Genomic DNA, 72,089 nt, shown 5'->3' with positions numbered 1-72,089 from the left:
TTTTGAAAGTGCATAGCTACATGGCATAGCTTAAAGGACTCTGTGAAGCCCTCATCTCCGAACGCCGCATCAAATTGCTTAATGTCCGTAGCACCAAAAGTGCCATCGTAGGTAAGGAAAGAGATGCTCTTCCCTCCCTCTTTGAATTTCTTGAGCTTGGACGACCTCTTCCACGCGGCATAGGATTTCCTATGGCCTCTTCTTTTTGATGGTTCAAAGGTTGCACCATCACTTTCTTCAGAAGATGAAGAATTTGAGGAAGATGGAGAAGAGGGTGACCTCTTTCTCGCCTTTTTCTTGCCTTGATCTTCTTTGTCTTCATGATCACTTTCATAAGAGGAAGAGGAGGAAGAAGATGGAGAAGAGGGTTTCCTCTTTCTCACCTTTTACTTCTCTTGCTTTTTGTCATCCCTCTTTGAAGTATGGTGTGGAGAAGTATGCGATGGTCTTCTCCGTTTTGGAGGTGATGGAGAGCGTTTAGCCCGTTGCCTTCGTGGAGCCCTCTTCGTCGAGGTGGCGGGAGACTCACTTCTTTCTTGTTCCTTCGGTGGAGGCTCTTGAGTTCTCCTTTTGGAAGGAGATACATCATCAAGAAGTAAATTCTTGAGCCCTTCATATGGATCCTCTTCTTCTTCCCGAATCGGAGAGAGGTCTCTTTTGGAAGTCTCACAAGGAGACTTCCTAGGTGCTCTCTCATCATGGTGGGGAGCTTGGAGAATCCCATGAGCACGGAGCTGCCGTTGCACTTCACTTTGGAGGGATGGATTGCCCATGGCTTGTTGAAGCCTAGAAACAAGGTAGTTAACAAGCATAGGGGCATCATTAGTAGCCTGCTCATTAGCAAAATCAAAGTTATCAACATTAATTTCACTCTCTTTACTATTGTCAACCATTCTAGCAACTTTTAGGTGTACTTTGGCACTTCAAGCCCTAGATGCTACTCCTCTTTACCCCTTTAGAAAAATCACTCAAGCTACTATACCCGTGGCTCGAATATCATTAATTGCAAGGAATAGAAGAGAGGGTCGTTCAACACCAAAATAGCACCGGCTCCTGTCAAGATTCTAATAGCTCAATAGTGGTTAAGCCATAGGCAATCCCCATAGGACTCCACTATTAAGACCATAGCTCTCGACAGTGATGCCTCGTTAACTGCAGGAAGGTGAGCGCACTGGAAGGCTAAAAAATCCCTATTCTACTTACTCACATGCAATTAATAATACCAACCATTTATAGCTAGCTTGAGGACCTCCCTTCTTGAGCAAGAAAAGAGAAACCTTGTGCTCTGATACCAATGTAACATTTAATGGCCTAGTAACTTGTGTGTAGAGGAAATTAGCATGAACATAGTGAGCATTTCATTAGAATAAATTCCTAATGAGAATAACAAGAGTGCTTGGGTGGAGAGAGCAACAAAAAGCATAACACCTAGTTAGATAGCATGAACAATACTTCAAAAGAGAGAGAAATTAATCTATTGACAACACTTGAGGACCGGATTTACATGGAGCCGGTCCCCCCTCCAAAAGGCTTTGTATTATGGTTTCTCCCATCAAGAGAGACATTTTACAATACAATTCTTTGTGTTCCTTCAATACTAGCTAGTGCAATGAAGATGGAAACCTCATGCACTAAGCAAAACACTTATCAAACACAACATCAATTCCCTCATGGTCTTAGACCCAAGACCTCACACACCTTCGAAGATGGTGAGAGCTAGCGGGGTATGAGAGTAGATTGAGAGGAAGAAGGAGTATTCTTACGAGAAAGATGTACATCTCCTCACATAATCACTCATATTAGCATAGCTTAGCTTAGTAATTAGCATGGTAGAGGAGATGAGCATGCATTGAAGCTTGGATCTTGGTTGGATTTGCATCACAAAGCCAAGAGTTGTTGGTGTAGGCCTCCCTTCTCACAAGCTTGGAGTAGGTGATAAGCTTTTCATTAAAGCTTGAGAAGAGAGAGAGAGAGTCTTCTTACTCCACACATGAGCTAGTGTGAGTGTGTAGGTGATAATGCCTTTGAAAAATCAGCCCCCTCTCTCTCTTGATCGACCCCTCTTGCTATTTGCTCTTGCTAGCATCTCATTGGATCTCCCCAGGCTTAGCCAATGGCAATTAAGCAGTATAAGTGATAGCCTTCTGACATGTGTCCCCCTTTCCCCTTTCGTGAGAGCTTTAGGTAATTAATTAATTCAACTAAACTCTCATTGGACCCCTTTGCCTCCTGGCAATAGGAATCAGGCAAGCCATTGGGCTGTTGAAATGCTCATTGGACCCCTTGGGAGACTGTCCAATAGTCTTCTAGAGAGCTTAATTCCCATTGGTTCTTTTATTAAGTGTTTTTAAATTAATTAAACTAGATTTACTCTAGCCTAATTCTCATTAGTCCACCTCCAAGGCCATCCAATAGGATTTGAGTACACCTTGTGGGCATCTGGGCTAGGGAGCTAACATGTGTTCCTCATTCCCTTTATGTAAAAGGAGTTTGTGTGTGTGTGTAGGATTTTCTCTCTCGTCCCCTACTTGCAAGGCTCGCCCCCTCCTATGTAGGGATGCATGAAGACTTTTGGGACACACACAAAGCATCCAATTTCCCTAATGTTTGACCTTTGGACACAACCTTTGAGTTTTGGAACCTTAGCATTTTGGAAGTCTTAATGGGCTGAACCTTAGGGTCTTTTAAGCCCATTGTTGCACATAGCTCTTTTGCAGATGCCCCCTCCCTTTGGATCCCTATTTTCCCTCCTTTGTATCCCTACTGTGGCCGGTCTTCTAACTTAACCAATATTCTAGCTTTTTCTCCCCTGGCACTTCTCCATATTAAATGATCAGTTTAACATGAGAAAATCATTTAGGAGAATTAGATATTGATTATTATGATAGTCACCATGTCTACTAGCAAAGACCGTGACATTTATGACATAAAGAAGTTTGATGGAACTAATTTTCAGCTTTGGAAGAACCAAATGCATGATGTGCTTGTCCAAAAGAAGCAAAAGTTGCCTAATGCCTATGCGGCTAGAACCGAAGATATGCACATGACTCAGTTTCAGTGGGAGGAGCTTGATGAGCTGTGTAGGTCTATGATTAGATTGCACCTTGGTGAGTCGGTGTACTTTTCAGTGTTAGAATGCGAGACTGCTCATGCTTTCTGGTAGAAATTATGTGACACTTACGAAAAGGATACGGCTAGCAATAAGGTTTTCCTGATGCGAAAATTTTTCAACCTTCGTATGAAGGTGTCAGCTAGCGTTGCCAGCCATATCAATGATTTTGATTCTCTTTTTTCCCAGATTCGTGCACAGCGCATGACCATTGATGATGAGATGAAAGCAATCCTTTTGCTTTGTTCGTTGCCACCCTCTTGGGATATCTTTTGCACAGCTGTTAGTAATTCTGCTCCTAATGGTACGCTAAAGTACAATGATGCTACTAGTGCACTTTTGTCAGAGGAGATGCTTCGGAAGACCATGACTAGCTCGCATTATGGTAAAGCTCATTATGTGCAAAGGGACGATAAGCAATGTAAGGGCAGTTCTTCGCAATATGAGTCCAAAAAAGAGGGAAAAAGAGATGCATCAAAGGGTAGATCAAAGTCTCGTGGTCGCCGCAATGTGCAATGCCATTATTGTGATAAGTTTGGTCACATAAAGAAGGATTGTTATGCTCGGAAGCGTAACAGAGATAAGGGAAAAGGTAAAGGCAAAGATCATGATGAGAAAGAGGAGAAACCAAAGAGTTCCGTTAAGATTGAAGAACTGAACATAGTTCAAAATGACAGTGATGCGCAAGACATTAATATGTTTTTTATGATGCACATGAAACTCTGCCTTTGCAGAGTCCTATACCAGCTGAACTCCTTGTTAGTGTGAAGTATCCCATACATGGATTCTTGATTTGGGTGCTTCATTGCATGTCACACCTCATAGGCATTGGTTTACTACATATGAGGAAACCATTGGCTCTGTTACAATTATTGGTGGCGTAGGTGATATTGCCATTTTTATGGAAAATGGGGTGAAGTTTATCATCCATAAGGTGCGTCATGTTCCAGCCTTGACACGAAATCTGATTTTGGTTGGACGTCTTGATGACTTGGGTTACAAAGTCACTTTTCATCAGCAGTCTTGGCGTGTTGCGAAGGGTCATCTTATTATAGCCCATGGTTCTAAAGTTGGTTCACTTTATCCTCTTTATGTATCTGATAAAAACAACGTTCTTTTTGTAACCGAGCTGCCAACCGTTGCTTTGTGGCATAGCCGGTTAGGACATACGTCAAAGAAGGGAATGGAGACACTCTCGCGTTTGGGCTACTTACCGTCTTTGTCATTTTTTGATTTTCCCTTTTGTGAGAACTGTCAATATGGAAAGCAAACACGGACACGCCGTACACATTCTTTTGACAAAGAAAGAAACCCCTTAGAGCTTGTGCACAGTGATTTATGTGGGCCTATGCCTTCTAAATCCCATGGTGGTGCGTCCTATTATGTTACATTCATTGACAATGCAACACGGCATGTTTGGGTTTACGCCATGAAGTCTAAAGATGAGACCTTTTTTTGCTTCAAGAAGTTTTTATCTAGTGTTGAAACTCAGTCTGAACATAAGTTGAAAGATTTGCGCTCAGACAATGGTGGAGAATATGTCTCCAAAGAGTTTACAGATTTCTGTTCAAGTAGGAGAATTAAGCGTGAGTTTACAGCTCCTTATACCCCTGCACAAAATGGTGTTTCAGAATGAATGAATAGGACCATCCAAGAGCGGATTATGTCTATGCTGTCACAGGCTAATTTACCACAAGCGTTTTGGGCTGAAGCATTATACACAGCCGTGTACTTGATCAATAGATCACCACATGCTTCATTACAGTTTCGTGTACCTTTGGAGTTATGGTCAGGATATAAATTGCTTATGAAAACTCCGCACATTTGGTTGTGAAGCTTATGCATCAATTTGGCTATCGTTTATGGGATCCGGAAAGTCGACTAGTGATCCGTAAGTAGCAATGATGTTGTCTTTAATGAGACTAAGATGCATAGATAGCCAGTGAAAGAGGTTGAATTCCAGAAAGTGATGATTTTATGTGTCACCTCCAATCCAGATAGCTCCTGAGCCAATTACTACATAGGCTAGTACAAATTCTGATCAGCTGCGGAGATCTCAAAGAGTCTCATATCCACCAGAACATTTTGTTCCAGGCGTGGATTTTGTTTTGCTGACAGATAGTGGTGAGCCTTCTTGCTACAAAGAGGCTATGCTAGCCAATGATAAGGTTAAGTGGGAACATGCTATGAAGAGGGAGATGTCCAGTATTGCAAAGAACAAAACATGGAAACTTGTTCCATTGCCAAAAGGTAGGAAAGCACTGCCTTGTAAATGGGTTTACAAGAAGAAGATTGACAATTACAAAGCTCGTTTAATAGCCAAAGGTTTCAAGCAAGAATATGGTGTCGATTTCCAGGAAATCTTTTCTCCAGTGGTCAAGATGACCACACTGAGAATGTCGCTTGCTTTGGTTGCCACTGAAGATATGGAGCTTGATCAAATGGATGTCATTATAACTTTCTTACATGGTGATCTCGAGAAAGAGATTCATACGCAGCAACCTGAAGGGTCTGTGCTAAAGGGCAAGGAACATTTGGTCTGTAAGCTTCTGAAAAGTCTCTATGGCTTTAAGCAATCATCCAGACAATGGTATCAAAAGTTTGATGCGTTCCCTAGGCTATCAGCGCAGTAATGAGGATCCATGTCTTTACGTGAAAAGACAACACAATGGACAACTTATTATGCTTATCCTTTATGTAGATTGCATGCTTATTGCTGGTCATTCCAAGAAGGACATTGCTAACTTGAAAACCAATCTTAAAAGTCAATTTGACATGAAAGATTTGGGTGAAGCCAATCACATTTTGGGTATGCGCATTACTCGTGACCGTAAGAAGAGGTTGTTGTACCTTTCTCAAAAAGAGTATGTGCACAAGGTTTTGATCGTTTCAACATGCAGAAGGGGAAGGCTTTGAGTACTCCATTGCCTGCATATTTGAAACTTAGCAAGAACGACTGTCCCAAATCTTCTAAGGAAAAAGCTGCGATAGGTAAGGTTCCTTATGCTTCAGCTTGTGGTAGTCTCATGTATGCCATGGTGGCTACAAGACCTGACATTGCACATGCAGCGGGAGTTGTCAGCAGATTTATGTCTAACCCTGGTAAAAAGAATTGGGATGCTGTCAAGTTGATTCTCAGATACTTGAGTGGCACTGTAGATAGACATTTATGCTATGGTCCTGGAGAGTCATCCATTCAGGGATTTGTAGACAGTGATTATGCAAGCTGTGTTGACAGTTATAAATCAACAACAAGCTCGATTTACACATTTCCTAGTTCTGCTATTTCTTGGAGATCCGTTCTTCAAGAATGTACATCCATTTCTACCACAGAGGCAGAGTATGTTGCATTGAGTGAGGCATGCAAAGAAGCTATTTGGATTGCTCACCTAGTGAAAGATCTTGGATTGGAGAAGTGTACACCGGTTCTTCATTGTGACAGTCAGAGTGCTATTGCCTTGGCTAACAATCCAGTGTGTCATTCCAGAATGAAACACATTGATGTGCGTTACCACTTCAGTCTTGAATGCCTGGCAAACAAGAGCCTTGATTTAGTGAAGATTCCTACGTCAGAGAACACAGCGGATGCACTCACTAAAAGTCTCTCTAGCCATCACTTTCAGCACTGTTGTGAGTTGATGGACATTGGGTGAAGAGTGGTTCTCTTCCATTCTTATGGTCTCCCACGTTGACCATCAAGTGGGAGAATGTTAGGTTTAATGGCCATGTGACCGACCACCCATCACTAACTGCTACTAACCCTAAGTGTACAGCTATACACTTGTGTGAGCCACTAACACTAAGTACAATGTGTATTGTGCCTTAGTGCATAAGATAGAGAAGAAAGAAAGGGGGCACACAGCGTGTGTTGGCTCTCCCCCTTCAACATGTGTGTGTGGCTATGGTGGAGTGTGTGTGTGCATGTGGCCGATCGCCCATCACTAACTGCTACTAACCCTAAGTGTACATCTATACACTTGTGTTTGCCAGTAACACTAAGTACAATGTGTATTGTGCCTTAGTTCATAAGATAGACAAGAAAGAAAGGGTGCACACAGTGTGCGTTGGCTCTCCCCCTTCAACCTGTGTGTGTGGCTATGGTGGAGTGTGTGTGTGTGTGTGATTCATCTTCCTCTTCCACTGTGCTCCCTGCTCCTCTCCTTGAGAGAGAGAGAGAGAGAGAGAGAGAGAGAGAGAGAGAGAGAGAGAGAGAGAGAGAGAGAGAGAGAGAGAGAGTCTCCTGAACCAATCAACTTTGGCAATGAATAATTGATACACTATGCAATGGGGCCAATGGGTTGCATATATACCCATCTAAGTAAATTACCCTACCTAGACTTTGAAAAATAAGTAAAATAAATACCTAAAAGCCAAAATAAATAATGGAATCACATTGGGCAGTTCACTTGAGATGCCATAACTTTAACAAACGCTCCTCACACATATGGTCGATCCATGACTTCTTGCATCTTGTTGGGTTTCCAAGCTCGTGGGAAACTCCCCTTATGGCATGCAAGCAAGCCCAGTTAAAAAGTGGAGTTTTGCATGGCTAAAAACTTTTTATATAGCTGTAAGGTTTTACAAAGGAATACAATATAGCATAGCGAGTTTTTTTTTCTTATTTGTGTCAACTCTCTGTGCTCTCTTTCTTATTCTTTTGATTTGCACCCGTCTCTCTCGCAATGGCCTACCCAAGGTATCATCCACCTTAGCCCTGCATCATAACACTGGTATCAGAGCTTGGTGCTCTTGGTACTGGCAAGGCAAGGCGAGCCAGGCGGGTAGGCATCTCAAAACGCTGCAGAAGACGCAGGCAAAAGTGTCCTCAAGGCAAAGCGACACCTCTTGAAACGCGGCACTGGTGTAGAGACTAGGGTAGGCAAACACATTGCGTTCTAAAATGCTGCAGTGCTTGTAGGCGGCAGTCTTGATCGACAGTCCTGCATGGGCATCCTTAAACGCTCCCAACACTCTCAAACGGTTCCTAAGCAGTGCAATAGGTGGCCAAGTTGGCTCTGCTATGTTTTGCATTTCAAAGAGCCTTGATAAAGCGGCCATCATAGGGTGAACAGGTGCCTCTCAAAATTTTGTCCAAAGGCTAGCAAGTTTTTTGCTGCATATTGAAACGCCTTGTAGGTTGGTAGTTTTCAGTAGGTATTTCAAAACTCATTTTCTTCTTGGTCTTGGTATATCAAAACGCTATCAAGCCTGCTGATGGTGTAGCAAAACAAAGATTTTTGCCAGTATATTAAAACCCCACAAAAGCTGCAAAGATTGACTTCATCGATTACAAAGGGTTTGCCAAAAGGTGATATGAGTACATTTTGGATAGTCAACATTGACAATACTTGGCAACGGCATAGATGAAGCAGTCACAAGAAGATCGTCAATCCACATATGCAAATTGAATCAAGGTATTTTTGACCAATTGAAGCTAGCAATGAAGCTAGTGAAGACCCTTCCAACCGTTTGCTTCAAGCACTTGGTACATCAACAAATGCTACACATGAAGATCTCCTTCGAGATTGCAGTACAAGATTTCACAAAATTATTTTACGAGTTCAGTGTCATAGTTTTGTTTTGTCAGTTTGTCAAAAATCATACACTTTTTTTAGCCAAAGCCTCTTTTATTGTTGTCAGTCATGCCATGATAAAAATTTGTACGGGTTTAGACACTGCCACACATGAGTGGTAAGACCTCCCCAAATACCATTTTTGTTCAAGTACTATTTTTTGTTCTGCTTCTCATGAGGTTACTGAGTACACCTTAAGTCCAAGGTTTGGAAGTGAACCAAAAACTCCATTTATTGGTAGCTAGTTTTTCAACCTACACCCTATCTGTTCAAGGGGGGGTTCACTATTGTTGGAATTAGGGTTGCAGGGAAACGCACACAGCTTGGAGAAGACGAAGGAAGCTCAAGGCACACAACAGAGAGTGTATTAATTAGTGTGCAATGGAAAGATAGGTAGCCCTAGAATGAATGGGCGTATATACAATGCACGGGGGAAAAAAAACTCCTAAAGAGGGAAAAAAATGCCCCGGCGGTCCTAGTGTGTTCACACACATCACTACCACATGTATATGGTAACAAATCCCCCCCTGGAGTGATGAGGTGAACAAGAGCTAGCACATGAGTAAAGGGAAGTGCCATGCCCTGAGGACATGATCAGTCCACAAAGGGGAGTAAGACCAACGCTTTGCGGAAAGCTTCTCACTTCTCACGAGGCATGCCTTTGTGAAAATATCTGCAAGGTTGTCCTGTGTTGGCACATAAGCCAAGCCGATCTCTCCTATTGAGAGCCTCTCCCTGACATAGTGGTAATGCACCTCAATGTGCTTTGTGTGAGCATGAAAAGTTGGGTTCCTCACAACTGCCAATGCGCTCTGATTGCTAGTGTAGATAGTGTTGGCAGTGTCAAGTCCAGCACCCACATAAGCCATAAGGTGTCTGAGTCATACACACTCTGTTAAGTATGGAGCCTGATTTACCCCTTGTAATTTTTTGTGGTAAAAACGCACATTTGTAAGGCCCCCATTATGAGGAGAAGCCATCGTGCGTGAAGAAAAATTACTCGCCGGAAACCAAAATTTTTAACACCCATCGGAATATTCCTTTTCGCCGGAATATTATGGCCGGACGGCGTTCGAAAAGCGATCAAAAAACGACCGGTCGGTTGGCCGGCCGGTGGTCAGAAGTTAATGGCCGGTGGCCGAATTCAAAAGCGGACTTGTCTTCCCAAGGGCGGCCACACATGGGCGGATTGGAGGGTCCAATTTGGACTTATCTACACAAGGGCGGCTACACATGGCTGCCTCTCATGAGAGAGGGAAACCCTTTTGGCCTATAAAAGGAGGCCATTTCTACACACATTACACAGTGTGAAGTTGATGCAACAAAGTGGTTGTGAGGTGGTGAGAGTGAAGCAAGGCGGGAGCTCTATTAAGGGTATAATCCCTTTGTAACCTACTTCTTGTTTGAAGTACTAAAGCTATTAAGTGGCTGCTTTCTCGTGGATGTAGCCCACATTGGGTGAACCACATATATCGTGTGTACTCTCTCTCTACTCTATAATCTCTTGTGTGTGAAAATTATCTCCCTCCATTAAGTAATCTACTCAATTATCTACTTAGCTACGTCATATTTCGTAACACACTCAAACGTAGCTATGAAGACTGCCCTATACTCAGCCTCACAACTCAAATTGGCCACAATAGGTTGCTTCTTGCTCAACCATGATATACATGAATTGCCAAACATGAAACAATAACCACTTGTGGACACTCGCAGGTCAAAACAACCATCCCAATATGAGTCCAAAAAAGCATGTAAGTCTGGCGGCAATGATCCGCTCTTGGGATAAAACAAGCCAAGATGTAAAGTGCCACTCAGGTAGCGGAAAATCCTCTTGACAACTTGCCAATGCTTAGACCCTGGGCTATGCATAAACCTACTGACCTGTGAGACTGCAAATCATCCACATAAAGAACAACAATGAGAAGTACATCACCCTCACGCTTGACATACAATGTGCTTTCTGTTGGATTGTTACAAAAGCCTTGTTTGACCAAATGAGTGTTAGCCTTCTCATACCAAGCACGAGGAGATTCCTTCAACCCCATACAAAGCTTTCTTACATTTGCACACCTTATCCTCTTGTCCTTTCTTGACAAAACCGCGAGGCTGTGTTACATAGGCTTCCTCAAAAATGTCACCATTCAAGAAAGCAGTAACAATATCATATTGATGTACGTCCCAACCAAAATGAGCTGCTAATGCACATAGAAAACGCACAGTAGTCATACAACAAGTGGGAGAAAAAGTCTCTTCATAATCTATGCCTTTTTACTGTGCATAGCCTTTTGCAACAAGTCGAGCCTTATGGCGATCAACCTCACCATCCGGCTTGCGTTTCAACTTATAGACCCACTTTGTACCAATGGCCTTTTAAGTGCATCATATTCTGATTGCATGGCAGCCATCCAATTTTTTGAATTATGTGCTTCATCAAAAGACAGAGGTTTTTCAACATGATGTAAGCTAGACATAGCCAAAGCATAACAATCCCTGATGCATAAGATACATTGCAAGAACCTAAACGAGTACAACTAGACAAAGGTGCATCCAATTTACTGTCATGCAATGTATGCACTAGCCATTTTGGCATATCTCTAGCCTGCTCGTTTTCAGCTCTTTCCTCATCAAGTACATCATGTACATCTACATCAGTAATAGGCTGATTTGTAACATTTTTTGAAACCACCATAGGTTGTACATTTGCCTCATTGGGATTTACATTCGTACTTCCACCACCCACTGAAAGAGGCAACAAAGTGTCATAAATGTCCTGTGAGCTTACATTACTGTCTCTAGTACATGACAACAAGGGATGAACAAAATCTTCCACAAACACAACATCCCGTGAAACCAAAATACGCTTTGTTTGTGGATGATACAACCTGTAACCTTTGCTTTCAGCACTATAACCAATAAAAATACATTTGATAGCCTTATCATCTAATTTTCTGCGCTGTGTTTGTGGCACCAAAGCGTATGCTAAACAACCAAAAACACGCATGTGCTCAATAGAAGGCCTTCTATCACACCATGCTTCATATGGAGTAACAGACTACAAAGCTTTTGTAGGACACCTGTTTAGTACATAAGTGGCACACATAATGGCCTCAAGCCAAAAAGAATGCGACAAAGCTTGACTTTTGACCATACATCGTGCCATTTTTGTAAGTGACCTGTTTTTCCTCTCAGCAACACCATTTTGCTAAGGCGTATAAGGCACTGTACATTGGTGTTTTATCCCACAACTAGACAAAAATGCATTAAATTCATGAGCCATATACTCCCCCCCTCGATCGGAACGGAGGGTGCCCATAGTACATTTCGAGATATTTTCAGCCATAGCCAGAAATTGTTTGAAGCACATAAAAACTTTGGACTTCACTTTAAGCGGAAATACCCATGTATGCCTGGAGTAATCATCAATGAAAGTCATGAAGTAAAGGTAATTTCCCAAGGATGGAGTTTGCATGGGCCAACAAACATCACTATACACAAGCTGCAACCTACATGTGAACCATCCTTTGGAAACTTAGAATGCTGCATTTTACCCAAAATGCAGCCTTCACAAACATGTTTGACAGGTGCTTCAAGAGGTGGCAAAGAAGCAACCATATCAGATTTCTGCAATGTAGCAAATTGACAAAATTTAGATGCCCAAAACATGCATGCCACAATTTTGCAATCAAAACAGCCCTTGAATTCGCAACTGCATTTGCCAAAGTGGCTGCAAAAAGAACATTGTTGGATGCATTAAGGGGATTTGAAAGCCGATGGTGCTGATTACCGTAAAGAAGAATAGGGAGCCAAAAGCTTCGTGGAGGATAAGTATATCAGGGTAGAAAGCAGCCAAGTGAGTAGACCGGTAGGATTAAGGGAGAAGAAGCAAGACAACTTGATGGCCATGAGAAAAAAAACCACGGTGGGCAGCCACGAGTCGACATAACAAGCACACTTGGTGGAAGGTGGCATGTTCGAACTCTGATCCGAGGTCCAAAAGGGGAAGATATCTGAGCATAGCACCTTGCCAATGCTTATCAAAGGATTTGCCAGATCCTATACTAAAGCAGGGTGGTGTTTTTCATGACTTTTGCCATTGTACATATATTTATACCCCCCAGTCTGTGTTAATCTTTCCTCTTTCTCTTGAGTACAATTGTTTGTCGGCGTATAAGTGTGTGAGAGGGCGTGGTGCATGTCAGAGATTTGGCAAGGGGATGTGTGCTGATTGATTTGGGAAGGATATATCTTTTCGGGAGGGTGTTCTCGAGGATCAAAAAAGGTGAAGTCATGTTAATATGCGTGGTTGTTGATCGCATACAGTTAGGGATGGTCGGGTATGGGCATGGGCAATAGTTGTTAGTAGATCGGGTCTTCGTGTGTATGTTAAATAGGGGATAGGGGTGCTATGAAATTATTGGGCTATAGAGAGGCAATCATATTATATGCTAGGTGTTTTCCGACTTCCCCCTTTCCAACGTTCCTATCCTCCCAACAATAGACTCTGATCCCAGGATTATCAGTGCTAAACCGCTTCAAAGGCTTTTGATCAACTTGATCGTATCCCTTAAATTCAAAAGTTGGTGGACCTTCTTTGGCTGCCATATCCAAAAATACGGTATTCACCTCTAACCCCCATTTGTCTATTACATGAGGGTTTTCAACCTTTATATGTTTAGTCTCGTTTTTATCCATATACATTTTTCCTTGTTTGTTTGCCCTGATTTTCTCTTCAAACTCTATGTCATGGTCTTCAATGCGAATGGAATACTCTTCATTAGGATCTAGGTAAACTTGAGCTCCATGGAAATTAGTCTTATAAAAGGTGAGTATGTGCTTATATCGCATTGTCGTTCCAGTTCCTGAATGAGTCGAATAGGAAGACATTTCATATGTCGAGTCGGGATAGTTGTCTGATACTTCTTCAAAGATAGTGCCCAAGTGATCACCTTGATTCACACTCTCTTCGGTGGATACCCTACTAGTGGTCTCTCCAAATATGCCTTGATTTGCTAGTATACAACCAGATCTAAGGTTCATATAGACTTGTTAAGCTTAAGATAGAGTACTTAACGTCGGATTGACTTGTTATCCGTTTTTTCACTTGACTCGAATTCAACTTCTATCAAACTTTCAATTCTTTGACTACAACTTGGTTCTTATGTCAGTTTTAACTAAGTTAGCAAATTTTTTCACAAAGACTGTACAATTTTTGCTAACTATTTTAATTGGTCACTTCAATCTGAGCTAAGCGAGTCAACAAATGAGACTTCCAAATTTTACCTTTGCAAAGAGCTAAAGGACTAATCTGCAACCTGGAATCTGAGCTAACATGTACTGATTTGGATACGATGGAACCCAAACTTGATTATGTTGTTCTAACCATGTACAAGCTCGAAAGTTCAAAATCTTGTCTCTGGGCCTAAAAAGTAAATAATCTGATTATTTACTTTTCTCAAATTTTCTTACTTTTTAGTCTTGTTTTGCCATATAAACACATTGTTGTAGTCTTTGGACAAGTTTCACTATTTGAACATGATTTGCCCAAGTTATCAACTGTTTTGTGTTTACAAACTCAGTTTTCAAGAATCTGGCTTAAGTCTCACTTTTGTAATCCAAATTTCATTTGTGAAGTCTACTTCATATGCTTGACCTTGTGGTATACCCAATTGTGTACAAATATTCAAATCTGGGGTAGATGTGAATAATCGGGATTATTTACTTCTGGTATTTTTTTGTTGAGCAAGATTTACCAAGTCAAACTCAATTTCTTGAAATAAGTACCGATTTCAATTTTTATCAAGGTTTTGGTCTGTTTTGTGATCCAAATTCTATGAGCCTTTACAAAAGATGTTTGTAATCATGCATAGAGTCTTTGGTATCAACCTTGGTCAATTTTGAGCTGAAAGCAAATAATCGTGATTATTTACTTTTGGCCTAAAATGAACGCTTTTTGCAATTTTTTCAATGGACAGTCTTCTTATGACATGTTTTAAGCCTGTGAGTCAAGTCAAAACTTAATTTTCCTAAATTCTCAAGAAAATATAAATAATATGAGTTTTTGCAAACTCTTGAAAATTTACCTCAAATGCTTATTTAAGCTTACCCACTGGTTCATACAACTTTTAGAGCACAATCTCCAATTCCAATTTTGTCATCGGTTGTATACTAACTCAACCAGGAGACAAGAAAATTGGCTTTCCTATTTCTTATGCTAGCCGACAATTGAACATGGCGGAAAAGAATTACACCACCACCAAAAGGGAAGGGTTAAAAATGATCTATGCCGTTAAAAAGTATACACATTACCTATTAGCCAACAAGTTTGTGTTCTTTGTAGACCACCAAGCTTTGTTGTATTTGGTCAACAAGCCATGCAGCACAAGAAGAATAGTGAGATGGTTCATCATTGTTCTGGAATTTGATTTCACTGTGGTTGTAAAAAAGGACACCACACATCAACGAGTAGATCATTTGTCAAGGATTGTTTCAGGAGAATCACCTAAAGGGGTAGACGATGATCTACCAGATGCCTATTTGTTCTCTGTGGAAATGATACCTCAATGGTCAGAAAACACAGTATCATTGATGAAAATAGCTCAAGCGGATTCATGAACACCAGTTCCTATCACGATTGGATTAATCGAGCAATCACCTATGTATCAATTACTAGTTGGTAGGTTATACAAAAGAAATCGAGATGGAATATTGCTCTTATGCATTAGTCCTGAAAAAAACAACAGTACCTAAGTCAAGCACATGTTACCATAGTAGGACTTCACTTTGCGGAAGACCAAACTATGCAACGAATCTTGAGACTTGGAGTATTTTGGGGACTATGAGGAGTGATGTTTGATCTTTTGTAAAGGATTGTTCTCGATGTCAAAAACAAACACCTATACCTCATGTAACATTGTTTCAAATGTCACTTGTTCCTAAGTGGAGTAACTATCTAGTTGCTTACTTATCAAGCCGAACATTTCCTGAGGATATGAGTAAACACCGTCGAAGAGCAATTGAAACTGAAGCAAGAGACTATGCTCTTATTGGGAACCAATTGTATCGGAGAGGTAAAGATCAACATTTGCGTCTTTGTGCAAATGAAGGCGAGTATATTCTGATTATAGAACCAGCATATGCTGGATTAGTTGGAGGTCACTTTTTAGGTGAGACCACCGCAAGAGCAATCTTGATGGCAGGCATATGGTGGCCAATACTTTTTGCAGATGCCAAAGAATATGTTCGAAGGTGTGATGCTTGTCACCGAGCAAAAATGCCAACACGTGTAGATAGCATGTCCCTAAGACCAATGATGGGGGCTAGAGCTTTCGCAAAATGAGGTATAGATTTTGTTGGGCCAATACAACCACCTTCTTATAAAACCCAAGCTCAATATATCATTGTAGCAACGGACTATTTGACCAAGTGGGCCGAGGCTAAAGAAACTCAAAAGAATGATGCCAGAACCACTGAAGCATTCTTATACGAGTATGTATTCACGAGATATGGACCGCCAATAGAAATTGCCAGTGATCGGGGAACTCATTTCCTCAATGAGGTAATCGAATATTTGCTTAATGAGTTTATGGTTATCCATAACAAATCAGCTCCTTATCACCCACAAGCGAACGGACAAGCTGAGCATACGAACAAAATTCTTAGCTCGGTATTGACTAAAGTGGTTAGTTCAAGAAGGACAGACTGGGAAATGAATCTCCATTGTGTCTTCCGTTTTTCTATCTGAGCTTCTTTGCTATTTATTATTAAATTTTGACCTGTTTACTTAAAAAAATCAAAGAAAATAACAAAGTAAAGTAAAAATTCCGATAATTAAGAAAATCCATTGAAAAACACAACTTTATTGTTTTTTGTTGGATTTTTCTATTTCTAAGTCTCCTTATCAATAAAAATGAAGAAAAATACCCAAAAAGGACTATTTTTTGATAGTATATACACTATTTACACTCATCAGGAAGATATTATCAATAAATTTTCCCTTGATGATGAATTATAAGGGCATTATTAGGTAATTTTGCAAAAAATCACACGTTAACATCGAACTGTTTCCTCCCTCTTCAAACATTGCCCTTAATTACTTAGTGCTTAGTGCCCTTCCACCCCTCTTAGATGGCGTACTCCGGAATGACTGTGTGCATGGGTTGAACAATTGTGTCTATGCATAGCCATGGTTGGATCTACCATGCTTTGAAGATCAACGCAATTCAAACCACTATACTGTGCATAAGCTGGGTGTTGAGTAATTAACTCAAGGGTTTCTAATGTAGAGGTTTGCTGATGATGTCTTCCAAGTAGCATATCTTGTAGCTTGTGTGCTCTTTGTTTGATTGTACCATTATGATGCTTCAACACGCTGATTGCTTGAGCTGTTGATAGCACTTTTGTCTATTGTCGAGCTTTTTCTCGCTATTGGTAGCTTGGTTTGCTTGGTGCTGTATGGTGTGGTGGAGGCTTTTGAGACTTAACTCTCCATTGTTTGATTGGTTTTATGGTTTGTGGAGAAGATAAGTGCTCTTTTTTCTTCCAAACCCCTTTCATGTTAGGTTCCATGCTCGGATATGCTTGTCTCTGGGTTTTTACCCTTGGAACCTTTTTTTGTTTTGTCGGTGATGTTTTAGGTACCCAGATTTGAATTGGCTTATCCTTAAGCTTTGCTTTTGGTACCCAAATTTGCATGACTCTTTGCATGCTACTTGTAGCATTTCCTTGTGGAGAGGATGGAGAAGATTGATTACGTCGTGTTTTGGTCTGCTGATTGCCTCCTTTCCATTTCTCCTTGCTTGGTGCAATTAGAACAATGAGTTGCCCACCTTTAGGTGATAGATTTAGCTGATTGGTATCCCAATCTGGTACTACTTTATATGTATGCATCCAGGGAATTCCAAGAATCATTGTCTCATTCATGTGTTCATCTGGTAAGCATATGAACTGATGAGGACATGAACATCCATGTACTATCACGTTTAAGTTGACTACTCCCAATATTGGTGTTGGGTTCTTGTTGCATCCTTTGATTGTTGCTATTCCTGTTGTTGATGGGGGCTTTTCACAAGCCAAGCTCCCATACCCCTTTTCTCTCGTCCCCACCCCATGGAAACCTCCTCTTAGGGAGGGAGTGATAAAAGGCATTGGAAAAGTAAGAGAAAAAAATAAAGTATGATTATGTAAATATATGAGAAAGGTAAAATAGGCCACCTCATGCCTACGGGGCAGCCCATCCCCACCTTGCCTTTTTTTCTTCACTATTGCCCCATCGTGTGTCCCTTTTCCTCTCCTCCACTCAAAAGGTCAACCCCCTCTCTCTTCCCCTTGTTCTTTCTCCTTTCTCTCTCCCATCAAGCTACCCCACCTCTCACCAATAATGCATTCTAACTCACCAATAATACATTCTAACTCACATGCCACCTCTCCTATCTTCCAAAAATAGTATACCCTACCCCCCTTTTCTCTCTCTCCTATCATATCCCATGACCCAAATATCCCCCTCTCTCTCTAAAGGGTGCCATGTCTCTTGTCTTGTAGCTAAATAACCTCCCCCACACTCACACACACTTAGTTTCACTGAAAAAGGTGCCCACAGACCCATCCCCACCCGGTGGTTACCTGATTTTTCTTGTGTTCACACACATCTACACACAGATTCACCTCTGAACACACTCCCCTCTCTCCCCTCTTGTAATTACTTTATTCTCCATGTCACCTCTCAATTTTTTTCATCAACCCATCTCTCTCTCTTAGTCTCTCTCTCATGAGACTGCTGTTCTGGCACATATACACACAGCCAGACAAGTGGGGCCCACAGTCACATGGCCTATGTAGATAATGATTTCTTCATTTCTAAATTCTAGAATTTCTCCCCCCTCCTCCCCTATATAAAGAGCGGTCACCATCACACTAAACACACACACAACATCACCAAAGAGTACACTATGCACTGTGTGTGCCTAGTGCACACACACACACCCACACCATCACCATCACCATCACCGCAATCACCATGCTCGTCTTGAGCATGACCTCTACACCCTTGGGCTATGGAAGATGAAGGGAAACTAAATGAAGGATGATGGCCATAACCTTCGTGCGAGTCTTCGCCATCAACTCCCACCTATCCGCCATGTGCTCTACCACTCTCTCCCTTCTCATTCCCCTACCCTATGCTCCCCATTTCGTCGCCTTATTCTCTAAATAAAGCTTGAGGTTTTGTGAGTATGTTTTCTTGCAATGTTTTGCCCATGTGAGGTGTGCGGAATCGCCACCTAGTCTTGTGTTTGGAGTGAGCTTGTGTATGTGTGAAGGGTGTGCGGATTCGCCATCCTTCTGTGGTGCCTAAGTACTAAGCCGCTATACTCTCTCTCTCTCTCTCTCTCTCTCTCTCTCTCTCTCTCACTCACTTGATCTCATTCCCCTTCCTCTTCATCATTGCTCCCAAGCATCCATCTCTCTTGGATGAAAACTTTGTTATGGTGGTGTGTTGTTTGCGTCCTAGCTGCTGAAGCTAGGTGGTGCCCCCCCTGTTTGCTTTACCATGACAGGCTCGAGGCGCTCCATTCGGTCCCCGGTGTTTTAGAGGCCGTCAGGGGGTTCGAGGTTCTCTTTGCTTCGTCATTTGGTGCCCCCACTGAGGATCTTTTCATGAAACCCTTCAGTTTACAAGATTGAAAACCCTAAACTATTGTGAATGGATGAATGGCTAGCAGGATTTGCTAATTGGACGACAGAAGAAGAAGAGCTGGAAGCACAACTAGATGAACTCCGCATCTCCATCAAAGCTCGAGTGCCAGGCGTAACGGTAATGGATTTGCAGTGGGAGAGTCAACCAACACGCCAAACCCAGTGGATATACATAGGCCAAGTGCCAAGAAGAAGAAGGAGAAGGTCGAAACCATGTCTGCAACCTACAACCAACCCACAACAACAAAATGGAAGGAGCTCTACACAATAGAGAATCAACACTATTCTACTTTGAGAATCGGGTAACTCAAATCACCGAGGTAATTATCACAGTCAGTTTTCAAGTCGCACCTGATGCTGCAGCACAGATAACGGAATCATTGGCTCATACTCTCACTAGAGAAACTAGGGATCTACTGAGTTTGTTTCAGGAAAGAACACCACCCTCTCCCACAAGCTTGGATAGTGACTACGCACCTCTAAGCTTCACATGAATCAGTACAACCTACCTCAAGACAGATCACACATACCAACACGTGTACGCTCAATCAAGGTAATACTGGACTTGAAGGCTCACTATCAGCACGTCATTGACACCATGCTGGGTGGGGAGCGGTTTTTTGAGGTTCTGGCATCAGATCAGCCATTTGTCTTACCTTTGGTAAAAGGCAATGTACCGTTTGAAGTTTTAATCTATGTCCTAGTATAAGAGGGTATACACGCCTCCTTGTAAAGAAGAAAAAAACTTTTGCAAGTTAAGAAGTGTGTCTTTCTAGCTCTCTCTCAGTAATCATGGCAAGTATAGCATTTCCAACATTTAAAGGAAAGAAGGGGGAGGATTTGGTAACATACTTCCTAGATGACTTTGAAGTAGCATGTGTAGTGAGCAACAAAGATACGGATGAATCCCGGGTTAGAATCTTTAAGCATCTCATGAAGCTAGATCATGGTACAATGCACTTTCACAAGCAACCAAGGATGACTGGGAACCCTTAAAAACCGCTTTTAAGAGGCGCTTTGGGGGAGGTACCACTTCAGAAAAGTTGTGGGATAAGTTGAGAGACTTGAAGCAGGAGGATCTTTTAGAATATGCCACCTATGAGTCCAAATTTGTGGATTTGTGGGAACGGTGGGTTGAGTCACTGGCAAGGGGGGAAGCTGCACCCGATTTCCCAAAAAAAGATCGGTTCATGCATGGCTTATGGCCGCTTCTCAAGGAGAAGGTGAAAGGTAGATTCCCGGCTACGTAGGAGTTAGCCGTTGAGATTGCTCACCTTAAGGACAAGAAGCTGTGAATGAAAGCCAAAGAAACCGAGTCAACAGAAAGAGGAACATCGCGTCAACCAACAACTACGACAACCACCATTCCACCACCACCACCGGCTCTTGGGGTAAGAGATGACCAACAAGATATGTTGGCCCATATTACTGACCAACTGCAGAATTTGTATGTCCACTTAATACAGCAAGGGAGGAGTCAAGAAAGAGATCAAGACCCTGGAAGAGCACGACGACAAAACAGGGAGTATCATTGCTACAAATGTGGAGAAGACGGTCACGATATGTACTACTGTCCCAAACCACGACAAAAATATAATAGAGGAGGTAGGAGGAACCAATTGTCACCCCCTAGAGAAAGAACACCCCCACCCCGAGCACCACCCCCACCAACACAAATTCTACGTCCACCCCAGACACCACTAGAAGCATCCATTCCACCTCTTCCACCAGCCCCACCACCTGATCGCCCTGTAAACATCATAAGGCTAGAAGAGAAAGGAAAAGCCATAGTAGTGGATCCACCCAGAGCAAAGGAGAGGGACAAGGGTAAGGAGAAGGTAACCTTTTTAGAACCACTTGAGGCCATGACTGTGAAAAGAGCTAGGAGGGAGAAAGCTACACAATCAGATGATGAGAGAAGCATGAGAGGAGAAACTAGGAAGAGGCCATCCAAGCCACGACGGAAATTGGGCATCACTAACTTCTAGCTAGGGAAAATTTCTAAGCCCTATGATCTAACATTGGATGTGGCAGAGCAAGGACCGAAGATTACATGGCCACAACTGCTACATCTAACCACGGATGAAATATTTCCCTATGTTGTACAACACATGGATGTGTCTGCTAGGATTACTAAATGGCTAGTTCGTCTGCAAGAGTTTGACTGCACGGTACAGGTAGAAAGCACGACAAGGGAAAGTTTGGGGGGACTCATGACCTACCAAGTCTTTGAAAGGGAGGAGAAGCAATCTAAGAAAGGAGAAGCAATGTAAGTTGTGTCAAAAGGTCGGCACTAGGTCACTTATGCCTGAACCACAGACACCTATTCTCTCATATGGCCCATTTGAAAACTGGGGCATCGATGCCATTGGGCCATTACCTAGGGCCAACTCAGGAAAATTCTACATTATCATGGGGGTCGACTACATGACTAGATGGGAAGAGGCTACAACCACCACTAGAATCACAGCGGTAGAGGTAGCAAAATTTATCTACGAGCACATATGTTGTAGGTTTGGCACACCTTTAGAGATCATCTCTGATAGAGGGCCAGGTTTCAGAGCAGACTTGGTAGGAGAATTAATGCAGAACTGGGCATTACAAGGAGGCACTCTTCACCATATTACCCTCAATGTAATGGCCTAGTTGAAAAGGTAAATGGAATGGTTTCTAAAATTATTACCAAGCAGGTAAACAATCATCCTGGAGACTGGGATAAGTACCTACTACCAGCTTTATGGGCCTACAGAACTTCATTCCGTACATCCTTGGGATTCACACCGTATCATCTAGTATTTGGTAAGAAAGCAATCTTGCCCATTGAAGTGCAACTACAAAGTCTCAGAGTAATGGCAAGCCAACTTCAACAACCCAACATGCATTTGAGAGATCACATCATCAACTTGGAAAGACTGCAGCTGGACAGAGAAGAAGCAATAAATTATTATGCAGCACAAGTAGAGCATAGACGGCTTAGCTTTAACGAGCATCTCTGGAAAAAATAATTGAAGAAAGAAATGTTGGTGCTCCACTACGACAATCGCTTTGACACGCGCAAGGATAAAAAACTCCTGCTCCGATGGGAAGGCCCTTTCATCATCAGGAAAAAGTATGCCAATGCAAGCTACCAGCTTATGGAGGCTGATGGAAAACTTCATAAAACCAGGGTAAATGGTTGGCGACTTAAACCTTATTTTCTTCGATTTGACCAGGCTCCACCTATTGACATTCCAGATGAGGACACACCATCAGCCGCCACCTCCGACGAGAATGATCAAACAGATAGCTAGAGACATGAATGCCTCTAGCCAAAAGGGGAGGGCTAATGATGGGGGCTTTTCACAAGCCAAGCTCCCATACCCCTTTTCTCTCGTCCCCACCCCATGGAAACCTCCTCTTAGGGAGGGAGTGATGAAAGGCATTGGAAAAGTAAGAGAAAAAAATAAAGTATGATTATGTAAATATATGAGAAAGGTAAAATAGGCCACCTCATGCTTGCGGGGCAGCCCTCCCCACCTTGCCTTTTTGCACACAGATTCACCTCTGAACACACTCCCCTCTCTCCCTTCTTGTAATTACTTTATTCTCCATGTCACCTCTCACTTTTTTTCATCAACCCATCTCTCTCTCTTAGTCTCTCTCTCATGAGACTGCTGTTCTAGCACATATACACACAGCCAGACAAGTGGGGCCCACAGTCACATGGCCTATGTAGATAATGATTTCTTCATTTCTAAATTCTAGAATTTCTCCCCCCTCCCCCCTATATAAAGAGGGGTCACCATCACACTAAACACACACACAACATCACCAAAGAGTACACTATGCACTGTGTGTGCCTAGTGCACACACACACACACCCACACCATCACCATCACCATCACCGCAATCACCATGCTCGTCTTGAGCATGACCTCTACACCCTTGGGCTATGGAAGATGAAGGGCAGCTAAATGAAGGATGATGGCCATAACCCTCGTGCGAGTCTTCGCCATCAACTCCCACCTATTAGCCATGTGCTCTACCACTCTCTCCCTTCTCTTTCCCCTACCCTATGCCCCCCATTTCATCGTCTTATTCTCTAAATAAAGCTTGAGGTTTTGTGAGTATGTTTTCTTGCAATGTTTTGCCCATGTGAGGTGTGCGGAATCGCCACCTAGTCTTGTGTTTGGAGTGAGCTTGTGTATGTGTGAAGGGTGTGCGGATTCGCCATCCTTCTGTGGTGCCTAAGTACTAAGCCGCTATACTCTCTCTCTCTCTCTCTCTCTCTCTCTCTCTCTCTCTCTCTCTCACTCACTTGATCTCATTCCCCTTCCTCTTCATCATTGCTCCCAAGCATCCATCTCTCTTGGATGAAAACTTTGTTATGGTGGTGTGTTGTTTGCGTCCTAGCCGCTGAAGCTAGGTGGTGCTCCCCCTGTTTGCTTTACCATGACAGGCTCGAGGCGCTCCATTCGGTCCCCGGTGTTTTAGAGGCCGTTGGGGGGTTCGAGGTTTTTGTGATTAAGTGGGAATCAAAAAACTGTTTTTGTTTCCGTTTTGTGCATAGATGTGAGCTACAGCAGTTAGCCTTTGCTCATCTAGCTTCTCCAAATATTGAAGTCTTTCTGACAATTCATGTCCAGTCCACTAAAGATTCTTTGCTACCCTTAGTGTTGACAATATAAATTCTATTGGCAGTATGCATTTTCAATGATAAACGGTTTGTTTTCCTTTTTCTTAAACTTGGGAATGTGTTGCTTAAGGGAATAGACTAAAACTAAGTCCCCTTTCTTGAAGATTTTTGTGATTAAGTGGGAATCAAAAAACTGTATTTGTTTTCATTTTTGTGCATAGATGTGAGCTACAGCAGTTAGCCTTTGCTCATCTAGCTTTTCCAAATCTTCAAGTCGTTCTGACAATTCATGTCCAGTCCACTCAAGATTCTTTGCTACCCTTAGTGTTGGCAATAGAAATTCTATTGGCAGTATGGCATCAAGATCATAAACAAGGTTAAAGGGTGTAGCATTTAAAGCTGTTTTGAATGAAACTCGATAAGCCCATAAAAAGACAAGACGGACAAGCACAAAAAATTTCAATGAAATCGGAAGATAGAAGCGGGAAGCTTAAATTAGGCGGCCATATCTACTTTTGCAAAATTCTTGCATAATGAGCTACAGGAATCCAATCGGGGAAATTTTTGAGTCTAACATAGATTTCACAGCCTAGTAGGACTAACGGGGGAATTTGGAGAAAATTGGGTAGGGAAGGTTGGGTATAGATATTCCAGGTAGGCTAAAACCAGCTCATTTCCACTTGTGGCCTTTGGAGAGAGAGCTCCTCGACCTCTTTCGCGCGTCTTTACCGGAGTCTACGGTTGCCCATTTTCAGCGCCGTCTCATACGAGACATGAGAGGTAAGTTCTTTACTCGTCAATGATCCATTTTGTACAGCCGGTAGCTAGTCTAAACCCCTAGAAAAAACCCTAGAATCGAGCAGTGCACGAAGACCTACAACCAAAAACTGACCATATTGGTATGTCAGCTCGACCAAATTGGATGGGATTTGAACTGAAGCATACCCTAACATAATAGAACCTTTCTATATCATCAGTTGACCATTCGGCAGGCAGGGGTCCAGGGGGTCCCCAGTAGAAAAGCTAGTGTATGGCAAATGCCCGAATTCCGATCTGACTTCACAGACAGCTTGCATACAAGGTTCATATACAATGTATATGATTGGTTTAGTGAAATCAATTAGCAAAGCCCTCGAAAAGCAGAAAACGGCTCGAAGGCTACAAAGCGTCAAATTTGACATACAAGATCAAACTGACTCCAAATGAGCCAGAATTGGATGAGTTGCTTCACGACTATATTGCGGATAAGTCCAAAGCCTCAAAATTGACTAACCAACCTAACGGGCAGTGTAGTCATAGAAAACGGTGATCTCAGAGTCGACAAAGCACAAAGTGATGCCGGCATGACCAAACATGACCAAATTCAATTTAGGACTTGTATTACGTATACAGAATGTGTTTGGGTCAAAATTTGTAAGCTTTGCAAAATTTTTGTTACTGTTGTAAATAATCACAATTATTTACTTTTGCACTATTTTTGCATGGAAATTGTATTATCACCTTACCTATCATGTGTACACACCTATTACATGCCAAAAATCAAGTATGAGCCAAAATGAGCACCTATAACTTGAAAAATTGCCAAAAAATGTGAAGAAGTCTTTGCAAGCCAATTTTTGGGTTATGAACAACATTTCTTGATCCAAATCATCTCCTATCTCATACACAGGGTCTATACAATGCCTAGAACCAAATTGTACCAAAAAATATTGATTTTGGTAGAAAAGTTAATAATCGTAATTATTTACTTTCTAGTCACTACTTCACCAGACACACCCCTAGCCTGTTGGCAAGGTATGAGGCTAATTTCACAAATAAAGCCCTCAGACATCACACCAAGGTCTGGGGTTATCATCTGTATGCACCTTCACAAGCTCCATATGTTTGACCTCAAGCACAACCCGAATGAAGTGGTACTTCACATCTATATGCTTTGTCTTTGCATGAAACACTGGATTCTTTGCCAACATGCCCAAGTACACATGCTTCCAAAGCAAATGCACAATTCCTTTGTAGCATTTAGATATCTCATGACTCCTTTCACTGCCTCCCAATGTTTCTTGCTAGGATTTGACATGTATCAACTGACCACTCACATTGCAAAAGCAATATCCAGTCGTGTACATATAATTGCATACATCAAGCAACCGACCGCAAAGGAGTATGGCACCTTTGACATTTCAACCTTTTCTATATCGGATTTGGGATATTCATTAAGGCATAGTTTCACAAATGGAGGCAATGGAGTACTCAATGCCTTCCCCCTCTCCATATTGAAACGTTTGAGCACTTTTTCAATGTACTCAGTTTGAGATAACTAAAGCAACTTCTTATCTCTATCTCGCACAATGTGCATGCCCAAAATATGACTAGCCTCACCCAAATCTTTCATGTCAAAGCTATTGTTCAACTTTTATTTCAAAGCAGCTAACTCATCGATGTTCGTTCGAGCAAGTAACATGTCATCCACATAAAGGATCAAAATCATCAAGCTACCATCCTTAGCTCGCTTAGTATAGAGGCGATGATCAATGTCACTTCTTCAATAACCTTGAGAGAGCATAAACGAATGGAACTTATGATACCATTCCCTTGGTGCCTGTTCAAGGCCAGAAAGGCTCTTCTTGAACTTACAAACCAAGTGCTCTCTATCCTTCTCAACAAACCCTTCTGGTTGTTACATATATGTCCTCATGAAGATCACCATGTAAAAAGAAAGCTTAACATCCATATGGACAAGTTCGATGTCCTCTCTAGCAGCTAATGCAAGAACATGATGCAAAGTGGTCATCTTAACAACATGGGAGAATATCTCTTCAAATTATACACCTTGTTGTTGCTTAAATCCCTTTGCAACAAGTCTTGCCTTGTACTTTGGTTTACCGTCATTGGCTGTGACCTTCAACTTATAAACCCATTTGCATGGTAAAGCCCTTTTACCATCAGGCAAATGTACCAATTCCCAAGTGGAATTCTTATGTAGCGAGTCCATTTCTGATTGCATAGCTCTCTCCCACTTGAGCTTGTCATCTTTTGACATAGCTTTTTCATAACAGGAGGGCTCCTCACAATCTGTTAGCATGACATAATCTAGAGATGGGACATATCTCTTAGATGGTCTATGTGCTCTAGTGGACCTCCTCAAAACAAGTTGAGCCTTAAGAACCTGTGGTTCCACTCTATATTCATGAATAATGGGAGCATTCTTTCCTTGTTGTCCAACATTATCTGCAATATCTTTGTTATGCACAACTCCATCCTCTTGAAATACTACTCTTCGTATTTTCACTGTAGGAATAGGTCTCTTAGGCATCTTTTTTTTGTTGAAGTAAACGTCATTGCTATAAACAATCTTCATGGCCTCTGGATCCCACAAACGGTATCCCATCTCGCCAGGTGTACCATGGCCAAGAATATATGCTTTTCTTCGACTTGGGAGCCAACTTATCACAAAATTATTTCGAAATAGCAATAAGCTTCGCAGGCAAAGGCTTTATGATGCTTGTAAGAAGGTGGCTTTCCTGACCAAATCTCTTCAAGAACCTTCGTGTACAAAACCTTGTTTGGAGACCAATTAATGAGATGGACAGCGGTAGCTAATGCGTCAGCCCAAAACCCATCAGGAAAATCAGCATTGGACAACATGCTACGGACCTTTTTTTGAATCGTATGATTCATCCTCTCTGCAACACCATTCTATGGAGGGTTAGATGGAGCAGTCAACACTCTCTTTATCCCTTTCAAGTCATAAAAATCTTGAAAAGGCTTTGATACATACTCCCCCACCGTTGTCAGAATGCAAGCACTTCACCTTCTTGCCAGTCTGCATCTCCACTAGAGTTACAAAACGTTGAAAAACTGAAAAGACTTCATCCTTTCTTCTAAGAGGATAGGCCCATGCTTTACATGAAAAGTCATCTATGAATGTGACCAAAAAAAGAAGCTCCACCCATTGAAATGTGTTGGCATAGGGCCACACACATTAGTATTCACTAGTGTCCATCCGACTCCGTATGCTCCAGTTTTAGCTAAAAATAGCTAAATTCTATTAATTCTCTAGTTTGTTTGGCACCATAGGCTTCGCATTGAATCCAAGACCACTCAATTTTGACTTTGTTCAGGGCTCCAAATAGATAGCTTCCCATTTTGTCTACTTTCCTGCTTTGGCATAGCCATTGCTCCCGTTTTGGCTTCCTTGACTCCCGTGCTCAAAATGGCAAGAATTGGTTTTGACAAACACGTCGTATCAAGAAAGCACCCCTCCGGATGCTAGGCTTTCGCCCAACGGACCTAAGAGGGAGATTCTCGTCAAGTGTCACTTGCCAAACCAAAGTGGTCCGATTCGCTAGTTGCGAGCGATATAAAATCTTAAGGAAACTCACTAAACATTAGTGGTTTAGAGCCATCCGCAAGCCTCAGTAATGTCGGACATATAACATTTTACAATAATGAAATGTTTGCCCTTTTGGGACACTTACCACTCTTGCTCTTGTCTACCTATTCCTGTAAAATCACATCAAACATGTCAACAATCATCGCATCCATACGGCATGCAACTGTTGGGGTGGTAAAACCCAACGTGCTAGCCCTAAGTAAGTGGGTAGCCGGACACTAACTCCGACCATTCATACTATACAAAACAATAAGGACTCAAACCCTAGATCACTATTGTGAGTGAGTCCACTACATATGTGTCTCATCTTCTTCTCCACTTCACCTCCACCTCACTCCACACTTGCACGCTCCTGCATTGCACCTTCAACTAGTATCAAAGGGGGTGGGAGGCTCTACATAGCACCGCAGGGTTGCACATGTCATTTCCTCAGATTTGGTGAGCGCGAAGTGTAGCGCAAGGTCTATAGACAAGCCCATAGCGCTTATCCGCACTTATTTTTACAATTTAAGCTCATTTCAGCCTCTGTTTTGGCTCTACAAGTGCTACACAGGCGATTTTCCTCTTTTTCTGTCTAGCTACAAGTTCTGTGATTTTTGCATATTTGGGTCATTTGGCTACAGGTTGTAGGTATAGGTGCTTACACAGGAGTAAACAGGTTGCAGACTCTCTATCACACGCTACAAGATACAAGATATAGGTTGTAAATTTTTCACTTTCAGATTTTGTTGCAATTCCTCTATGATATGCATTTTGATGTATAAGTTCTTGTGGGTCTGATTATCAAACAAACCGTCGTTGTGGTTATTACAGCTACTATTATTGTGGTTGATGTATGATCTTATGAGGTTAATGTATTCACATAATTTGTGCATAGCCTTTGTGAGGGTCATGGTGAGGTTTTCTTGAAGCTGACCGTTGCCCATGTCCGGGAACGTATTCGGTGGATTAAGTACTGGAGCGATTTCCCAACAACCCCATTTTCTGCATCGAGCCTAGGATGTATGTTTTTTATGAGGCTAGTTCAGTGATGGTATGCTCCTGCTAATCTGCTGTTGAGGCATTGATACACTTTTATGCGCATGCCCATTTTGACAGTGTATCAGAGATAGTGTGATGCATAGTGGAATTTGACCAATGATAGTGAACAGTGACATTTCTATCAGTTTTCTGAGTTTTTGTGCAGTTGAACAGATTTGGTTTTCTTGCCGAAACTCTGCTCATTTTTCCCCATGTTCTGGTTATCCATTTTGTAGGAGCTTCTTTGTTGAGTTCTTGTTGCCATGGCATCTTCATCCGAGAGCTCATTGTTCAACATTGAGAAGTTGGATGGCACCAATTTTCCATTTTGGAAGCAACAAATTTACAATGTGCTGGTGCAAAAGAAGCAGGTCAAGCCCATAAAGTTACAGGGTGTCAAACTAGAGGGGGTGACACATGATGATTGGCAAGAGCTGGATGAACTTGCCAGGTCTACCATAATGCTCACTTTGTCAAAGAGCGTGTATTTCAATGTCAAGGACATGAAGACCAGTTTTGAGCTATGGAAGAAGTTATGTGATTCGTATGAGAAAAAGAGTGCAACTTCATAGGTCGATTGGCTGAAGCAGCTTGTTGATCTTCAGATGAAAGAAGGGGCGTCCATGTCCAATCACCTTAATAAGTTTAACACTATTTTCAGTCAACTTAGCTCGCAAGAAATCAAGTTTGATGATTCTGTGAAAGCAATATTTTTGCTGGTTACGCTCGCAAAGAGCTGGGATACTTTCCGTACAAATATCACTAACTCTACACCAGCCAGTGGAATTAGAAAGCAGTTTGTTTACTGAAGAGGTTAATACAAAGAACCTTGATACTCCACGTGGTGGTAATGCTCTTGTAGTCAGAGGAAGATCTAATGATAGAGGAAAATCAACTGAAAGGGGAAGTCATGCAGTAAGTCACGTGGTCAAAATAACAAAGATATTGAGTGCTATCATTGTCATAAGAAGGGGCATTTGAGAAAGAACTTGTTACATCTGAAAAAAGGAAAAAGGCAAAGAAAAGAAGTAGGAAGGAGGCAAGGACGAAGAAAGTTCAAGTGTGAAGATTGAAGAGATCAATGCTAATAGTCAGGATGATGAAGATGGCAATATTCTTTTATCTCAAGCTTGGATGGAGCACATCTGGTTGCCATAGATGATCTTGTTATGCATGACTGGATTTTGGATTCAGGGGCATCATTTCATGTTACCCTCATAAGGAGTGGTTTACTACCTATGATGCATCTCGTAAGCATCGAGTTCGTCTTGGAAATGACTACGCATGTGAGATCATTAGAGTTGGTGATGTGCAGTTAAAGTTTTAGTATGGATCTACCTTTACACTGAAGAATGTGAGACATGTGTCGAAGCTCACCAAGAGCTTGATTAGTGCAGGACAGTTGAATGATGTTGGTTTTAGCTGTGTATTTGGTGATAGCTCTTAGAAAATCACAAAAGGATCTCTTTTTTGTAGCACGTGGTTCAAAGTCTGGTACTTTGTACATGCTGCATGTTTCCAATGTCAAAAATAATGTAATCTGTGTCATCGAGCAGCCAAGTGTTTCTTTGTGGCATCGTCGGTTAGGTCATATGTCTCAAAATGGAATGAAAATCCTATCTCGTTTTGGCTATGTTTCTGGCTTCAATTTTTTTGATTTTTCTATTTTTGAGCGTTGTTTGAATGATAAACAAACACAATCACCACACAAAAGGGGTAGCACTCAGAAAAGTGAGCCTTTAACACTTGTGCATAGTGATGTATGTGGTCCTATGCCAACACTTTCAATGAGTGGTGTTTCTTATTTTGTCACATTCATAGATGACTTTTCACGTAAAGTATGGGCCTCTCCTCTTAGAAGAAAGGATGAAGTCATTTTAGTTTTTCAACGTTTTGTAACACTAGTGGAGACACATACTGGCAAGAAGGTCAAATGCTTGCGTTCTAACAACGGTGGGGAGTATGTATCTAAACCTTTTCAAGATTTCTATGACTTGAAAGGAATAAAGAGAGAGTTGACTGCTCCATATAATCCTCCACAGAATGGTGTTGCAGAGAGGATGAATCGTACAATTCAAGAAAAGGTCCGTAGCATGTTTTCCAATGCCGATTTGCCTAATGGGTTTTGGGCTGAAGCATTAGCTACTACTGTCCATCTCATTAATAGGTCTCCAAACAAGGTTTTGGACACGAAGGTTCTTGAAGAGATTTGGTTAAGAAAGTCACCTTCTTACAAGCATCTTAGAGTCTTTGACTGCGAAGCCTATTGCCATATCCCGAAAGAGTTTTGTAAGTTGGCTCCCAAGTCGAAGAAGTGTATATTTCTTAGCTATGGTGCACCTGGCGAGATGGGATACCATTTGTGGGATTGAGAGGCTAGAAAGGTTGTTCGCAGCAATGACGTTTACTTCAATGAAGAAAAAATTCATAAGAGACCTACTCTTGCAGTAGAAATACAGAGAGCAGTATTTCAAGAGGATGGGGTTTTGCTTAACAAGGATATTGGACATAATGCTGGAGAACAAGGATAGAATGCTCCCATTGTTCAGGAAGATAGAGTGGAACCACAGGCTCCTGAGGCTCAACCTGTTTTGAGGAGGTCCACCGGAGCACATAGACCTCCAGAGAGATATGTTCCATCTCTAGATTATCTCATGCTGACAGATTGCGAGGAGCCCTCTTGCTATGAAGAAGCTATGTTGAAAGATGACAAGCTAAAGTGGGAGAGAGATATGCGATCAAAAATGGATTCGCTGCATAAGAATTCCACTTGGGAATTTGTGCATTTGCCTGATGGTAAAAGGGCTTTACCATGCAAATGGGTTTATAAGCTGAAGGTCACAGCTAATGATGGCAAACCAAAGGACAAGGCAAGACTTGGTGCAAAGGGATTCAAGCAACAACAAGGTGTAGGCTTTGAAGAGATAGTCTCCCCCATTGTTAAGATGACCACTTTGCATTGTGTTCTTGCATTGGCTACTAGAGAGGACATGGAACTTGTCCAGATGGATGTTAAGACTACGTTCTTACATGGAGATCTTCATGAGGACATATATATGCAGTAGCCAGAAGGGTTTGTTGAGAAGGGAAGAGAGCACTTGGTTTGTAAGCTCAAGAAGAGTCTTTATGGCCTTAAACGGGCAAGGGAATGGTATCATAAGTTCCATTCGTTTATGCTCTCTCAAGGTTATAGAAGAAGTGACATTGATCATTACCTCTATACTAAGCAAGCTAAGGATGGTATCTTGATGATTTTGATCCTTTATGTGGATGATACATTACTTGTTGGAATGAACATCCATGAGTTAGTTGCCTTGAAATCAAAGTTGAATGATAACTTTGATATGAAAGATTTGGGTGATGCTAGTCATATTTTGGGCATGCCCATTGTGCGAAATAGAGATAAGAAGTTGCTTTACTTATAGCAAACTGAGTACATTGAAAAAGTGCTCAAACATTTCAATATGGAGAGGGAGAAGGCATTGAGTACTCCATTGCCTCCATATGATGCAGAAAAGGCTGAAATGGCAAAGGTTCCATACTCTTCTATAGTTGGTAGCTTGATGTATGTAATGATATGTACACAACCGGATATTGCTTTTGCAGTAGGAGTGGTCAGTGGATACATGTCAAATCATGGCAAGAAACATTGGGAGGTAGTGAAAGGAGTCATGAGATATTTGAATGGTATAAAGGATTTGTGCATTTTCTTTGGAAGCAAAGAAGGAGGACCTACTTCAGGTTATGTCTTCATCTTTATTGGTGGTGCTGTTTCTTGGCAATCTTGTTTGCAGAATTGCACTTCCATGTCAACGACTGAAGCTGAGTATATTGAAACATTTGAGGCTTGCAAGGAAGATTTATGGCTTGCTCGACTAGTGGGAGACTTAGGAATTTCTATTGAGGTGCCTACATTACACTGTGATAGTCAGAGTGCTATCATGTTGGAAAATAATCCAGTGTTTCATGTGAAGATAAAGCATATAGATGTGAAGTACCAATTCATTTGAGATGTGCTTGAGGACAAGCTTATGGAGCTTGTGAAAGTGCACACAGATGATAACCCTGTGGATCTTATGACAAAAGGTCTAGCTTTAGAGCGGTTTGCACATTGTCGGGCACTTATGGGCGTATGTTCAATAGGTTATTCTAACATGATTGTAAATATTTGTATATTTTATACCCCAAACTTAAAGGCACATTGGCCTTTAAGTGGGAGGTTGTTGGGTTGGTAAAGCCCAATGTGCTAGCCCTAAGTAAGTGGGTGGCCGGACACTAACACTGACCATTCATACTATACAAAACAATAAGGACTCAAACCCTAGCTCACTATTGTGAATGGGTCCACTACATCTCCACCGCACTCCACGCTTGCACGCTCCCACATTGCACCTTCAGCAACCACATATGGTAATGCCTACCTAATCCTACTCCTAAATGTAGATGACAATGGATACGGGAGTAAACTCAACCGCCAAAGAGGGTGTTAGAATGGTATCTTCTCCAACCACTCTAATCAGCCTAAATCTTATACTACTATAATCTACTCCTAATGCTACTCTAATCCGTCAAAATATTATCTTAATCTAATCTACTTCTAACGCTATTGTATTCCAATGTTTTTACAACCAATTGGAGCTGTTTCCTTATGGTAGATTGAACAAAGAAAGTGCTCAACTAGCTTAGGTAATCGTTCCCCATTAGTGGCGCCAATAAAGAACTAAAATTACCTATCTTTGTAGGAATGGGTAAGCAAGATCTACATCTCGGCTATGCCCATAGTGATATTGCTATCACGGTCATCGCGAAGAGTTCTAACCCGGCTAGTACATGGAAGTTTATCTCTTGTGGGAGAGTAGCTATGCCTATGCTTAGTCTACCCACTCTCAACTCTAATGCTCAATAGCTATGCTACCTAAAAAATGTACACATAAATTGAAATATCCATTCTCAATCAACTAATCAATCAATAGGTAATGGATTTGCATCCATAAGCTCTACTCATGCATACACACACTTCTCTATTTATTAAGAACAAAGAGCAATGCACACACACAATCCCTAATGTAAGAAGAAAGAAAAGCAAGCAATGGGTTCAATAAACATGTAGACATGCTACTCAAGTTCACTCATCTCCTACCCACATAAGCAATGACATCCCCTCTACAACGCCACAAGAAATAGCAAGCAAGAATGGTGCTTAAATAAACTAAATAATCAATCGTTAATCTCCTCAATCAAGCGAGCATTCAAAGAGCATTAACTACAAGCAAGCATACACTCACAAGCTAGCAACTACTCAAGCAAACTCGAGCAAAGAGAAGAGGAGCTCAAGGGCTCAACCATTCATACACATATCAAAGCATGCATAGAATCAATGGCAGGCTTAAGCTAAATCACATTAACATAAAGAGATTAACTAAGAGAAAGAAAGAGAAGTAGATTGCATTGATTAATCAAGGCTACATGGGCACACAAGCTAGAAAGCTCGTTGCTCTCAAGAGGTTACATGGCTAGAGCTCTCAAGGAGAGTGTAGCTCACCAGAATGAACAAGTGAACCCCAATATCTCTTTAACAAAAGTGGCTTATCTAGTCAAACCCTTAAACCCATTCACACCTATTGTCTTCCCAAATGCTAAAAGATAAATAATACGTGAAACTACACTTTCTGAATACAACTTGGAACTCAATCGAGCCCACTGTAATTACAAAGCATTCCACCATTAATTTATACATTCCCACAGCAGCAAGACATGCTGCAATTATAAATAAATTTGTTGTTCCTGATCGGGCATCCATTTGATGAACACTGCTCAAATTGAAGATATTGATGTTATCTTTGCAACGAAGAATGAACCCACATGTCGATCCAACTCTGTATGCTCCACTTTTAGCTAAAAATAGCCAAATTCTATTAATTCTCTGGTTTGTTAGCCTGCATATCTACTTGATGAAGTTAAGTGCTTGGATGAATATTAGCACCATAGGCTTCACATTGAATCCAAGACCATTGCATTTTGACTTTGTTCGAGGCTCCAAATAGATAGCTTCCCATTTTGGCTACTTTCTTGTTTTGGCATAGCCACTTCTCCTATTTTGGCATTCTTGACTCCTGTGCTCAAAATGGCAAGTTTGAAGTAAACCTCATCATGATCCCACTCCACATGTCACCATGCATTGTTTCGACATCCATTCCCCCCTTCCTAAACTGGTGATCATCCTTGGGGACCGTCTTGTTGAAGTGTTGGCTCCCATTGACTTTGATTTGAGAATACTAGAGGTTCTGGTTGTTGAAGACTTGAAGTTCATTGGTGCATTTGTACCTGTAGTAGTGAAGATGAAGCTTCTTGAAGATCAATGTTGGACGCTTTAGTTGTTGTAGTGGCTGCCAACCATCCATGAAGTGTCTTTTATTGACGAGGTTATCACAGTCACTCCTCTCACAATACATTTGTGCTATGGGTGAACTTATATCTCCTTCGACGCTTAAATAGACTTTGACTTTGACTTTTATGTCCACCTCATCCAGCATGAGCGACTGGCGTACTTGGCTCAACTCTCCAACTTGAGCAGTAACCTGTAGCTATGACTCTTATTCATAGAGTTAACAAGGACATGAAGCGCTGTGTCTAATACCTAAGCACGTTTTGGCTTTGAGATGTCCTACTCTTGACTCTTATGCTTGTAGTATTTACTACTGGCGACTTTGACTTCCTGTTTGTGTCTTGGAGTATATAGAGAGGACTTGATTGTACTTTGGCAAGGCTTTATCTATTGATATATCAGTGTTAGTAAATAAAAAATTTGATTGAACAATCTAAAAAGCCTTGATGGTGCTGTTGGTGGTGGTACTTCTTGATTTGTTTAAGCGCCCGGGGATTGGAGATCAACCTCAGTATATAGTCTTTTTGGTACCCCCACTGTTGTTGTATTTGTGGTGTTGGTATTGAATACATTTCATGCTTCTCTATAGAGGCTCTTTTAGGGACCCACTTTTGTAGCATCTTTGGGTTTAGCCTTGAAGAAGTTTCTGGCTTGTTTACCAAAATCTTTTTAGAAATCCACCTCAGTTCTTGCTTGGTGGATCTGGTCTAATTGACCTAAGACTTGATGGATATGGTCACTAGCCTCCATTGTTGGGGAGTCTTTGATTATGGTGCTTCTCTTCTAGAACAAAAAGATGACTTGATCGGCTTCGAAGAAGAGCTTTCAGAATCCACAATTGTGTGTTCCTCTCATAGTAGCCTTGTGCTTGGATGAGATCTTCTGGGACAATCCACTCTTGGTATGCCTTTGATTCTTCTCTCTTGGTGAGGATCTAGACTAGGTTGCTCTTTCCCTTAGCTGATATTTGAGATATGCTTTCTTTGGGGATTCAAGTCTGAACATACCAATCAGGTTGACAAATGGGTGGTTGTCTTCTTTATGACTTTGATCTCCTTTTCTTGTGCCTTTGTTGTTTCTTTTGAGCTCTAACTGTTGGAAAATCCATTGTGGAATGCACATTGTACACTATGAACTCTAGCCTTGGTAGCCATAACTTCCTATTTCCTTGGTTGTAGGCTTGTGCTTCCAATGATCTTTGAGTAAAAATCCATCCTCTTGAATGTATGATTTTTGTTGCTTGATGTTCTACCCACTTGTGCTCATCATCCTTATATAGTCTTTGTGCTTCCTGCATGTGTTTTGGCACTAAGAGTTGTTGTGGTCGTCATTTTTGTTGGGCTCTTTGTGATGGATATTTTGGCTAATAGACTTTACCTTGCTGTTTGTTATGAGACTCTTTCTTAGGTGAGCCTTTGGTTGCTGCACAACTAAATGAGGTAAAGTTAGCACTACACTTGGTGGATCGATGTATTGACATGCCTTTTTAACAACCTAGTAAAAGCTCCCCCTCTCATCCTCATACTCATTAAAGTATGGAGTAATCTTGTAGAACAATTGTATTTTGCATTCCGGTATTATGGCTAGATTGTTTGATGAGACCTCTACAGGTTTTGTTGGCCAAGACACTGATGACATCCATTTTGTAATACTCTTCAATAGAGATACTACATGAGAGCCAGTATCGTCAGAATCGATATAGAATCTCATCATTCATATGGGGACAATGTCATAGCCATCTGGGTCATATAACTAAGTTGGCTTTGGCAAAGCGTAGACATCCAAGGTGGCTAAGGCATGGATCCATTCTTGAGGATTTAATAGGCTCTCAGGAAAGGGTATTGGCATATACATGTCATCCATTGCACACCTCTCACACTCAGATTTGTTGAGTGGAAAGATCTTGTTGGAAGCACCACATATCCATAGGTCCACTCTATCTTCTAACATGGAATCCTTTGTAGAACCCGAGTCAAAATCTTCCACTAGTGATTTAGAGATGTCTCTGTAGTTGTGGTTCTTGAGATTGACCCTCGTGATAGCACTCTCCTGATGGAGGTACAAAGAGTTGTAGCCCTAGTCCTGAATTAACTTGGTTTGCCTCATGAAAGGTCTTCCCAAAATCACCCTCATAGTTTGTGTTCTTGCCAAAATTCACTATGGCAAATATATGCCCATACTTGATACCACAAATTCCATTGTGACAATCTCTAGTACTTCCATAGGATTTTCAAGACTTCCAACTGCTAATTACAGATGCATTCTTGTTCTTCTTAGAGTTGGCACTCTACATGCTTGCCATATGGATTTTGTTGCTATACTAATCCCTGCCCCATTATCTAGAATAGCTATGGATTTCACTTTGTTGATCTACACTGGCAGTGTAGTATTACCATCCTTGCCCTCGTATTTTCCCACTTTGTTGATATGCACAGGAGTTGGCTTTGTATGCACATCAGAGTGCTTATTCAAAAGATCTTTTAGTCCTAAGGACCTACTTTTAGTTTCTTGTCCACTCATAAAAATGGGTACCTCATCCCCGGAAGTTCTGGTTTTACCTTTAGCAAGTTAGTTCAGTGGAAGGGTGCATGTTATAGGTGTTGACTACAATGCTTGCAAGTTCAATGTATCTTTCTTTTTAGGAGGCAACTTCCTCATCGATGACACTTACATGACTTGGGAATGATTGTCATATTCACCTATGTACGATGGTATTATCCTGAGGGTTTGCTTACTCGGTGTTGAAACCAAAGCTTGCTCATCCTTTGGCAGAGATTGCTTTGTCCACTTCATTGTCATGTCGACCCGTGAAGTCTATCATAGAGAGAGATGGAGAGTTGATGTTGAATGTCTCCCTCAAATGCTTTCTCATTGATTCCCACATCTCACAAACCAACTCTTGATCCATTTTGGGTATTTCATCCCCATAGTTAGTCATAGTCACTGGCTTCTGAGTTTTTATCCACTGGTGGTTTGTTTGCAAGCACCTGCTCATCCAAAGGTGGAACGATAGATGGCTCGCTTCCCTTTTCCACACTCAAAGTGACTTCATGTATCGTTTCCAAGCTTGGATTTTATGCAACTTGTCACCATTGATAAGCCGGTGGTGGGCCCTCCAAAATGGTTTGTGTGTCCCTAATCAACTAGTCACCATTTTGAAGCTAGTGGTGGCCCTTCCAAAACGGTTTGTGTGTCCCTAATCAATTGTTGATGGACTACCAATCCAATATTTTTCTCTAGAGGATTAGGGTACTCTTGGAGTTTCTTTGGCAACTTTGTAAGAGCTGTGATTCTATTATTGTAAGCCTTGAGAGCTACATCTAAAACCTCGTTCACCTTCTCAAGAAGCACGATGTCGTGCAGCTCCGCTGCCATGTAGAGAAGAATATCAAAAAAATGCAAGCTAAGCTTCTTTGAAGCCTACACATTAAGTGAGCAGTGATCAGGGCTTGATAACAGACCAAGCTTAATGATTAATGTATGCCAGATGCGGCCTAGAAGGGCCAACAGATTCCTCAACGATGCCAAAAATGAGTATGTTTGCAGTGACCACAGATGAGAGATTATGATCTAGAACTGTAGTGCTTGAAATGCTCTACCGGTTTGTCTTTACGGCTCGTCGATTGGAGCCACGATGAAGAGGTTATGGCACTTTGAAGTTTAAGTCGATTGCAGATCCGTACAGGATTGGGCAACTACAGCTGATGTGACATAATTGAAATGAATGCACGGGCCTGAAGTGCTCAATTTCTGGAGCCCGTCGGTCTTTTCAGATTAGTGATCGGAGTTACAGTTGCCAAGATATGAGCCGTTAAATATTCACCGGGGGCCGGCTCCGTACCAGCCCGGTCGGCTCGACTGGAGTGCCATCTAGGAGTTTTTGTCTCTCGACCGGGTTTTGGAATGCAATGATTGCGGGGAAATGCCAACACGGTTGCAGCTTGCTGAAGAAAAATGAGAGCTAGGCAGTGCTTGGCCGATATGTATACTAAATGCGGTGCTGTTATGAAAGCACGAAAGGTTCCTGCTGAGCTCTTTGGCCGGAATTCGTCTCCTAGGGCATGTTGATTGCGGGATATACCCAACAAGGCGGTGCCAATATACATGACAAATGTGGTGCCCTACAAGGGTCTAAAGCCGACCACTTAAAGCAAGGCCGCCCATGGAATGGCCGCCCGCCCACTTAGTACATTAAAAGGGGGCCACTTATTTGAGGGGGAGTGTGAACCAAGGAAAAAGAAAAAGAAGCAAAGGCATGGCGTCGTGCAGGCAGCGGCAGCGTGGAAGGAGAAAGAGGCTCGCGCTGCGCTGTAGCTCGCTCAAATGAGCCGGACCAAGAAGACAAAAATGCTCAGCAGCCTGAGGCGTTCGGATTTGGATCCATACTCGCCGGATTTGGTGCACCTGCATCCATCGCATGCCACGTCATCAACAAAAGGTCACGCGCCACATCAGTCACGGCACCGTGAGTGATGGGCTTAGGAAAATATAGCAAAGGGCATTGCATAGGAGGAAGAACTTGAACGAGGCAAGCAAGGCGGAAGAGCTAAGCTCTCTCTCTCTCTCTCTCTCTCTCTCTCTCTCTCTGAGCTTGAAGAGATTGCAAGCTAACGAGGGCCGGAGTGGCAGGAGAGGAACAAAAGGGTAGCCAAGGCATGGAGAGGAAGGAAGGAGGGCTCTATCTCTCAAGCTCTCAAGGCTCAAGGAGGCTCTCTCTCTCGCATGCTCTTGGAGAAGCAAGCAACGCTCTCTCTCGTGCTTAAGCAAGGGAGGAAGAAAGGGATATTCTTAAGCAAGGAAAATCAAGACACAATCTCTCTCTCTCTCTCTCTCTCTCTCTCTCTCTCTCTCTCTCTCTCTCTCTCTCTCTCTCTCTCTCGCTTGAACGAAGAATAAGGGCTACCAAAGAAAAGAGGCATAACGAGGAGAAGATAAAGGCAATTCGAAGCTTCAAGGAGCTAAGAAGGAATCTCCAAGGCAAGGAATCAAGGCTTGCTTTCTCTCTCTCGATCTCCAATCAAAGCAAGAAGAAGAAGGTCGAACTGGAAAAGAGAAATTACGAAGGGCATACAAAGCCTGACGACAATCAGAGTAACTTGATTAGAGGAGACGACGAAATTTGGGAGCAAAAATTAAGCCAATGCAAAGCACACAGAGCAGGAAGCTACAGGACGGTCGGCAATAATGGAAGCACGATGATTGACATAGTGAACTTAAATGATGTTTGCAGAATCTTGAATGTAGATGAAGCAGATAGAGTGACAGGCAAAAGTTTCCATCACCGTCATCAGTCTGAAGGCTGATTAATCAATCTATTAAGCCCGATGTCGTTGACGGCCCGGTTAATTCTGTAAAGCGGGAGCTTAAACTCCTAGTTAGCAGATAATCCAAGTGACGGCGCTGTTAACAGCCCGCCTTGGCGAAAGGTTAAGTTGTACTTAAGCATTAATCAATTAATTGATGATTGCGGTGATTGGCAGAGCTGTCAGTGTCTGTTGTTCTTGTTCTCTCTCTTTCACACCTCCCACAGCCAGAGGGCCGGCGCCTGCCTGGCTCACGTAGTGAACACATATCCCCCCGACATCTTTGACCAATTAAGCATGGGTGGAACATACTAGATTGGTTGGCCAAAGAAGATTGGAAGAATGCGAAGAGAGCAGCACGCGAGAATCCCGACAAGTGGAAGCAACAAAAGGAGGCATCCAGATGGCGAGTAGAAGCAGGGAGCTCGCACCACTTGGGGAGCGGTGGGTGGGCATCATTTGAGGACAATTTTGTAAGTGTTTTCGCGTTGCTCTCTAGGTTTGATAGTTTAGGGTTTAGGGGTTTTTAAATTCTAACATAATGGATTCTTTGTATGTTTTGACAGTGGTCAATGACAGGACGTGACCCCACACCCTACGAGCACGAGTACACAGGCAGGAAGGGCTTAAACGCCTTGATGGACATTTTGAGTTCTCGCAGCAGCATGGTTAGTATTAGGGTTTACTCTTTTCTATTTGTTGTATTGTTTTATAAATTATATGTTTATACTTACAGAAAGCTGTCTTATTGTTTTTTTTGCAGAATCCGACAGATACGCTGCTTGGACGCGATGAGATTTCTGATTAGACGATGTCAGTCTAGACGTAGCTAGATAGCATTAGTTTTCTTTTGTCATAGCATATGTATCATGAGATGACGTTTATACGTCTTTTTGTAACTATTGGAAAACCATGTATATTTTTTCAATAATGACAATGGTGTTGTAACTATACATTTGCAAAGTTTAACAATCAAGTGATTTTGCCTATAATGTGTACAATTGTCATTGATTTACTTTTATCAATTTACTGTTGTCAGTTTTGTATCTTTACTATACTATGTCAGTTTTGTATCTTTATTTTAAAAACAATACTATGGATGATGGAGTTAATGGTTATATTGTCTTGTGGGTGACTACTTGGATCTATATCTAAGCTTGCACTTTCTTTCAAAGGTGAATCTGGGCTTATCTTGGATTCATTTAGGTTTACTCAATTATTGAAACATTCAATATGGTTGATGGGTGGCAGGGCATTGTTGAATGCCCTGTCACCAATTTTTTTTTCTCTCAGGCGTCGCTATGAGCGTTGCTATATAAGGCTTTGCAGTGTCGCTATAAACGTCGCTATGAGTGGCCTATAAAGATCGCTATGATTGTCGCTATAGGCGTCGCTATATAGCGACGCATTTAGCAAGGCTCATAGCGATGTTCCCGTATGGACGTTGTTAGCAACGGTCTTAGCGACGTCGGGGAGTATAAAAACCCATTGTATTTCTGTCGCTAATAGCGTCACAAGTGCACAGAACCTCTTGTAGTGTTGGAGTGGTAGCTCTTAGATCTAGATCCCTACTCAGCTTTGGTTGTTCATTCTATTGGTCTTCTTAACTTGAGTCATCTGATATGTCCATGTTGTCCTCAAAGTCCATTGCATCAAGGCAACACTCATTTTAGTTTCTTATGTTTCTTGATATACAAGTGTGCATGCAACATTTTGTTTCGTAAGCCCTGTAAAAAGATTTAGACCAATATTTTTTAGCTAGGTTTTTCATCTTCTCGGCATCTCACAATGTATCGCTTCAGGCTATTTCGCACAATCCCTCACTGTTTCATCCTCTCCCTACTTAAAGGCATTGATTTGAGTGACTACACTATGATTCGATTTTATCTTAGAAAAGATTGCAACAAAGTCGTTCTTTATGTTCTGGAGACTTGTCTTCATGCTTGGCTCCAAAGTTTGAAACCATGATTGCATCTTTCCCTCGAGCGTTAATTTAAACCAAATCCCTTTATTTGTGTATGAAAGTCTAAAACTCATTCTGCTCTCAGAACTTGCCTAAAAGAGGAAACATGGTCATGTGGATCTATGGATCCATCATACTTCTTCACCAACTTTTGCAATTGTGATGGTCTCACTTGTTGAGCATACTCATCATCGTGTCTCTGCTCATCGTTTGGGATGCTTGTCCTAGGAAGATCTTCTTTTTGGTCACGTGGCTTCGTTAGCTCTTCCATAGCCTTAATTCATAGCTTTCTTCTATACTTGTACCTCTCAGATAAGGCATATGGGTATGCCCAAATGTAGGTGGTTCAAACCTTTTAGGCTTGGTTTTTGTGAAAGTCACAGCTTTTGGTGCTCGCGTCTCTCCATGGAACAATCCTTTATCCGGATCAAGTAAAAGTGTCTAAGTTCAACTGGGTTGAGCCTAACATAATCTTCCCCTTCTTAGCCACAATATTAGAAAGAGAAATCTAGCATTCCCCTATGAACGTATAAGGAATTCTCCTATGGTTATTCTACAATTTTTTGTTTTAAAGGTTGTGTAATAGTTGCATTCAACATCTTCGTACAACACCTTTTGAAATCTTAAAGTTTTAAGCCTATGTACTAAAATTGTTTCTTCCAATTTAGTGTTGTGCTCATGGCTTCCATTTCCAGGTGATTCAAAAATCAAGTGAGTTGGAATCTAACCTGGCCTTTCTCGTGTCCAAGTTGGTTCGTCCCTTGTGGCATGTTTGTTTGGAATGAGGCTTCCCAGCTTATCTAAGTTCTCTAGATCGGATGCAATGATGTACAATGCTCCACACTAGTACACATAGTAGTCTCCTTGATTGCTAACCAAAATGCTTGGTCTTTGACCTTGATTAGGTACTTGTTCATCGGATCGCAAAAAACTTTAGCTCCAAAGGCATTGATGTCTACGAACATTAATTTGATGTTAAACTCAATTCTTGATGCATGTGCATATGGTTTGGAGCTTTTATGCATGTGTTGGAATGGATTACATCCCATGGTGGGTTTGCAAGGTCTTGAGCAGACATCGTGCATTGCATGGTGGTTGCAATTTTTACTATTTTTGTTGTTTTTATGAGTTTTGGATGCATATGCAATACAATGCTTGGAGGTCCACTTTATGCACTTATCTTGCACCAAAAATGTAGTTTTGATGCTCTAATGATGTCGTTTATGTCATGTGTGCAAAATACAATACCATAAAAACTTATAACGTTTTTGGTTTTTGGACCACTCAAACTTCCAAGTGCAAAACAGAGGTCTTCTAGTCACATCAAAGCATGCATAGAATCAATGGAAAGCTTAAGCTAAGTCAAATTAACATAAAGATATTAAGTAAGAGAAAGAAAGAGAAGTAGATTGCATTGACTAATCAAGGTTTCATGGGCACACAAGCTAGAAAGCTTGTTGCTCTCAAGAGGTTACAAGGCTAGAGCTCTCAAGGAGAGTGTAGCTCACTAGAATGAACAAGTGAATCCCATCTCTTTAGCAAAAGTGGCTTATCTAGTCAGACCCTTAAACCTGTTCACACCTATTGTCTGCCCAAATGCTAAAAGATAAATAGGAAGGGCATGGAGAGAATTGGAAGTTATTCACATATCCCTTTCTCTCCGCATAGGCTTAAGAAAATAGATCACATCCCTTATACAAAGTAGGCCAGCAAATCCACATTTCATATCCACCCATATGTATCAAATTGGAAAGGCTCACAACCAATCATTGATAGTAGAGCTCACGAAGATGTTTTAGTTGGCCTTGGGTGTGCTTTGAAGCACATGTATTCATAGCACAAAATCTGATGGACTTCATGTTGAGGTACCTGGACTACCACCAGATTTGACAACATAGAAGCACATATGATTAAAGAAGGAAGCATTGTATACACTATACAAAGTATCATCCAATAGGATACATGATGACCCACTCTTCTACACCACCGAGAGGAGATGGACTAGGGAGTAATGGGAAGATCTCAAAACAAAAGGTCATATTATCTCCTGCAACTTCCCATTACTCCCAATTGTGAACTACAACAAACTTTCCATATTTTAAAGTAGTGATGATAAATATTTTGGAAGCTTGGAATCTCATCCTTGACCTAGAAGTGGCCACTTGCCAATTCTTGAAGCTGATTCTACTCCTCACAAGACTACCCAATTATCATGCATTGGAGTGTGTACCAATGAAGATGGTTTAATACTATTTGTGTAAGATAAAATATCTCCTCAGAAACTACTTGGTTGTATTCAAAGACATGTTAAACACAAGGTTTTGGGATATCAGAGAAGAGTTGTAGTTTATAAGGTATACACCAAGTCCAATGTCTAGATATGAAGAAAACTTTAACATACAAATAGGTTGTAGCTCCCACCTCACATAAAGCATACAAATAGGCTTGACTCTTGAGGTTTACTTTCATTATTTCTTTATTGAGAAAGAAAACAAGTCTCTCTCTCTCTCTCTCTCTCTCTCTCTCTCTCTCTCTCAATACACTCTCATGGTAAGCATACTCTCTCTAGCTTGTTCCTCTTTCTCTCTCTTAAGAAAGACAGACCATCATGTGTTTACACCTTGTTTAATTTTTTTCGAAAAGATAAAATTTAAAATCAGAAGGTGGAATTACAATAAACCTACACTTTTGCATTTTCTTCATTAGGAAAATATATTTTCGAAATTCCAAGATAATATTTCACCAAAGATAAACTTAAGTTTTTTTCAAGCATTGCTTGCCTGTTAAATTGGCTTGAACCTTCAATTCCTCAAAATCAATATTTATTATCACTTATACCATTATATAAGAGAACATAATTATAACCAAAATTTTGAATCTCATAGTAAAAGAATATTAATAATTTTATATTAAAAATACTAGTTGAATATTATTTTAAAATATAATGAATTTTTTAATATAAAAATATATTAGCTTAGATCTCTCTCTCTCTCTCTCTCTCTCTCTCTCTCTCTCTCTCTCTCACACACACACACACACACACACACACACACACACACACCTTTTCAAACTATTTAGATCAAGTTTTAAGAATAGAAAATTGTATGTAAATAGTTCCTCTCTCTCTCTCTCTCTCTCTCCACACACACTCAATAAGGTTACAATAAAAGTGCCAACAAGAAAGGACAAAATTGGTGTATAAAATAATGCATAAAATAATGTATCACCATCACTAATATAAAATAATGTATAAAATAATGTATCACCATCACTAATATAAAAGTCCCAAAATATCTCAAAATCCCAAAAGAAAAAGGCTAAAATGATGTATATTTTTCCATGAAATACTAAATAATCAACATTGGATGAATGACAACCATTGATTGAGCTATCCTTTTTACCAAAAGACCTTTGAAATGCAAAAAATGATGCCATAAACACGCTAATACAAGACTAATACAAGAAACAAAATCCATAAACACAAAAACCATCTTTTCGATTTTAGATTAACAAGTCATTTCAATTTCATAGTAAAATAATATCTTGCAAACATAACACAACGCATCTGTTCAAAGATTTCATATTAGAGAAAAAATAAGTTATATCTTGTTTTTAAAATAAAACATAAGGAATGAATAATTAAACAAGTTGCATATATTTGCAATGAAACCATGCCTATAATGTTTTAAAATATGGTATTTCCCAAAAGTTTGAAGACTTTTCCTTAATATTTTTGAAAGGTAAAATGTTCAAATTTGAAGTTTCTTATTCAAAACACCCCCAATTTTGAGGTTTTAAATTTTTTTTCTCAAAATATGGAATTTAAAACTAGAAGGTGAAATTACTTTTCTGTATTTTCTTCTTTAGGAAAAATAATTTTCAAAATTTGAAGGTGGAATATCACCAAACAGAGACTCTTTTTCTGAAGCATTGCTTGTCTACGAGCCTTCAATTCCTAAAAACAATAATTTGTTATCACATATATCATTATATCATAGAACATATATAATTTTGAGGAACATAATTACAACCAAATTTTAAATTTCATAGTAAAAGAATATCAATAATTTTATATTAAAAGTACTAGTTGAATAATTTTTTAAAAATATAATGAAAGAATTTTATATGAAAACATAGTAGGTTAGATCTTTCTCTCTCACTCTCTCTTTCTCACACCTTCTCAAACTAGTTAGATCAAGTTTTAAGAAATCGAAAATTGTATGTAAATTATCTCTCTCTCTCTCTCTCTCTCTCTCTCTCTCTCTCTCTAAAAGTGCCAAAAAGGACAAAATTGGTTACATTTGGCCTTACTCAATAATGTATCACCAATATAAAAGTCCCTACAAATCTCAAATTCCCAAAGAAAAAGACCAAAATGATTTATATTTTTCCATAAAATACTAAATAATCAGTGGTTGGATGAATGACAACCATTGATTGGGTTATCTTTTTCTACCAAAAGACCTTTGAAACACAAAAAAAGATCCCATCACCACTATGGTCCTTGCCTAAAGGCAGAACTAAAAACCCTTACATCATTATCAAGTTCAACACTACCATAGATCCAAGAAAGACTACTCTGAAACATCGTTGAATTCTTCTCCCTAAAGATGCCCTCATAGACACCCCCATTAATATAATTAAGCTAAAAATAATCGATTATAATCGGACCATTTCCATCATATATATATATTTTGTAGCCAATAGATAGGTTGGTGAGAAAATCATTTTAGAGAGGCTCCTATTCAAATAGCAGGGTAGATAATGGTTTCTATTAAACCAACTTAGCTCACTTTAACTCTTTCTCTCACTAAAGAATTCTAGAATCTAGCATTCTCTCCCCCCCCCCCCCCCCCCCCCCCCTCTCTCTCTCTCTCTCTCTCTCTCTCTCTCTATTCATCTCTCCATACACACGCACACATACTCATGTACACACACACTTACGCACCCCTACACATAGCCTTTATTTGTATCTTTTGCTTTCTATGTGTGGGTATACTACATGTGCGTGTATGGCTATCATCCTTTCAAATTAGATACTCGTTATGAAAAAAAGGAAAAACCTTAAATATCTCTCTCCCTCTCTAAATTTAAAACAAATAAACAAGTCTATATTTCCAAATGCTAGGTTATTAATAAGTGCTAGACCTACCGTAGATAGACTACTCAAGGCCATTCAAGGCCCAACTTTTTTAATTATAGATTGGACTTACACAGGTCTTTATGCATATTTATTTTTATTTTACACAGCTAGGCAAATAGACTCCCTACTACCTTGTCCTCAATTGGTATGGTAGGTTCATAGACCCTATACGACCTTGTCCTATTGGTAGACTAGAAAATGATTCTAGAGAGGCTTCTATTTAAATATTAGGGTGGGCAATAAGGCCTATTTGTCTAACTTAGCTAATTTATATTTTGATTTTCTCTCACTATAAGATGTTAGAGTCTAATTTTCCTATTAGTAGACAAGACAATGATTATAGGGAGGCTTCTATTTAAATACTAGGGTGGGAAATAGTCCCATTTGACTAATTTATCTAATTTTTTTTATAAAAAAAATATAAGAATTTAGAGTTCTCTCTCTCTCTCTCTCTCTCTCTCTCTCTCTCTCTCTCCACACATATATGCATACATATCCGCATGTGTGTTTGTGTAAATAAAGGTTTAACATTATTACATACATACATATACATACATATATATATATATATATATATATATATATATATATATATATATATATATATATATATATATATATATATATATATATATATGTAACACCCTGTGTGTGTGTGTGTGTGTCTCTCCTCTATGCGCAGGCACCCAACCCTCTCTGCCTTGAGCTCTCTCATTAAGACATCAATTAGCACCCATTGATATCTCTCAGGTAAATATCTTCAATTTTCATCAATTTATCAAGGTTATCCTTTACATTCTTGAGAGGTTGAACCTACGAATGAACACATCCTCTCCGGTCCTCCCAAGGTTGCATAAGCTCTCATCGTTCTAGTCTCTGCTGGTCATTGCAATGAAAACATCGGTCTATATTTATAAATCACCTTGTGTATATATGAATCACCTCGCACTGTTCAACCTGTCAGCTATACACGTGCATCACCTTGAATGCAAATTTGTAGAAGCTGTAAATATAATGCCAACTCCACCACATAATTGCTTATATACGAAACCTCCATCTTTTCCAAGAAATTGAAAACATCCTTGTTTGGTCCATCATACAACTTTGGGTATGCCAAGGCCATTGTAAAAAACTAGGAACCTTAAGAAAGCTCCTCAATGGGGGCACCAAAAACTCTGGGGAGAGAAATCCGACAGGGAATGCCTCTATGTGTTCTCCCTATAGCTTGGAAACAATACACCCCAAAGGGAAAAAAGGGTGCCACCAACTAAAGGTCTGGACCTTTTCACCAAAACTTCACTCATCACTAACTCACACACACACTCCCCTCCATCCTCTCTCACTTGCTCACACTTTTCAAAGAAACTTAGCCAATAAGCAGAATGAGAAGAAGATCATAGAGAAATGGAATATGATATTGCTTACTTCACAATCATGCACACTAGGGCCTCCTTGGGCCTAGATACATAAACACTTACCACTTGAAGAGCATGTGCAAGCACCAAGACTAAGGAAGTAGGGCACATCAACTATCCTTGTGAACTCAATTGGCAGGTTGCACAAGGCCTTCAAGCTCTCCATTCATTGATGCTCCATCCAACAAATATGCATAGCTAACACCATGGACTCCACATAAACATGAGAACATAAACCAAGATCTCTCACTCTTTCTCTCTCACATACACATGCCAAGACATGGCACAAACACACCCCTGGTAAAATGGATTTTTAGAAGGGCAAAGCCTTAGCCTAACAAAATGAACATAACTTGTACTAAAAACCCCATCATGTCCATTACAAGCTTGAGTTTTAATGAATTACCCACCATCAACAAGAGGTCCCAAGAACATATAGCAAGGACTACGGTCAAGGGACTAACTTCCTATAATCCAAAGACCCCGACTATGTACAAGAAGAGGGTTCATATAGGAGAGAGGGGAGCCTGCCTATACATAGTAGAATCTGGTTGGTAAGGGAATGTAAATTTGTGGAAAAAACAAGCTATTTGTCTCTAGATATTATTGTTAAAATGAGTGAGAGAGGGGGGTTCACTTGCTAGCAAGAATGGTGGATTTACTTTTTCAAAAAGTGGAATTTCCCTTCTTTAAGATTCTAGAGAGAGAGAGAGAGAGAGAGGAGTTGACCTACTTGTTAACACTAGAATGGTAACAGTGCACCTTTATGTCCTTGGACACTTTTGTGTCCTATTAAGTGACCATTTTGCTCGAATTATTTCAAGATTATGAAAATGAATTTCTAGGTGCTATATATCCACAAAGCTGCCTTATGAGCTGAAAAAAACTTAGCATTTTTTTTGGAGTATCGATCTCACCATTAACCTTACTCGTGCACAACATTTTTGAACCTAAACTGTGTGAAAAAACGGGTCCTGCTTTTGGCAACTATACCACTCTAAACTTCATGTTTGTGAGGTTTAGATGGCTAGAGGTTAGGCCTTCATAGTTCTCAACATGTTTTGATGCTTGTAGGGAGAGCTAAGTGTTAAAATTGAAAGTTATGACCAATTTACAAGAATTGCATAATCCTTTTTTTTTTTGGCCAAAATTAGCACTTTTATGATTTTTTTGGTGGCTTTCTTGATATCCAAATTCAATTTTGATTGTGTAAGTGTTGATGGGGGCTTTTCACAAGCCAAGCTCCCATACCCCTTTTCTCTCGTCCCCACCCCATGGAAACCTCCTCTTAGGGAGGGAGTGATAAAAGGCATTGGAAAAAGTAAGAAAAAAATAAAGTATGATTATGTAAATATATGAGAAAGGTAAAATAGGCCACCTCATGCCTGCAGGGCAGCCCATCCCCACCTTGCCTCCTTTTTCTTCACTGTTGCCCCGCCGTGTGTCCCTTTTCCTCTCCTCCACTCAAAAGGTCAACCCCCTCTCTCTTCCCCTTGTCCTTTCTCCTTTCTCTCTCCCCTCAAGCTACCCCACCTCTCACCAATAATGCATTCTAACTCACCAATAATGCACCCTAACTCACATGCAACTTACCCTATCTTCCAAAATAGTATACCCCACCCCCCCTTTCTCTCTCCTATCATATCCCATGACCCAAATACCCCCCCCTCTCTCTAAAGGGAGCCATGTCTCTTGTCTTGTAGCTAAATAACCTCCCCCACACTCAAACACACACACTCAGTTTCACTGCAAAAGGTGCCCACATACCCATCCCCACCCGGTGGTTACCTGATTTTTCTTGTGTTCACACACATCTTCACACAGATTCACCTCTGAACACACTCCCCTCTCTCCCCTCTTGTAATTACTTTATTCTCCATGTCACCTCTCACTTTTTTTCATCAACCCATCTCTCTCTCTTGGTCTCTCTCTCATGAGACTGCTGTTCTGGCACATATACACACAGCCTGACAAGTAGGGCCCACAGTCACATGGCCTATGTTGATAATGATTTCTTCATTTCTAAATTCTAGAATTTCTCCCCCCTCCTCCCATATATAAAGAGGGGTCACCATCACACTAAACACACACACAACATCACCAAAGAGTACACTATGCACTGTGTGTGCCTAGTGCACACACACACACACCCACACCCACACCCACACCATCACCATCACCGCAATCACCATGCTCGTCTTGAGCATGACCTCTACACCCTTGGGCTATGGACGATGAAGGGCAACTAAATGAAGGATGATGGCCATAACCCTCGTGTGAGTATTCGCCATCAACTCCCACCTATCCGCCATGTGCTCTACCACTCTCTCCCTTCTCATTCCCCTACCCTATGCTCCCCATTTCGTCGCCTTATTCTCTAAATAAAGCTTGAGGTTTTGTGAGTATGTTTTCTTGCAATGTTTTGCCTATGTGAGGTGTGCGGAATCGCCACCTAGTCTTGTGTTTGGAGTGAGCTTGTGTATGTGTGAAGGGTGTGCGGATTCGCCATCCTTCTGTGGTGTCTAAGTACTAAGCCGCTATACTCTCTCTCTCTCTCTCTCTCTCTCTCTCTCTCTCTCTCTCTCTCTCTCTCTCTCTCACTCGATCTCATTCCCCTTCTCTTCATCATTACTCCCAAGCATCCATCTCTCTTGGATGAAAACTTTGTTATGGTGGTGTGTTGTTTGCGTCCTAGCCGCTGAAGCTAGGTGGTGCCCCCCCTGTTTTCTTTACCATGATAGGCTCGAGGCGCTCCATTCGGTCCCTGGTGTTTTGAAGGCCGTCGGGAGGTTCGAGGTTCGCTTTGCTCCCGTCATTTGGTGCCCCCATTGAGGATCTTTTCATGAAACCCTTCAGTTTACAAGACCGAAACCCCTAAACTATTGTGAATGGATGAATGGCTAGCAGGATTTGCTAATTGGACGATAGAAGAAGAAGAGCTCCAAGCACAACTAGATGAACTCCGCATCTCCATCGAAGCTGGAGTGCCAGGCGTAACGGTAATCGATTTGCAGTGGGAGAGTCAACCAACACGCCAAACCCGGTGGATATACATAGGCCAAGTGCCAAGAAGAAGAAGGAGAAGGTCGAAACCATGTCCGCAACCTACAACCAACCCACAACAACAAAATGGAAGGAGCTCTGCACAATAGAGAATCAACACTATTCTACTTTGAGAATCGGGTAACTCAAGTCACCGAGGTAATTATCACAGTCAGTTTTCAAGTCGCACCTGATGCTGCAGCACAGATAACGGAATCATTGGCTCACACTCTCACTAGAGAAACTAGGGATCTACTGAGTTTGTTTCAGGAAAGAACACCACCCTCTCCCACAAGCTTGGACAGTGACTAAGCACCTCTAAGCTTCACATGAATCAGTACAACCTACCTCAAGACAGATCACACATACCAACACGTGTACGCTCAATCAAGGTAATACTGGACTTGAAGACTCACTACCAGCACGTCATTGACACCATGCTGGGTGGGGAGCGGTTTTTTGAGGTTCTGGCATCAGATCAGCCATTTGTCTTACCTTTGGTACAAGGCAATGTACCGTTTGAAGTTTTAATCTATGTCCTAGTATAAGAGGGTATACACGCCTCCTTGTAAAGAAGAAAAAAACTTTTGCAAGTTAAGAAGTGTGTCTTTCTAGCTCTCTCTCAGTAATCATGGCAAGTGTAGCATTTCCAACATTTAAAGGAAAGAAGGGGGAGGATTTGGTAATAGACTTCCTAGATGACTTTGAAGTAGCATGTGTAGTGAGCAACAAAGATACGGATGAATCCCGGGTTAGAATCTTTAAACATCTCATGAAGTTAGAGGCTAGATCATGGTACAATGCACTTCCACAAGAAACCAAGGATGACTGGGAACCCTTAAAAAACGATTTTAAGAGGCGCTTTGGGGGAGGTACCACTTCAGAAAAGTTGTGGGATATGTTGAGAGACTTGAAGCAGAAGGGTCTTTTAGAATATGCCACCTATGAGTCCAAATTTGTGGATTTGTGGGAACGGTGGGTTGAGTCACTGGCAAGGGAGGAAGCTACACCCGATTTCCTAAAAAAAGATCGGTTCACGCATGGCTTATGGTCGCTTCTCAAGGAGAAGGTGAAAGGTAGATTCCCGGCTACGTACGAGTTAGCCGTTGAGATTGCTCGCCTTAAGGACAAGAAGCTGCGAATGAAAGCCAAAGAAACCGAGTCAACAGAAGCAGGAACATCGCGTTGACCAGCAACTACGACAACCACCATTCCACCACCACCACCGGCTCTTGGGGTAAGAGATGACCAACAAGATATTTTGGCCCATATTACTGACCAATTGCAGAATTTGTCTGTGCACTTAATACAGCAAGGGAGGAGTCAAGAAAGAGATCAAGACCCTGGAAGAGCATGACGACAAAACAGGGAGTATCATTGCTACAACTGCGGAGAAGACGATCACGGTATGTACTACTGTCCCAAACCACGACAAAACTATAATAGAGGAGGTAGGAGGAACCAATTGTCACCCCCTAGAGAAAGAACACCCCCACCCCGAGCACCACCCCCACCAACACAAATTCTACATCCACTCCAGACAATACTACAAGCATCCATTCCACCTCTTCCACCAGCCCCACCACCTGATAGCCCTGTAAACATCATAAGGCTAAAAGAGAAAGGAAAAGCCGTAGTAGTGGATCCACCCAGAGCAAAGGAGAGGGACAAGGGTAAGGAGAAGGTAACCTTTTTAGAACCACTTGAGGCCATGACTGTGAAAAGAGATAGGAGGGAGAAAGCTACACAATCAGATGATGAGAGAAGCATGAGAGGAGTAACTAGCAAGAGGCCATCCAAGGCACGACGGAAATTGGGCATCAATGACTTCCAGCTAGGGAAAATTTCTAAGCCCTATGATCTAACATTGGATGTAGCAGAGCAAGGACCGAAGATTACATGTCCACAGCTACTACATCTTGCACCTAAACTAAGGAGACAATGGTCCAAAATGGTAAGTACAAGACGCTCCAAAACAAAGGTAGCCGGAGCAATTTCGGGATGCAACATGGATGACATCCTTCCAATTGTCGACGTAAACATAAAAGGAAAGAGGGTTGGAAACACCTACATTGATGGAGGTGCACAAATCTGTGTAATGAGCGAAGCTATGATGCTTCGATTAGGGCTCGAGGTTGACAGGCCTTCTCCATGCAAGGCAAAGATGGCAAACAACACAAAAGTAAAGTGTGTGGGTGTGGTAAGTGCCGTAAAAATAAAAGCTTTCAACACTGAGGTAGAGGTAGATGTTTTTGTAATGCCTACTAAGGGGGAGGGCTATCCACTAATCTTGGGAAGGCCATGGTTGATAGCCATGAAGGCAAAACAGGACTAGGGTACTGGCCTTCTACGCATGACCGGTAAGAAAGGGGAGACAATCTACTACAACATGAGGATTGGCAAGCAGAAGCAAATGAATCTGGAAACATCGGCAGATGAAACCACCAGCGAATCTTCCAGTTCTGAGGAGGAGACCACATCCACCGACGAAAGTGACAGTTCCATTGATGTGATGGGTATCATTATGAAGGATCCACAAAGGGTACGCACAACTGGTGATCCATCACCAAAAGGGAAACCCAATGAAGAGGAGAGCCAATCACCTGGCCTAGGAGCAAGTAGGTTGAAGGGTATGTTGTCTACGGAATTAACACTTGAGGAGAAAGACAGTTTTTTGCAAATGTTGATGGGATTTCCTAACCTGTTCATTGAAAACTATGAAAGAATCACAGGCATTACAGTGGTGGAACATTATATTAAACTGAAGGAAGGGGTAAAACCAGTTGTGCAAAAGCTACGACGACTGGGGGTCATACAAGAAAAGGCACTCTTGGCCGAGGTAAGGAAACTGATGGAGGCAGGATTCATCTATCCTATAGAAAACTCAGAATGGGTGTCACCCGTAGTGGTGACGCCTAAAAAGAATGGTCAGTGGAGGGTCTGTGTTGACTACAAACCACTAAATGCAGCTACAAAGAGAGACCACTTTCCTCTCCCTTTCTTGGATGAAATTCTGAATGAAGTAGCGGGTTTTGAATGCTATACCGTCTGTGATGGTTATTCTGGATACTTTCAAATACGCATAGCCTTGGAAGATCAGCTAAAGACCACTTTTATCACGCCATGGGGTTGTTTTGCATATAGGGTTATGCCATTTGGTCTCACAAATGCACCTGCCACATTCCAAAGATATGTCACATATGTTTTTCAACCGTTCTTTGGAACATCTATAAGAGTGTTCATTGATGATTTTTGTATATATAGCTCACGTATTTCACATTTAGAAAAGGTAACTGAAGGTTTGGCCAGGTTGCAGAGCCTAGGTGGGCAATTAAATGTGGATAAATGCCACATTGGGGAGAGTAAAGTCATTCTACTAGGCCATGAAATTTCAGCAAAAGGTATCAACGCCGACCCAAGTAAGGTGTCCGCACTCATAGTGAAGGGGATCGGGGAGCACCACAAACGGAGAGTGAGCGAGAGAAGGAGACACACGACACACAGATATGGGTGGGGAGACTCAAAAGAGTGAGTAGCCCCCTATACACTTATGCTATGTATAAGGTATACAAGTCAGTGGACGCCCAGACTCTGGGCGGCCGGGCAAGGCACAGACGCCTATACGCCAACAACCTCCCACTTAAAGGCGACTGTGTCTTTAAGCAAGAGAACCTAGTCTAAAGACTACAAAAGGCGAGAGAAAACCGCTCTCAACCGATACCCACTGGCTGGCTCTGATCGTGTGCATCTGGCTGTCCTGCTCCCGTGTAAGTCCATACACCACCAGACATACCGCACACGTACTGCAAGTATGTACGCAATACCTGCGTATCTCCCTCGTGTACTATGCCATCATCAGTCAACAAACGACTGACAACCCCAACTGCAAATGATCCCACTGTAGCTGCGATATCCGGTCTCAAGATCAACATCTCATACATGAGACCACCGAATGCCGATGCAATGCTAGCGGGCCCTGCTAGCTCTATGGAGCATGGATCAACATATATATCCCTGGCAATAGGCATCTCTGACTGACAAGGCGTGTCAGCCACATGCATCTCCTGACTGTCCACAAAAGACGCATCAACCTGTCGTGCAACCTCATAGCACACCAGCTGCTCTAGGTGTCTGCTGGAAGACATATCCTGCACAACTATATCCCCATGCTCACTGTCGAGCATAGAAAGGAATGACTGCATAATTGCTGACATCTCAGTCTCCTCTGCAATCATCCACTGCAAACATGACCACTCAATCTGCTGTGACTCACTAGAGCTCTCATGCTCTAACTCCGTATGCATAGACTCTTGCACAACGTCCTCCTGTCGTGACTCACTAGAGCAAGACCGCTCTACCTGTCTATCCTGCATAGAAGTATCTCGCACAACTGACTCTCTGCTTTGCTCAGTCACTAGCAAAGCATGCATGTCTGACTCTGTCACCTCTTTGTGTGACTGCTCAAGTCGTGCCCCAGCTGTGTGCACAACGAGCTCACTACTCTGCACTCCATGCAAAGCACCCTGCAACCCATGAGCAAAAGAGACTTGCCTGCTCTCTCGCTCTCTACCTGGCTGCATGATCACAGAGACAACACCGTCTCTCTCGTGACCCACATGCAATGGGTAACCTGTACCACTCCTGGCACCTCTCGCAATCACTAGCGAACCCAAATGCATCACAAAATCTCGCTCTCGTAGCGAAATCTGACATCCAAAATCTCTAAGCTGACCAATCGAGATCAAACTCACTGTCAAATCTGGTACATAGCGCACATGTCGTAACAAGTAAGATGCACCACTCGGTAATGACAGTCTCACATCTCCTGCACCTGCTATCGCATGCACCGATCCATCGGTCAAATGTACACTGCCAAGCATCCCGCTAGAATAGCTACAAAACCATTCACGATGCGGCGTGACATGAAACATAGCATCTGCGTCTAGCAACCACTGCGAAGGGAGTGCACTATCCACATGTATAGCATCTCGTGCATAGCTCGAGGTAAAAGTGACATCCCCGTCACTGGTATACTCCGACACTACATCTGCCTCAACTGTCAAAGCAACTGAGTCCATGGCATCACTACATACATCTTTGAGACTGCCATGTCTCCTACGATGTTGCATACGACGAAAACAGCGTCGTCTAACGTGTCCAGAATGACCACAATACCAACATGTCACCTGTCGGCGTACTCGTGAATGTACATGTCTCACACGAGTCCTTGATGACTCAGATCTATCATACATATCATGTAATCTGCGCCAAAGTGCTCTCGAAGTAGTCTCATACATAACAAGAGCATATACAGATTCCGCAAGGTGCAAAGAGAGTGTAGATAGTGCCATCTCCTCTAGCTCCTGCCACTGATCGTCAGACCAGCATGAAGGTCTACCTGCATCACCACTCAATGGTCCATGCAACCCTCGCTGTGTCAATGCGTCAAGCATACACTCTCTCCATGCTGCAAAGTCTGACCCATCAAACATGCGCATTTCGGAGAGATCATAATTTGAGCGATCACCTGTCTCTGCCATGAGCACAATGTAGCAAACTAGAAAGCAAAATCACCTCACCAACAACACCTGGAAACTGTCTACAAATATGGCCAGAAACACAATGTAAAACCTGTGAGACACACTCCAAAATAGAGATCCCGCAATGTCAATACAAGCCTCGCCTGCTCTAGTATCACACTGCAATCAAACACACTACTTACAAGACGCATTCATGATGACCATAACCTTGTGCATAATCTTCACCGAATCAGCCCTGAAATTCAGCCCAAAATTACAAAATTCTCAGCCCTCTTGCATGGCCAAAAACACTCCGTAATTCAGCCCCACACTACCAACCGTAGCGCATAAAGAATCAGCCCAAAACTTCTCCAAGAAGTTATGACTTGTTCGGTCTGAAGATCACTTGCACACACGCCGTCATAGAGCATACATTTGTGAGCTAATCACCAAGCCCACATTGTGCAGTATTGATGCATACACACACACAAATCTCCCACCTACAGAGAACACCGCACGCAAATGCTGAGTGCAACCCGCAATCTCTACCTAGATCGCATAAATGATACGCATAAAACTCCTGGGAAAATTTTGCCAGAGTTTCGTCAGTAAAACGGCCACAAAACCAGTAACCAAATTGACTGCACGCTCAAAATCATGAGCAACCAAAGCGCATCAAACCGCACTCCAAATGCATGCACCAATCTCCACACTTTGCATACATCATTGCAAACACCTGCAAATCTAGTACACAAATATCTGCTCTATTTGTGACTGCCAAAAAACATGCTCGAGGCATACATTGCCGAGCTCAAAATGCAATCACATTAGTCTCACTTAGCATCAAACCACATAAGGCATACATCGTATCCTCCCACCTGTGAGGAAACTTGCAGCAAATATCACTCTCACATCTGAGAGCAAACCATGTGTGGAATCCTCGACACACAATAAACAATTGCCGCTGTAGAAAATTCAGCGTTCAGAATTTTAAAATTCTGATATAACGAGCGCGTTCGGAGCGTGCCAAAACCCCAAGGTAGACTTCTGGATCACATGTATCCGAGTCCGGGTGTGAAAGCTATGCCAAAAACCTCCGTTTCGACCCAAAAAACGCAGCATAAACTGCCAAAAGAGGGCTGAAAATGCAGCTCCTCAACCGTAGCTTGAATGAGGTTTCTGATGGCTCGAATGGCTTCGAAAGGGCGGTAAAACTGCAAGACACCTGATGGAAATGCTCTCGAAAAGCTGAATTTGCCGATCCCGAAGTCGAAACCCTGTTTGCACTCTTGAAAGTGCGCGCGCGCGGAAGCGATTTCGGGAATGAAACTGGCTCTCCACTGTCGTCGTGACTGTGCACACACGCGCTTCCTTCGCACCTACGCTCTGATACCAATTGAAGGGGATCGGGGAGCACCACAAACGGAGAGTGAGCAAGAGAAGGAGACACACGACACACAGATATGGGTGGGGAGACTCAAAAGAGTGAGCAGCCCCCTATACACTTATGCTATGTATAAGGTATACAAGTCAGTGGGCGGCCGGGCAAGGCACAGACGCCTATACCCCAACACATAGCCCTACCTTCACCAACGACCGCACCTCAGCTGGTCTCTTTTCTACAAAAGGTGAGGTACTTAAGTAGATTCATACATCTACTATCACAACTTGTTCTACCACTGCAACAACTCACTCAAAGATCAACTTTCACTTGGGATGAGGAAAGTGAACATCACTACAACAAGGTAAAGGAGGTCTTAGCCACCCTGCCAACTATCTCACCACCTAAGTGGGATGAAAAATTCTATGTCACCTCAAGTGTTGGTAATGACTCATTGGGGGCTGTGTTACTCCAGAAGGATACGACAACATCTTTCATGAGGCCAATCTACTTCTCTAGTCGAATGATGACAGCAGGAGAGAAAGGTTTCACCCATGTGGAACACTTAGTCCTTGCTCTTAGATTTGCAACTACAAAGTTTAGGTCATATTTGCTGCCTAAGCAATTTGTGATTCTAACCACATATGAAATATTTTCCTATGTTGTACAACACATGGATGTGTCTGCTAGGATTACTAAATGGCTAGTTCGTCTGCAAGAGTTTGACTACACGGTACAGGTAGAAAGCACGACAAGGGAAAGTTTGGGGGGACTCATGACCTACCAAGTCTTTGAAAGGGAGGAGAAGCAATCTAAGGAAGGAGAAGTCTGATTACCTCCAGTACCACCGATGGTAGAAGGAGCATACTCTCTCTACTTTGATGGAGCCTACAAGCGAGCATCCGACAAAGCGACTGCAGGCATAGTGGTCTTTGATGACAAAGGGACAAAGGTATTTTCGTTGGGCCAATTGTTAGATTCACATTCTAACAATGAAGCTGAGTATGCAGCACTAACCAAGGGTCTACAATGGTGCGTCTCGCAAGGTGTACGAATGCTCTACTTCTGGTAAGGCAAGTAAATGGAGCATGGACATGCAAGAATCCTAGTTTAAGGACTCACTTAAGCGGTGTAAAAATCTTGTTGGGTAAGTTTGAAGAAGTTCAAATACACCATATCCCAAGGGCTCAAAACCAAGAAGCAGATGCCCTAGCAAGTGAAAGACTACAGGAAGTGATGGTTGGAGCAATAAAGCTAAAGCTGCCTCTATTTCAAGGCAGTGACGCCTTGCCTAACATCATGCATTTTTTGGAAAAAGGAGAATGCCCATCATATTTAACAAAGGGATAGAAGCAATGGCTGACACGGAAGGCCACAAGGTATCGACTCATCAATGACGGTTTGTACTGTAAGGGTAAGGACCAAATACTCAGGAAGGTCCCTCTCTCTCAGGAAATCATGGGAGTAATTGCTAGCTATCACGACGGGGTTTGTGGTGGTCACTTTGCCCTAAACATAACAAGTAGGAAAATCTTACAGGCAGGCTTCATATGGCCTAGCCTCAACCGTGATGTACACCACTGGTGCAAAACGTGTAAGTTGTGTCAAAAGGTCGGCACTAGGTCACTTATGCCTGAACCACAGACACCTATTCTCTCATATGGCCCATTTGAAAACTGGGGCATCGATGCCATTGGGCCATTACCTAGGGCCAACTCAGGAAAATTCTACATTATCATGGGGGTCGACTACATGACTAGATGGGCAGAGGCTACAACCACCACTAGAATCGCAGCGGTAGAGGTAGCTAAATTTATCTACGAGCACATATGTTGTAGGTTTGGCACACCTTTAGAGATCATCTCTGATAGAGGGCCAGGTTTCAGAGCAGACTTGGTAGGAGAATTAATGCAGAACTTGGGCATTACAAGGAGGCACTCTTCACCATATTACCCTCAATGTAATGGCCTAGTTGAAAAGGTAAATGGAATGGTTTCTAAAATTATTACCAAGCAGGTAAACAATCATCCTGGAGATTGGGATAAGTATCTACTACCAGCTTTATGGGCCTACAGAACTTCATTCCGTACATCCTTGGGATTCACACCGTATCATCTAGTATTTGGTAAGGAAGCAATCTTGCCCATTGAAGTGCAACTACAAAGTCTCAGAGTAATGGCAAGCCAACTTCAACAACCCAACATGCATTTAAGAGGTCACATCATCAACTTGGAAAGACTGCAGATGGACAAAGAAGAAGCAATAAATTATTATGCAGCACAAGCAGAGCATAGACGGCTTAGCTTTAACGAGCATCTCCGGAAAAAAGAATTGAAGAAAGGAATGTTGGTGTTGCGCTACGACAATCGCTTCGACACGCGCAAGGATAAGAAACTCCTGCTCCGATGGGAAGGCCCTTTCATCATTAGGAAAAAGTATGCCAATGGAAGCTACCAGCTTATGGAGGCTGATGGAAAACTTCATGAAATCAGGGTAAATGGTTGGCGACTTAAACCTTATTTTCTTCGATTTGACCAGGCTCCACCTATTGACATTCCAGATGAGGACACACCATCAGCCGCCACCTCCGACGATAATGATCAAATAGATAGCTAGAGACATGAATGCCTCTAGCCAAAAGGGGAGGGCTAATGATGGGGGCTTTTCACAAGCCAAGCTCCCATACCCCTTTTCTCTCGTCCCCACCCCATGGAAACCTCCTCTTAGGGAGGGAGTGATAAAAGGCATTGGAAAAAGTAAGAAAAAAATAAAGTATGATTATGTAAATATATGGGAAAGGTAAAATAGGCCACCTCATGCCTGCGGGGCAGCCCATCCCCACCTTGCCTCCTTTTTCTTCACTGTTGCCCCGCCGTGTGTCCCTTTTCCTCTCCTCCACTCAAAAGGTCAACCCCCTCTCTCTTCCCCTTGTCCTTTCTCCTTTCTCTCTCCCCTCAAGCTACCCCACCTCTCACCAATAATGCATTCTAACTCACCAATAATGCACCCTAACTCACATGCAACTTACCCTATCTTCCAAACTAGTATACCCCACCCCCCCTTTCTCTCTCCTATCATATCCCATGACCCAAATACCCCCCCCTCTCTCTAAAGGGCGCCATGTATCTTGTCTTGTAGCTAAATAACCTCCCCCACACTCACACACACACTCAGTTTCACTGAAAAAGGTGCCCACATACCCATCCCCACCCGGTGGTTACTTGATTTTTCTTGTGTTCACACACATCTTCACACAGATTCACCTCTAAACACACTCCCCTCTCTGCCCTCTTGTAATTACTTTATTCTCCATGTCACCTCTCACTTTTTTTCATCAACCCATCTCTCTCTCTTAGTCTCTCTCTCATGAGACTGCTGTTCTGGCACATATACACACAGTCTGACAAGTGGGGCCCACAGTCACATGGCCTATGTAGATAATGATTTCTTCATTTCTAAATTCTAGAATTTCTCCCCCCTCCTCCCATATATAAAGAGGGGTCACCATCACACTAAACACACACACAACATCACCAAAGAGTACACTATGCACTGTGTGTGCCTAGTGCACACACACACACACCCACACCCACACCCACACCATCACCATCACCGCAATCACCATGCTCGTCTTGAGCATGACCTCTACACCCTTGGGCTATGGACGATGAAGGGCAACTAAATGAAGGATGATGGCCATAACCCTCGTGTGAGTATTCGCCATCAACTCCCACCTATCCGCCATGTGCTCTACCACTCTCTCCCTTCTCATTCACCTACCCTATGCTCCCCATTTCGTCGCCTTATTCTCTAAATAAAGCTTGAGGTTTTGTGAGTATGTTTTCTTGCAATGTTTTGCCCATGTGAGGTGTGCGGAATCGCCCCCTAGTCTTGTGTTTGGAGTGAGCTTGTGTATGTGTGAAGGGTGTGCGGATTCGCCATCCTTCTGTGGTGCCTAAGTACTAAGCCGCTATACTCTCTCTCTCTCTCTCTCTCTCTCTCTCTCTCTCTCACTCGATCTCATTCCCCTTCTCTTCATCATTACTCCCAAGCATCCATCTCTCTTGGATGAAAACTTTGTTATGGTGGTGTGTTGTTTGCGTCCTAGCCGTTGAAGCTAAGTGGTGCCCCTTGTTTGCTTTACCATGATAGGCTCGAGGCGCTCCATTCGGTCCCCGGTGTTTTAGAGGCCGTCGGGGTTTTGGGGTTCGCTTTGCTCCCGTCACTGTAATGTATAACATAAAGCTAATCTTCCTTGAGTTTTGGGGGACCTAATATGCTATATAGCATAGCATATGATGATGGTTGAGTTTTTTGATTGCTGAAGAATACGATACATTTTAGAGTAGCAAGTATAACTTTCTCAATATTGCTAGTTTCTTAGGCCAATTGTGTGTATTTTGTAGGTAGTAACCATATCTAATAATCATAGACTACAAACTTGGCTAGATATTGAGTAGTTTCTATGGGTTTCTACAGGTCATAATGCTAAACCCAGTTTTTTCATGTTTGCTGTATTTAGCACTTTATCATTGCCCCCAAGAATCCAATTGTAAGAGATCCATTATCCTTTTGACATGCTCCATGGCTCCTTTTGGATCCAAAGGCCCAAAGGGAACTAAGAAAACATGTATATAGTATCTGTATTGAGCGTGACTATAGAAACTTTGATGATAGGTCCGTAGAATGGCAAAAATGCAACTTTTTTGTATCTTTTTTTTTTGCCCAAAAAAAAATTAGTGAGGTAAAAGAAACCATATGTTTTGGTCACCAACCCATTGAAGTTAACGGGGCATTTTATTTCATGTCCTACAAAAATACCCACTCTTATTTATATGCAATCAACCGGAAGAAATTGCTGTTTTGGGCAAAATGCACTGGTCCATGACCTTTGGAGGCTTGTAGTGACCAAGGGATGAGAAAAATTACAAGTTTCTCATTTTTTTAATATGTAGTAGTTATTGAACTATAAGCTCATGAAAGGATTTTTCAAAATGAGCGGATCTACTATGGTTTTGAAAATTTTTCCCAAAACCCTGAAAGGACACTTTTATGTCCTGTTAGGTTACCATTCTAGTGTTAAATAAAAGAATGGCTTCCATAAAGGGGAATGGACTTCCCCAAAGCATATGGAAACTTTGACTTTAAAAAAAAAACCTCCTTATTCCTCTCTCTTTTTCCTAATTCATTCTCCCGTACAACTTTACGTATAAATAATGCTTCTTTCAAAATGGGGGAGCCATTATTTTTGCTTGAGCAACTTGGGGAGCCCCCTATTAGGATATTTTTTGAAACCTACACCCACAAGAATGGGCCCTTAGGGCTATGCACCCACAAGAATGACCCAACACTTGGAGAAATTTTCAAGAGGAAACCTCCTCTCCAATTGCTCACATTGGTAGCAAAGAATGCTTTTTTACACTTCAACTAGCAAGGGATCTACACATACATTCAACATAAATCATGCAATGCCAAACCACATTCAATGGGCAAGCAAATCAGCAATTTCTACTCTAAATCTAAGCTAATTTATGCTAAGTACTCAAAACCACAAGTGGCAAGGGATCTACACATACATTCAACATAAAGCATGCAATGCCAAACCACATTCAATGGGCAAGCAAAACAGCAATTTCTACTCCAAATCTAAGCTAATTTATGCTAATTACTCAACCCACAAGTGGCAAGGGATCTACAAATACATTCAACATAAAGCATGCAATGCCAAACCACATTCAATGGGCAAGAAAATCAGAAATTTCTACTCTACATCTAAGCTAATTTATGCTAATTACTCAAACCCACAAGTGATTCAAAGCACATACACACACAATGGAGATTGGAGCTTAGGGATTCATCACTTCATGCACACATGCTTGTAATACACATATACATAAAGCAAGAATCTTAAGCCACTTCAACACACATACGATTAACTAAGAGATTTAAACAAAGAGAGAATGAATCCTTTGTAGAACCCGAGTCAAACTCTTCCACTAGTGATTTAGAGATGTCTCTGTAGTTGTGGTTCTTGAGATTGACCCTCGTGATAGCACTCTCCTGATGGAGGTACAAAGAGTTGTAGCCCTAGTCCTGAATTAACTTGGTTTGCCTCATCAAAGGTCTTCCCAAAATCACCCTCATAGTTTGTGTTCTTGCCAAAATTCACTATGGCAAATATATGCCCATACTTGATACCACAAATTCCACTGTGACATTCTCTAGTACTTCCATAGGATTTTCAAGACTTCCAACTGCTAATTACAGATGCATTCTTGTTCTTCTTAGAGTTGGCACTCTACATGCTTGCCATATGGATTTTGTTGCTATACTAATCCCTGCCCCATTATCTAGAATAGCTATGGATTTCACTTTGTTGATCTACACTGGCAGTGTAGTATTACCATCCTCACCCTCGTATTTTCCCACTTTGTTGATATGCACAGGAGTTGGCTTTGTATGCACATCAGAGTGCTTATTCAAAAGATCTTTTAGTCCTAAGGACCTACTTTTAGTTTCTTGTCCACTCATAAAAATGGCTACCTCATCCCAAAGTTCTGGTTTGACCTTTAGCAAGTTAGTTCAGTGAAAGGGTGCATGTTGTAGGTGTTGACTACAATGCTTGCAAGTTCAATGTATCTTTCTTTTTAGGAGGCAACTTCCTCATCGATGACACGTACATGACTTGGGAATGATTCTCCTATTCACCTATGTACGATGGTATTAGCCTGAGGGTTTGCTTACTTGGTGTTGAAACCAAAGCTTGCTCATCCTCTGGCAGAGATTGCTTTGTCCACTTCATTGTCATGTCGACCCGTGAAGTCTATCATAGAGAGAGATGGAGAGTTGACGTTGAATGCCTCCCTCAAATGCTTTCTCATTGATTCCCACATCTCACAAACCAACTCTTGCTCCATTTCGGGTATTTCATCCCCATAGTTAGTCATAGTCACTGGCTTCTGAGTTTTTATCCACTGGTGGTTTGTTTGCAAGCACCTGCTCATTCAAAGGTGGAACGATAGATGGCTCGCTTCCCTTTTCCACACTCAAAGTGACTTCATGTATCGTTTCCAAGCTTGGATTTTACGCAACTTGTCGCCATTGATAAGCCGGTGGTGGGCCCTCCAAAATGGTTTGTGTGTCCCAATCAACTAGTCACCATTTTGAAGCTAGTGGTGGCCCTTCCAAAACGGTTTGTGTGTCCCTAATCAATTGTTGATGGACTGCCAATCCAATATTTTTCTCTAGAGGATTAGGATACTCTTGGAGTTTCTTTGGCAACTTTGTAAGAGCTGTGATTCTATTATTGTAAGCCTTGAGAGCTACATCTAAAACCTCGTTCACCTTCTCAAGAAGCACGATGTCGTGCAGCTCTGCTGCCATGTAGAGAAGAAGATCAAAGAAATGCAAGCTAAGCTTCTTTGAAGCCTACACATTAAGTGAGCAGTGATCGGGGCTTGATAACAGACCAAGCTTAATGATTAACGTATGCTAGATGCGGCTTAGAAGGGCCAACAGATGCCTCAACGATGCCAAAAATGAGTATGTTTGCAGTGAGCACAGATGAGAGATTATGATCTAGAACGGTAGTGCTTGAAATGCTCTACCGGTCTGTCTTTACGGCTCGTCGATTGGAGCCACGATGAAGAGGTTATGGCACTTTGAAGTTTAAGTCGATTGCAGATCCGTACAAGATTGGGCAACTACAGCTGATGTGACATAATTGAAATGAATGCACGGGCCTGAAGTGCTCAATTTTTGGAGCCCGTCGGTCTTTTCAGATTAGTGATCGGAGTTACGGTTGCCATGATATGAGCCGTTAAATATTCACCAGGGGCCGGCTCCGTACCAGTTCGGTCGGCTAGACCAGAGTGCCATCTGGGAGTTTTTGTCTCTCGATCGGGTTTTGGAATGCAATGATTGCGGGGAAATGCCAACACGGTTGCAGCTTGCTGGAGAAAAATGAGAGCTAGGCAGTGCTTGGCCGATATGTATACTAAATGCGGTGCCGTTATGAAAGCACTAAAGGTTCCTGCTGAGCTCTTTGGCCGGAATTTCATCTCCTAGAGCATGTTGATTACGGGATATACCCAACAAGGCGGTGCCAATATGCATGACAAATGTGGTGCCCTACAAGGGTCTAAAGCCGACCACTTAAAGCAAGGCCGCCCATGGAATGGCCGCCCGCCCAAAGGCTCAGTGAAAGGCCGCCCACTTAGTACATTAAAAGGGGGCCACTTATTTTAGGGGGAGTGTGAACCAAGGAAAAAGAAAGAGAAGCGAAGGCATGGCGTCGTGCAGGCAGCGGCAGCGTGGAAGGAGAAAGAGGTTTGCGCTGCGCTGTAGCTGGCTCAAATGAGCCGGACCAAGAAGACAAAAATGCTCAGCATCCTGATGCGTTCGGATTTGGATCCATACTTGCCGGATTTGGTGCACCTGCGTCTGTCGCATGCCACGTCATCAGCAAAAGGTCACGCGCCACATTAGTCACACGGCGTCGTGACTGATGGGTTTAGGAAAATACAGCAAAGGGCATTGCATAGGAGGAAGAACTTGAACGAGGCAAGCAAGGAGGAAGAGCTAGAACGAGGGCAAGAAAATGAGGAGATGGGGAGGAGCATAACGAGGGATGGAGGAACCTCGAGCTAAGCTCTCTCTCTCTCTCTCTGTCTCTCTCTCTCTCTCTCTCTCTCTCTCTCTCTCTCTCTCTGTCCGAGCTTGAAGAGATTGCAAGCCAACGAGGGCCGGAGTGGCACGAGAGGAACAAAAGGGTAACCAAGGCGTGGAGAGGAAGGAAGGAGGGCTCTATCTCTCAAGCTCTCGAGGCTCAAGGAGGCTTGCTCTCTCGCATGCTCTTAGAGAAGCAAGCCATGCTCTCTCTCGTGCTTAAGCAAGGGATGAAGAAAGGGATATTCTTAAGCAAGGAAAATCAAGACACAATCTCTCTCTCTCTCTCTCTCTCTCTCTCTCTCTCTCTCTCTCTCTCTCTCTCTCTCTCTCTCTCTCTCTCTCTCTCTCTCTCTCTCTCTCTCTCTCTCTCAGAATAAGGGCTACCAAAGCAAAGAGGCATAACGAGGAGAAGATAAAGGAAATTCGAAGCTTCAAGGAGCCAAGAAGGAATCTCCAAGCCAAGGAATCAAGGCGTGGTTTCTCTCTCTCGATCTCCAATCAAAGCAAGAAGAAGAAGGTCGAACTGGAAAAGAGAAATTACCAAGGGCATACAAAGCCTGACGACAATCAAAGTAAGTTGATTAGAGGAGACGACGAAATTTGTGAGCAAAAATTAAGCCAATGCAAAGCACACAGAGCAGGAAGCTACAGGACAGTCGCGGCAATAATTGAAGCACGATGATTGACATAGTGAACTTAAATGATGTTTGCAGAATCTTGAATGTAGATGAAGCAGATAGAGTGACAGGCAAAAGTTTCCATCACCGTCATCAGTCTGAAGGCTGATTAATCAATTTGTTAAGCCCGGTGTTGTTAACGGCCCGCTTAATTCCGTAAAGCGGGAGCTTAAACTCCTAGTTAGCAGATGATCCAAGTGACGGCGCTGTTAACTGTCCGCCTTGGCGAAAGGTTAAGTTGTACTCAAGCATTAATCAATTAATTGATGATTGCGGTGATTGGCAGAGCTGTCAGTGGCTGTTGTTCTTGTTCTCTCTCTTTCACACCTCCCACAGCCAAAGGCCCGGCGCCTGCCTGGCTCACGTAGCGAACACATATCCCCCCGACATCTTTGGTGAACCTGACGTGAAACGAGCCGGGGTGGGAGGTAAAGATGGAGTTGCCAGAACAACTAAAGCAGTTTATTGAAGATTTCAGTGCTAATGGATTTGATAAAAATCTAGCAGTTATAGATTTGCCAAAAATGATGGAATTGGTTCAGGGATATCTACAGGAAGCAAAAGCCATGCAGATAAAAAAGCAGATTGATGATGCTGTAGAGCTAGCAGTGATGCTGTTCGGGAGCAGTATTATAATTTTCAGGGATATGATCCAGAAGGTTTTATTGCATATTACGAAGCTGAGATGAAGAGCCGAAATGTTCTAGAAGATCGGATGATTGCAGCTTTTGAGGAGGTTGTAAACTCTGATTTTAAAAAGCAGGTTCAAGAACTGGCAGGAGAATATCCCACACGGTGGGAGCATTTCGCAGAGGAATTTATTCACGAAAGCTCAAGGATTCTAGATGGGGAAATAAAGGAGATGACTGAACGAAATAAGGTTGTCTTCAGTAAAGGTGAAGGGGATCAGATGCAGATCCTCAACTATGATGAATTCTGGAAGCATATTTCTGCAAGAAGTAAAGCCAAAGAGAATGTTAAGCTGGAAGTAGCAGATTCAGTTCGAGAGGAGCTTATTTTGAGCAACGAAGAAAAGGTAAACGATGAATTTGATGCTGGAACAGGCTTATATGATTTTTTTTCAAAGATTGCTTGCATGGACGCTACCTCTAATAATGGTTCAAGCGAAGACATAGACTGTACAGCAAGTGGTTCACAAGATGCTGACCTTGACATGGGTTATGCTGAAAGAGTTTATCAAGCAGATGAACCTCTACAGGATGTTACTCAAACTATCAGCACTATAGCCGAGTAGGACAACATGTTTGGTACAGATGATTGCATAAATAAAGCCATTATATACAGAGTAGCTGATGAAGTGACTAAGATTGTGGACCCAGCACAGGATGAGCCTGAGGATGTCAATGAACCTATGATTGCTACTAACAATATTCTTGCAGATGATGCTATCACAAAAGAGGATGCTATAATACATGAATTTTTTTCTAGATCTGAAGGATATGTTTATAACAGTATAGAAGAGCTCTCTGATGCATATACCTCTTCAGCGGGGGTGCCAGATGAGCCTTTACATCTCTATAATGTATTGCTAAGTAACATGGATGCAGATGAGGAATCAGAGGATGATATGGATGAGTATGAAGATTGCTCGGATCATGTTGATTGTGAACAGATTATTGATAGGGATTTTACATCTATGCTTGTAGATGAACTGCATGAGGAGATAACTCCTACACTTTTGATTAATGTTGAGACTTCTAAGAGTGATTTTCCCGAGGATTCTACGGATATAGATCTACAGGATAAAGCTGCTTTGATCAAGATGAAAATCCAACAGGTAAAAATTCCTCTGATGATATAGGTCGAGAGACTCCCAAGGTTTTTTGTGATGGCTATGAAGCTAGAGGGGGTGATGATGCTAAATCATCCTTGATACTGCAAAAGGTGCACATGGTTTTTTATTTGCTTGGACAATGTGCCAGATGTGGTTGGATTTGGCTGCTATGCCTATTGATGCTTATGTTAGTGATGTCTTGGCTGCCACTGAAAGGGAGTCAGATTTCTTTAATGCTTTCTGGTAACGAGATTAAGTTGCCAACAGTTTACGGGATGTGGGTGCTGCACTATGCTTCAGGTGAAGCTCTAGTATATTGCGGAGCCCATCAATGCTATGTGATATCGATGGTGTTTGATCCAGGAGATTCTAAGGATATTCATAAGAAAATTCAATACGGATGGATACTGATCAGTATGCATAGTAATTGCGTGCTATTTGCACCAAGGGTAGCATATTTGAACCAGAAATGCTTGATGTTGATTGATACAGGAAATGTATGCTCATGTGGATGTTATGTTGCTCCAGTGTGTGGGCAATTCCTTATCATCCCATTTGATCTTGGGGGTTACTAAAGTGCAAGTTGCACATGTAGAGGATACCAGATGCCTGATGTAGCAGGCTGCATGATGCAAGATTTTTTTTTCTAGATTATGCTAAGTTAGAAGAGTGTTTGGTTATGCATTCAATAAGATTACATGGTTGGCTTCCAGTGGACTTCTTTGGATAATTGATGAAGTATCTTCACATCTTTTGAGTTGGTTCTGCTAACAGAACTTGAAGTAAAGGACTTGACGGCCATTCCGTGTGCAGACAGAGTAAGGCATACTTGAGCTTGACAGGGTTTCTTAAGAGAGAGCTTAATGTTCAAGCCGTGTGCATCATTAACTAGAGCACTTGAGTCTGGAGGGGTTCACTAAACAAGTTATCCATGATTAAATGCTTTGAAGATACGACAGATACAATTCAGAGATTTTTGATGGCCAGCTACCTAATGATTAATCTAGAACATTGATGATAGGGTATAAGCCTTATTTTATTTTTCATATGTTTCTCAGTTACGTGAGTCTAATGATGGGCAAAGACCTTAAGGTACCCGTAGCCGATGCACATTGAAGTGCTATTGGCACAGATCGAAGGCTGTGCAGGTTCACAGGGGGTGAATGTTGTGCAGCTCCGCTTCCATGTAGAGAAAAAGAGCAAATAAATGCAAGCTAAGCTTCTTTGAAGCCTACACATTAAGTGAGAAGTGATCAGGGCTTGATAACAGGCCAAACTTAATGATTAATGTATGCCAGATGCGGCTTAGAAGGGCCAATAGATGCCTCAACGATGCCAAAAATGAGTATGCTTGCAATGACCACAGATGAGAGATTATGATCTAGAACTGTAGT

This window comes from Adiantum capillus-veneris, chromosome 2 (assembly GCF_014529385.1).
Source record: "Adiantum capillus-veneris isolate H3 chromosome 2, ASM1452938v2, whole genome shotgun sequence".
NCBI classification, from domain to species: Eukaryota; Viridiplantae; Streptophyta; class Polypodiopsida; order Polypodiales; family Pteridaceae; genus Adiantum; species Adiantum capillus-veneris.
Note: the sequence above shows the minus strand (reverse complement) of the source record.